This window comes from Trichomycterus rosablanca, chromosome 4 (assembly GCF_030014385.1).
Source record: "Trichomycterus rosablanca isolate fTriRos1 chromosome 4, fTriRos1.hap1, whole genome shotgun sequence".
NCBI lineage: Eukaryota > Metazoa > Chordata > Actinopteri > Siluriformes > Trichomycteridae > Trichomycterus > Trichomycterus rosablanca.
In genome coordinates, this window is record NC_085991.1 from 26,499,099 (window position 1) to 26,563,394 (window position 64,296).

The 64,296-nt window shown below is 38.9% G+C and overlaps 2 protein-coding genes across 2 annotated transcripts; both read right to left on the reverse strand.

Annotated features, from left to right (window-relative positions):
- Positions 1-1,225: 1,225 nt before the first annotated feature.
- Positions 1,226-26,270, reverse strand: coro1b (coronin, actin binding protein, 1B). Its single transcript, XM_062993137.1, has 11 exons — positions 26,202-26,270; positions 21,178-21,380; positions 20,810-20,932; positions 18,268-18,397; positions 14,704-14,885; positions 10,871-10,990; positions 8,947-9,051; positions 8,608-8,753; positions 6,778-6,835; positions 5,267-5,566; positions 1,226-2,246 (listed from the first exon to the last, which is right to left on the reverse strand). Exons 2-11 carry the CDS (start codon positions 21,376-21,378, stop codon positions 2,124-2,126), a joined length of 1,488 nt encoding a protein of 495 aa, XP_062849207.1. The 5' UTR covers positions 21,379-21,380; positions 26,202-26,270; the 3' UTR covers positions 1,226-2,123.
- A 6,635-nt stretch (positions 26,271-32,905) lies between these two features.
- Positions 32,906-56,232, reverse strand: nectin4a (nectin cell adhesion molecule 4a). Its single transcript, XM_062993549.1, has 11 exons — positions 56,223-56,232; positions 50,477-50,686; positions 49,145-49,312; positions 46,683-46,961; positions 45,313-45,430; positions 41,255-41,410; positions 38,876-39,022; positions 37,230-37,299; positions 35,244-35,300; positions 34,924-35,118; positions 32,906-33,431 (listed from the first exon to the last, which is right to left on the reverse strand). Exons 1-11 carry the CDS (start codon positions 56,230-56,232, stop codon positions 32,994-32,996), a joined length of 1,848 nt encoding a protein of 615 aa, XP_062849619.1. The 3' UTR covers positions 32,906-32,993.
- Between the last annotated feature and the right edge of the window lie 8,064 nt (positions 56,233-64,296).

Below are 64,296 nucleotides of genomic sequence, written 5' to 3' on the forward strand. Positions count from 1 at the left end.
GACCTTCTCTCCTTACATAGCCCACATGACAAGATCGTGCCGGTTCCTCCTGTACAATATCAGGAAGATTCGACCATTTCTCTCCAGGGAAGCTACCCAGATTCTGGTCCAATCACTTGTAATCTCACGGTTGGACTACTGCAACTCCCTCCTGGCAGGAGCTCCCATGTCCACTATTAAACCCTTGCAGCTCATTCAAAATGCAGCTGCCCGTCTGGTTTTTAACCAGCCCAAACACTGCCACATCACCCCACTGCTGCGTTCTCTTCACTGGCTTCCTGTAGCTGCATGCATTCAGTTTAAAACACTGATGCTCGCCTACAAAGCCAAAAATGGACCAGCCCCAAGCTACCTTCGTGGTCTAATCAAACCCTGCTCTGTACCACGCAACCTCTGAGCCACTAGTCTCGCTCGACTTGAGCCTCCACCCAGGACTAAAGGAAGACAAGCATCAAGGCTCTTCTCTGTTCTAGCACCCAAGTGGTGGAATGAACTTCCTCTGTCTGGCCGAACATCTGAGTCTCTTGCTGTCTTTAAAAAACGATTAAAAACCCACCTTTTTACTAAACACTTAAGCTGACCTATACCTATTTACTAACTTTTTCCATTTCATTAAAAAAACCCAAAAAAAAAACACTTTGGTTCTAACAGGTTTCAGCAGACTGTTGTTTACTAAAACTTGAGAAATGAAATGTTTACTATGGAAGCACTTCTGTAAGTCGCTCTGGATAAGAGCGTCTGCTAAATGCAGAAAATGTAAAATGTAATTCTTGGCTTCACACCAGCAGTTTGTTATATATAGTATATATATACCAGCACAACACACACTAACACACCATCACCATGTTAGTGTCACTGCAGTGCTGAGAATGATCCACCACCTAAATAATACCTGCTCTGTGGTGGTCCTGACCATTGAAGAACAGGGTGAAAGCAGGCTAAAAAAAGTATGTAGCGAAACAGATGGACTACAGTCAGTAATTGTAGAACTACAAAGTGCTTCTATACGGTAAGTGGAGCTGATAAAATTGACAGTGAGTGTAAAAACAAGGAGGTGGTTTTAATGTTATGGCTGATCGGTATATATATATATATATATATATATATATATATAGAAAAGAGGATGTATTCTTGGAAACACCACATAATGTTTCAACATTTAATGTTTAGGCAGCAAGACCAGATAATTAGACAATAAAACAAGAGTTAAGACATGAATCAGTGATCAACACACATGGATTTTATTTCAAATGACAGATCTAGTCATTACTGACAGAACTATCAAAACAGCTTTAACATTAGAGTTCATACAGCAAATAAAGTGTAAACAAAATAATTAAGAAACGAGGATGTAATCGAACATCCCTGATTGTAGTGCACATAAATTTAAATAAAAGTAAAAAGAGGAATTCTATCAGAGACCTGCTGATATCCACTGAGAATCTAACTAGACTGAAACATCGCATTCATCACTGCAAACAGAAAGTTTAAATCAGAACGTGTTTAACAGTACTTATTTTACACAACCTTCAGTTCTAACATGCTTTGAGCACTCCTAATGCTCACATAGCCTAACTACACAAAACACGGTCTCTATAGCTATCAAATAAAACATACCCACTAACCCACACCACAAATGTTAAAATGGTAAGACTTGATAAGAGCATTAAAATGCTAGTAGAAAAAAAAAAAACAGTTCTAGCCAACATATGCAGATATGCACCATTATTTGCAATGCTTGTTAATGGCTTAGGCTACTAAAGAGTACAGCATGTAGGATTACTGTGTTGATTACTATATATTCTCTCATTGTTGCAACATTTTATGAAATCTAATGTAACAACCATAAAGCATAATGTTTTTTAATCAGCAGCTGTAGTCAGTACCTAATGTAAAAGCATAATTAAATGCACAGTATAAGTCATGAGCTTTAATTCAGATTTTCCTACAACCTTTAAGCACACTAATTAGAAAAGATTTCCTGTCTAAATAAACTAAATTAAAAAAATGTAAAGCTTAATAAATTACTGTTACACTTCATTTACAGGACTGCATTTCCCAGGATCCTTCACTGTAATGCAAAGCTTTTGTACGTCAAGATAAAACAATGGTTATTACGCAGGTCACACTTCTCCATCCTCGATCCGAGCTAGCTGCCTCTCCAGCACATCGATTCTGTGACCCTGAGCTATTACCAGAGCACGTAGAGCACGAACTTCTGTCAGGATGTCCGCTATCTGGTCATCCTGAAAAGAAACACACAAGAGAGAGAAAATGGGTTACTTAGCACAAAAATCAGCACATGCTTTTCACCTAGACATTCAAGACAAGAACAAGCATCCACTTACTGGCCTGATTTTAAGAGGCGGGAATAGGTGACCCACCAAAACGTGGGTTACATGCTAAACCCCACACAAACCTGGGTTGCTGGAGGTGTGTAGTAGCAACACTATGCCACTGTGCTTGAAACAACCTAAGCTCTGGTCCAACCTAAGCTGTAGCTTTCATATCTTAGCATATAAGCAATACACCATAAAGCAATTATAATGAAAAAGAATGTGTGTCGTGTTTACATATACAAAGAAATTAATAACAATTATTCATTTATTGACCAAATGTCACTTGGTTAATAAAAATCTGAGGAAAAGTCCAAGAGAAGTTGTTGGAACACTCAAAAAGGACACTGGATTTTTTACTGACAAAAAGCTTCTGTGCCATTGGCTTAATAAGTGTTTTTTTTTTAATCAGAGGGAGGCAATGATGTGGAATGGGCAAGTAAAAATGTTCCCAATTCTAGTTTGACACAAGTTTACATCTGGTCAGTGGTCTCCAATGTCTGATTCTCCTCTTCATGATGCACCTTACATTTTCAATAAAAGACAGATCTGGACTGCAGGCAGGTCAGTGAAGCACACTCTGTGTTTATGAAGATACACTTTTGTAGCATGTTCAGAATGAGTCCTGGGATAAACATTGACTTCCCGGGGAAAGACGTTGCCTTCATGACAGTCCATGTCTCTCCATAATATGAGGGCACTGATGCACCCACATACCATGACATGTTAGCTTTTGCAACTTTGGTGATAAAGAGTCTGGATGGCCCTTTTTTTGTTTGGCATCTAAACCTCAATGTCTGTTTTTCATGGAAACATGGACTCATCTGACCACAGCACACATCTCTTCTGTATTTTGGCCAATGAAAGATGAACTAGAACCCAAAGAACTCTGCAGACTCTGCTGAATAAAACTGATGTATGGTTTCTTCTTTGCGTAATACAGTTTCAGGCTACATTTCAATTATTTTCCAAAGTACTCCCGAGCCCATGTTTATATTTCTAATAATAGTTGCTGTCTAATTTCCCAATCAAAGTATTTAAAGCTCATGACATCATATGGCCCGATCACTTCCAGAGCTAAGAAATGAGGAACTTCAGATTCTACTAATAATGTTTAGTATAGTAAAGGGTCATCCTTTATCATCACTCCCAATGCTTAACATATTAAATATTTTTATAATTTATTACCCAAATTTCATTACTTTTCTTTTTATCAATATTCCTCTGCTGCTCTAAGCCAAACTCGCACATTGATCCTGTAGTGAACATCTATCTTAAACTGATGCATAGAGATTGGGGAACTAATACATAGTATGAGGAAGTAATACATCTTACTCAAGCCAAGTGACTTATTTCTGGCAAGACGTGAGTTCAGAGAGGATAAAAAATATCCAAGTGTTTCTTTAAATAAGCATTTTACTTTAACTTTGGGTGGCATGGTGGCTCAGTGGGTAGCACAGGATTGGCATGGGGGATGGGGGGGGGGGTTGACCCACAGCCCACTGCCTCCTTTTGCTCAACATATAGACAGCGCCTAAGGTGGTACTGATTTTAAAAATTTGGTGGTAAATGTCCAAAAACAAACTGTGGAAATAATGAAAATAAAACAACAATTTCTATAGGCTTTATATTATTTATTAAGGGCAAGCATTAATAATTAATAAACCAACAAAAAGTTAACTTAATTAATCCTTGCAGTAAATGATAAATCCACATACAGTGGACCCTTGACTTACGAATTTAATTGGTTCCTTTAATAGTTTTTTAATAGTTAAACCTATTTTTCCCATAAGAAATCATGTAAATAGAATTAATCCGTGCCAGGCCTTCCAAACCACCCCCTTATCTAACCTTGCTAATGTCTTAAATGGTCTTTTTTGTTATAAATACAAGTATATTTTCCCTTAATCTTAAATGATAGAATAGACATTCCTGTAATAAACAATAATAAACAACAATACACAGTAGTACTGTACATAAAAACACATCACATTTCAGTACAGTACGTGTGCTGTACTATACACCATATTAAATTTCCTTCTTTTTATATAAAATGTATCTACCAGAAACAACAATAACTCTCATATTTCTCTATTATGTCCTTCTTTATTTCAATAGTGTTGTATTTTGTAGGTGTATTTTGTAGCCGATTTCCTTCTTCTCTCTCACTCACTGTCCCCTCTGTCTGATACACAGTGGCAGGAGTAATTGTACAACAACAAATAGTGATTTTTTCATTTTCTCACCACTGTGTTTCCTCTGCATCTTCTTTGGGGACATTTTAATATTGGATTTTACAAAATATAAAGAAAACACCAGAAAAACACCATCCGCTGTCTGAATGATCGCTCACTATATATATATATACTGTATATATAGAGAGAGATGGTTGGAGTCAACTTGTTCGTAACGTCACGTGTTTCGTGAATTTCTGTTCGTAATCCGAAATGTGTTCGTATGTGAAATGTTCGTATGGTAAACCGTTCGTAGCACAAGGGTCTACTGTATTTCCTGCTTAAGTCTGCTATGCTGTTTCATTTAGATGCAGTCAACTAAATACGTGTTTTCATTTTTCTTTTTCTTCTTTATTTTGGTCAGGGTCATTTTGGGGCCCCCAGACAAAACCCATTACAGAGTCTCAGCCATGCCCCCAGACATGGCCCATCATTGTCTGTCTGTACATAGACGCCAGACCGGCTGGTACACCGCTGAATATTTGAACTATGGATCCCTTCAGTAGTGAGCAAGCATAATTTACCATTCCATGTTCACATGAATGTAACCTAATCATTAAGGTTTAAACTTTACCCTATAATGCACATACACTGCCTGGGTAAGTTTAATTCCCTTTTTTTAATGCATGGTCCAAATTCATATTTACTATTCATGCCTTTACATCAAGAAAACCGTGACACAGATTGTGTTCTTACCTCTTTCCTGGATCTGTCAGATCCTCCTTCAATCTGCCTTCCAACCTGTACCTGTACTGTCCTCTCACTTCCTGCGTTTCTGGTGGTAGAGCTATTGGTGGGAGACGTAGCTGAGCTGTCCTGAGGTAAAAATTTGGGTCTTCCCCGAAGTGTGTTGTATTTGGTGGGGGGAGCGCTGTAGCCTCCACTCAGAGAGACTAATGTCGGAGGAGCATCCTGTCCTGCGATCCATTCTTCAGCCAGAAGAGAAGGTTCTAGCCCTGCTGTGTCTGGGTACAGATCCACCTGGAAAAGGTCTGACTGGGGGGGCATTCAAACAACAGAGATTTGGTTTTAGATATGTATTATCAAACAGTTTATTAGGTGAATGTGAATTTAGACTAAGCCAAAACCCCCAATCATCTTCTTTGTTTTGATTGCATTCTGACATACATAAGATACACATAATGCTATTACCAACACTAATTTAGAAGTGTGACCAAATATAGCTGTGGTTTTAAAATAAGAAACTAATCTGTTTGATCTAATCTAACCTATCCATCTGATGCAATGCTAGTTCCTTTTTTAAAGTGCAGCTCTGATGCATGCATTTTAATTTTTATAAGGCTGAAGGTAGGCATACACCTGTAAGGGACATGTATGGTATGCCATTGCATTCTAGGGTTTTTGTATTTATTTCCGTTACTATTCTTTTATATACAAACAAAGGCACTGAGGCTGGAATACAAAAACAAACCCCCCTGCTTAATGGCTGTCTTATTAACGCTTGACAAACTATTTATTCTGATCACACGAACAAAGAGATAAGCTTTATGAAAGTGAATTTTGAATCTAGATAAAACAGAGATTGAGTTATTTGGACACGATGACTAGTGTGTTTGAAGAAGAAAGGTGAGGCAATCAAACCCCTCAGTGGTGTTACAATTATGCTCAGGGTTTTATGGCTGCCAGTGGATTGGACATACTGGCCCATTGCAAAGAAGTCATTATAAACATGGACAGGTGCAGCGTCCAGGTGGCGCAGCGGGATATTTCACTAGCACACCAGCGCTGAGCTTCTGGTAGTGCCTGCAGCAGACAAAATTGGCCACCGAGTCTGATGGGTGGGACAAGACCGGGCTAAGTGGGTGGGGTCTTAAAATGCTGTGCAAGGACCCTGGTTAGCAGACCGAGCCGCCTGTGCAGAAGTGGATGAGCCTCATGTGTGAATCCACTGAGGCACGGGCAAAAAACAAAGAGGTTGAGGGACCCTCCTTGAACGCAATTGGGATCCCCAGCAGCGTAAGACTAATTGGCTATGCTAAATCGGAAGAAAAAAATGCATAGATAATAAAAAAAAGATAGACAGTTGCAGACATGATTAAGATTCCAAGACTGTTATAGTGATGTAATAGTATGTGTCCCTTACCTAATATCTACTACTAATTTGTAGACAACACAAATAAATACATTTAAAATACATTTCTGTTTCTGCTATGTCTAAAACAGCTATTAGTCTAAAAACAACTTACCTTTCTTGGCACAGTCATGGAAATAGGCTCTACCTTTCTCTCATGAAGTTTATAGAACCTGAAAAACATAGTAAACAAAATGAAAAAAAAAAAAAAATGAAAAAAAATTATATATGTATAGTGTGTGTACTATCAGAATCAGAATCAGAATACTTTATTGATCCCAGAGGGAAATTGCAGATGAAGTTTATACAAAGCTTGTGTACAAAATTATTCTGTGCATTCCATCACAACACACCTTAATAGAGCCAAATATGCAAAAAACAAGAGAGAAAGATTTACTGAGAGGTTTTTATATTACATCTATATTACATCCTGGTGCCATGTGTTACAAGGGTTAACAATACACATCGGCCCGGCTGCCACATGATATAGGAAAAACAGATTCACCAAACCAGGTGAACTTTTCCTTTGCTCCAATGTTCAGTAGGACATGTGTTAGCATGGGCAGTTTTACTGGCCTGTGCAGACTAAGCAGCTCCATATACCCAAGACTATAAATCACTATGTGCTGTCACCTCTCCCAATCACCAGTATTAATATTTATTTTTTAATCAGAGCCACAGTGGTCTTTCTGTTAGTACATACTTATAGCTAAGGCTCTACCTAATTCACAGCTGTGATAATCGCATCACAGACAGTGAGATGAGCCTTTTTCTGTGTAATGTGCAATTTGCTGTGAAATTCAAAATTTAAGATTTGTGTTTAGTGATTTAACATTTTTAATTCGTGTAGCATTCAAGTGCCTTATCTTTACTGGTTAATTTGCACTATGTGGCGGGCCTAGTGTAACCGAGCGTCTTTAGAGTTTGCTGAGTTTATAAAGAAAGAAATAAACTGTACACAGACAAACTATCGGAAGCATAATACTGTACAGGCTTGTCCTTTTGAGGTGCAGCACAGACAATAGAGAGATGATCACGTGTGTAGAGAAGCACACTTTACCACTGATTACGGAAACCCCAAAGGGACAAAATGCACTCAATATGTAAACACATACATCAGACATTGTCAGCACACTACACCACAGAAAAGCCTATTACACTAGCAATCCTACGGCAATTCAGTTAGCAATCGGTTAGTCAAAATGTCCAAGATGTCAAAGTCTAAAGCAGCTAAAAACATGACTCAGGTAAGCATCCTTCGCTGTTTTGGAGATGATGTCATCTGACCAAAATGATTTGGGACTTGGTCTTTACACCTGCCCATATCTACGGACTCAGTTATGTGACAATGGTTTTCTGAAGCACTGCTGAGCCCATGTGTCTATACTTAGCACAGTAGCATGACGGAGTCTCATACGAAGCAGACTCTGAGAGTTCAAAGGTCACACACTTACAGCAGCGGTTTCTGGCTTTGCCCTAAACTGACTGAGCTCTCTCCAGATTCCCTGAATCCTTTCACAATATTATAACCAGTAGTAAATTATTTGGAATTTTGCTTTGACAAATGTTCTTTTTGAACTGTTTTACAAAGTGTTGAGCCATGACTCATCATTGCTTGTAAAAAAATTATCCTTGTACACAATCATGATTCCCTCACCTGTTACCAATTCACCTGCTTATTGTGGAACACTGTTACTTAAGGATTCTTTGTTTCTACGTTTATACTAAAGATTCTACGTTTGACTCTTATTTTGCCCCTGTACAAACTTTTTGGAGTGTGTTTCAGGAATCAAATTCTAAATGTGTTTCTATTTTACAAAATACAATAAAGTTATACAGTGAAAACATTGGGAATCTTAACATTCTACTTTTGTCAGTTACATAAAGATTCAAGAAACTGAACAAATCACAGATTCTTTATAAATAAGTACATAAGGTGTTTTACCTGGCTATTTCACATTTGTTAACATCCATGCCTCTCTTGCTGAGAAAGCCTGCTCCTCTCTGAGGCTCCTTGCTACTGTACAGACTGAGAAAGTGCACGTATGGTGACTCGTTGGTGATCTCAAAGTAGCGAATAGTGCAGTCTCCCTGTGCACAAGCAAATAGAAGTAATGTAGGTTGGGGGTTAGTGTAAATATGCGTGACTTTCTAAATTATCTATATAAAAATATGCTGAAAAACATAACATCACAAGCTCTTGTGTATACATATGTTTGTAATTAATCATGGCAGCGTAATACGAGTGTAGGTTAAATGTGATAGTAACATCTAGATACGCTACCTTTCCACACAGATAGACCATGTTTGTGTCTGGGTCATAGAAAGGAAGAAGAACTCCATTGCTGGTGTCCATTTCCTGAACAGCCATCGGCTCGGAGAGATCTTTCTAATAATTAAAACCACACACACACCAAACATACAGAAAAGACTGAGTAACATAAAAATACTTAGTACTATAATCCAGAGTCTATTATAGATGTAAGTTCAAATGTAACAGAACATTTCAAATTTATAACATAATTTATACTGCTCAAAAAAATGTAAGGGAACACTTAAATCACACATCGGATATTTATGAATGAAAAATTCAATTTGGAAATATTTACCAGTATAAATTGTGCTATACCAACAGTCAGTAGAAACCATTAATCGATTCACATCAAAAATCTAAGTAAAAAATAGAAATTTTAGGATGATTCAAAATGCACAAATTTCAACATGGCAACTAATAATGTGACTCAGCAAAGTGTATTGGCCCACATGCACTCCTGATGTCTAGGCATGCTCCCGATGAGAGGGTGGATGCTGGGGGATCTAGATCAAGGCACCAGTGAGCTCCTGGACAGTCTGTGGTGCTACTTGGCAGTGTTGGATGCACTGATACATAGCGTCCCAGAGGTTCTCATCTGGATTCAGGTCTGGAAAACATGACGGCCAGTTAATGGTATCAATGCCTACAAACTCTGGCCACATGAGGCCGGGCATCATCCTGCACCATGAGGAACCCAGGGCCCACAATATCAGCGTAAGGTCTGACAATGGTCCTAAGAGCAGTCAGTCATTCGGTAGGGCTCTAGCAGTGCTCCTCCTGTTCCTTCTTGCACAAAGGAGCAGATACTGGTCCTGCTGCCTGGTTGATGCCCTTCTACAGCCCTGTCCATATACATATAATGACCTCCACACTCTTGAGACTGTACTGGGAGAGACAGCAAATCTTCTTGGAGAGCTCATATGGATGTGCCACCCTGAAAAAGCTTGACTACCTGTGCAACCTGAATAGTCATGCTGCCAGTAGAGACAAGGACATTAGCAAAATGCAAAACTAGACAAGAATCAGTCATGAAGGACAGGGAAAGAGTAATTGTCTGTGGCCACCACCTGCAAAAGCAGTCCGTTTCGGGGGTTGTCTTGCTGTTCCTAGGCCAGTGCACCTGTTGTCACTTTAAGCAAGTGAAATGAATTCACAATCACTTATACTTCTTAACCGGACAGATTGATATCACTAAAGTTTAACTGACTTGGCATTATACTGTGATGATTAAGTATTCTCTTATTTTTTTATTACTTGAGGATGACACTATTCAACAATATGTGTGCCTAAAAACATTGATTCAATGAAAACCAACCCATTAAAAAAAGAAACGTGAATAGGGTGAATAAGATGAAAAGAGGGGCTTCCCCACAATATAAATAAAAATTTCTGCAGTAGAGCTATATTGGGTGATTAATTTGTAATACATTCATTAATTTATTTTAACATTCTTCATCCTAATTAAGGTCACAGTGGGTTCGGTTCCACCAGTTACTCATGGCACAAAGCACACACCCACGCATTAATTTCCTCAGACCTAGAGGCAGAATAAAGTAGCCCTCATTATATTTTGTTAATTAGGATTATATATCATTCATTATATTGTTTATTTCTTGCTGTTTGATTAAAAGCACTTAAGGTTTTTAGTTTATTTATAGTGGAAATCAGCGTGCGATATTATATCATGTCTGAGACAGAGCCATTAATTACGGAGTAGTTCATTATGTAGTGTATAAGCAAGATTTATAACACCAGTAACTTTTTAAATACACTTGTTAGGATTAATGATGCAAGATTGAAGTGTTTCCTCACACATGCACAACTGCAAAAAAAAAGCTCAGAATAATCACAAGCCTCATCAAAAATTGTGTCTTTGTTTTGTTGCTTCTCTTACCGTATCCCAGAGAGCAAGCTGTCTCTCACTCATGCGGCTAAAACCAGTTGTGAGAATTTTTCCATCAGCTAGAAAAACAGCCCTCATTGGCCTTGAACCCTCATGTACCTTGTCCCGCACCTAAGAACAGAAAGCAGTGACAATACATTCAATTACAAAAACAATTTATATCATACACATTACTTTAGAATTGCACTACTGTTACACAATCTAACTAATCATGATGCTGACCTTTCAAAGCACAGCCACTAAGATTTAGTTATATTAAATGTAATAAATACAAGCCAGTACCTTAGCTGCAGAGCCACCCTGTGTAATATTAGGATAAATTATTTGGTAGTATGTCGGTTTTCAATATTAGAATTAAGTGTTACATTGTTACGGCATTGTTTTTAATATAATAAGAATTAGACACTCAAACTAGCCTTGCATCTATTGGTTACTTGTGAGAAGAAGTAAAATTTCAGTATTAAATTACAACTTTTGTATTTAATAGTAATGAGGAGAGTAAACAATATACCATAATAACCAGAGTATTATTTGTGCTACGTTAACACATGAATAGATCAATATCACCAACTCTCATAATCTGAATATCAGATGCAATTGGTTCAAAATTGTGAAGCTTAACTAATGTCGCCTTTGAAAAACATGCGTTCACTCTTAATCACGTTTTACCAAAAGTACTCTTATAGTCTATATTTTACATAAAATAACATGGTTTGTAATGGACAGTTTGACCCCAAAAACCTATAAAGCAATTATTAATCCAGTTGTGGTGTTATTTACAATTTTACCAGTACATATATCAAATATTTTTAACACCAAAATGAGCATAAACAAGGTACGACATTATGACACAAAATAAATAACTTGTCTACATTGATTACATATTGATTGGAATTTCAAACTCCTCCATAAACTATTAATTGGATTATTATACTAAGCTTTTTCTAAACATGTCTTGAGTTATTCTGGCTTTGTGTTTGGAGTTATTGTCTTTTTATTGTCTTGCTTAAATTTAAAAATCTATTTTCCTGGCTGATTAAATTCACTCTTAATATGTCCTGGTAATGCCACCTCTGTAATGTCCCAGTATAGTTTTCAGAGAAGCAGCCCATTATAATGAGTCCACATTCACACTTCACTGGGAGTGTGTTATTCTTAGGTTTATTAAGCAACCCTGCTTTTCTTAAACAAAACAAGCTGAAAAAGAGTCTTACTTTTGTTTAACCTGACCATTGTTCTGATTTGTCTGAATTATATGCACATTTTAGACACCTCCCTGTGCTTTCATTTACATAGATGATTTTTGGGGTGGGGAACAAAAATAAATGTGGGTTATATGTGTAAATTTTAAGTGAAATATACAAAATAACAAAAAAAAGTAGTTGACCATGTAGAATGTAGAATTGTGTTTTTAACAGTTTAACGATAGCAGCTTCATTACATGTATATATATACACACACACATACACCGATCAACCATAACATTAAAACCACCTCCTTGTTTCTACACACACTGTCCATTTTATCAGCTACACTTACCATATAGGAGCACTTTGTAGTTCTACAATAACTGACTGTAGTCCATCTGTTTCTCTACATACTTTTTTTGCCTGCATTCACCCTGTTCTTCAATGGTTAGGACCCCCACAGGGCCACCACAGCGCTAGTGGATCAGACACCAGAAGTGCTTGTGAAGGTGCCCAGGTGGCGCAGCAGGATAATCCGCTTGCACACCAGCACCGAGTTTCGGAACTCCCCGGTTTGAAACTCGGTGTTGCCACCGGTCGGCTGGGCGCCATCTAGCGGGCATAATTGGCAGTGTCTGCAGCAGATACTAATTGGCCACCGTATCTGCAGGGTGGGGGCCGGACTATGTGTGGGTGAGTGGGTCTTCATGCAATGTGTGACCCTGATTGGCGGAAGAGCCGCCTGTGCAGAATGCATGGGCGAGATGAGGCGTGTACAGTGACGTGCTCTCCTCGGATGCAATCTGGCATCTATCAGCAGCGGAGGACGTTGAGTGCGCTAAATCGGGAGAAAAATGGGGAGAAAATGCATAAAAAAAAAGAAGAAGTGCTTGTGGAGTTTTAACATGCCGTGTCCACTCACTGTCCACTCTATTAGACACTCCTACCTAGTTGGTCCACCTTGTAGATGTAAAGTCAGAGACGATCGCTCATCTATTGCTGCTGTTTGAGTTGGTCATCTTCTAGAGCAGGGGTGTAAAAACTCACGGCCCGCGGGCCAGATCCGGCCCGCCGCGTCATTTGATCCGGCCCGCGAGAGCTTAAACGACTGTATGATTGTTGTGATGGTTCGAGTCGTTACAGAGATGTGCTTATAATTTAATGCGCTCCTGCGCCTTTAAGCGACAACGTGACATCGTAGTCATGGCAACTAACTTTAACCTTCGCTAAGAAGCCATGTGACTTTTACGGCAAAAGAACGCGGGGTAGCGTAGTCAGTAATGTAAACAATAATAAATAAATACAAATAATTATATTGCAGTATAATACCCAAGCATCGTCTGTAAGTAGTGGCGTTTATATTCTCAGTTGTTAGTAAATGTTTAGTAAGTATATCACAGCATTTTAGTTACCAATTTACCGTAATTAAATACTGTTGTTACGTTACTATAGCAATTAGTATCTTTACACACAATTTTAACTCGTTATTTTACGTTTGGTTAAATCTCATATTGTACCAGATGTAACACTTGACTACAGCTGTGTGCTTTTACTGTATGAAGTTCTTTATTGTTTTTATTGTTTGTATTTTTACTTCATTTTGATGCACACAGCTGGGGAGCAAATAAACCGACTGTATTCTGAAGGGGTCTGTCTGTCTGTCTGTCTGTCTGTCTAGCTGAGAAAGGGGGATAAACTATTAGTGAGGGCAGAATGATTGTCTTAAAATACACTGTAAAATCCTAAATAAACTGCATCTTTCAAAATGCAGGCTGATTTTGTGACCTGCAAAGTGTGACACAGCCTGCCAGTAGATGATGTTACACATATTTACACATGATCCTAAAATGTACAAAAAGATAATTAAGAAAATTAAGCATGAGGAGGAAATTTAATGAAAGTGAAAACAAGTTTGTGCTTCAGGAAGAGAAACCGGTGCGTCTCTTGTGTTATGAGGCCATGTCTGTGGTAAAGTAGAACAATATAAATGCAGAATTCAGCCTCCAAGAAAAACAGCAATGTGACTGCAATCACAGCAGGATACGTTACAATCGGCCCTTTGAGGGCCACCATAATGCTGATGTGGCCCTCGGTGAAAATGAGTTTGACACCCCTGTTCTAGAGCTTCATCAGTGGTCACAAGACGCTGCCCAGGGGGCGCTGTTGGCTGGATATATTTTTGGTTGGTGGACTATTCTCAGTCCAGCAGTGACAGTGAGGTGTTTAAAAACTCCATCCGCATTGCTGTCTTATCCACTCGTACCAGCACAACCCACAAACACACCACCACCATGTCAGTGTCACTGCAGTGCTGAGAATGATCCACCACCCAAATAATGCCTGCTCTGTAGTGGTCCTGTGAGGGTGCTGACCATTTAAGAACAGAATGAAAGGGGCCGGGGCTAACAAAGCATGCAGAGAAACAGATGGACTACAGTCAGTAATTGTAGAACTACAAAGTGCTTCTATATGGTAAGTGGAGCTGATAAAATGGACAGTGAGTGTAGAAACAAGGAGGTGGTTTTAATGTTATGGCTGATCGGTGTATATATAAATATGTATAAAAATGTGTGTGTGTGTGAACTTTATATTGAGAAAGGGCTTAAAAAGAGTTTGCCAAGGATTGCCAAGGCTGACCTTAAGGACGAGTCCACGTCTAGGATCAATGACACGCAGAGCTTTGTCCTTGCAGGTGGTGCAGATTAGACTGCCATCTCTGTTCCAGCACACACTGTAGATCTGATCTGGATGCTCCTCACTCAACTGGTACACCAGCTCACCAGTGCCAATGTCCCATACACATATTACATTGTCACAACCTAAAACAAATAACCCAAATAACCAAATCTTTAGACAAAGTGAAAAAAAGCTGAAAGAATATGTCTGGTCAGCAGTCTTAATGCTTGACTACAAATTTACAATAGCATCATTTGCATGCTAATTCAAATAAGGGGTAGTGGCTTCAGTGTTCTGAGGATTCTAATTTTACTGCAGCTCACTACAAGGCTACATATCCTACACAGATAGAATCACACTAACAGATTTTAAGGAAAATGCAGTTTTAAAAGCACAAAAACTTACATATGGTCAGAGTAAGCTCATGTCACTCATAGCTAACCTCATCTTTCATCTACAACAGAGGTCCTAAACATTACCTTCCAAACTTCCAAAAGTTCAAAAGGTGGGCCAAAGGATAAAGTCTGGACTTGTATAGGCCAAGCAAAAGTTATTTTGTCAATTATTTTGTCAAAAAGCTTTTTAAAATGTTCTAAAATTTAATTTAAATGTACTGCAATTACCTTTAAAAAGTATTTTTCTGATATTTTTATTACATTCTGACCATTACTTTTATCCACCACATCATAAAAAAAGAAAGAAATCTTCAATTTTCAATAAGAACTATTTTTCCTGGACAAGCAGACTAGAAGAGTATAGCATAAAATAATATATGTATTTTCCCTGCATCTTCTTCATTTATTAATTCATCTCACATCACTAAATTATTCTGGTCTGCTTGTCCAGGCAAAATAGAACACAAGATGGTAAATGTACACCCAACATGGTGCTGGACTGTCACAGGCCATCACTCATTTACACTCACAGCAATTTATAGTTCATTCAGCATTTTGCAGATGATTTTATTCAAAAAGATTTACAATTGTATAAAAACAATCTAAACAAGTCAAGTACCTTAATCACTGAGCTACCACTGCCCTACCTTCTTGGGCAAAGAATTTGGATTCCAGATCAGATTCCATGTTTAGTTTTTTTTTTTAAGTGAAAATACAAACCCCATTTTCAGAAGAGTTAGGAGATTTTGCGAATGCAATAAAAACAAGAATACAGTGTATCACAAAAGTGAGTACACCCCTCACATTTCTGCAGATATTTAAGTATATCTTTTCATGGGACAACACTGACAAAATGACACTTTGACACAATGAAAAGTAGTCTGTGTGCAGCTTATATAACAGTGTAAATTTATTCTTCCCTCAAAATAACTCAATATACAGCCATTAATGTCTAAACCACCGGCAACAAAAGTGAGTACACCCCTAAGAGACTACACCCCTAAATTTCCAAATTGAGCACTGCTTGTCATTTTCCCTCCAAAATGTCATGTGACTCGTTAGTGTTACTAGGTCTCAGGTGTGCATAGGGAGCAGGTGTGTTCAATTTAGTAGTACAGCTCTCACACTCTCTCATGCTGGTCACTGAAAGTTCCAACATGGCACCTCATGGCAAAGAACTCTCTGAGGATCTTAAAAGACGAATTGTTGCGCTACATGAAGATGGCCAAGGCTACAAGAAGATTGCCAACACCCTGAAACTGAGCTGCAGCACAGTGGCCAAGATCATCCAGCGTTTTAAAAGAGCAGGGTCCACTCAGAACAGACCTCGTGTTGGTCGTCCAAAGAAGCTGAGTGCACGTGCTCAGCGTCACATCCAACTGTTGTCTTTGAAAGATAGGCGCAGGAGTGCTGTCAGCATTGCTGCAGAGATTGAAAAGGTGGGGGGTCAGCCTGTCAGTGCTCAGACCATACGCCGCACACTACATCAAATTGGTCTGCATGGCTGTCACCCCAGAACGAAGCCTCTTCTGAAGTCTCTACACAAGAAAGCCCGCAAACAGTTTGCTGAAGACATGTCAACAAAGGACATGGATTACTGGAACCATGTCCTATGGTCTGATGAGACCAAGATTAATTTGTTTGGTTCAGATGGTCTCAAGCATGTGTGGCGGCAATCAGGTGAGGAGTACAAAGATAAGTGTGTCATGCCTACAGTCAAGCATGGTGCTGGGAATGCCATGGTCTGGGGCTGCATGAGTGCAGCAGGTGTTGGGGAGTTACATTTCATTGAGGGACACATGAACTCCAATATGTACTGTGAAATACTGAAGCAGAGCATGATCCCCTCCCTCCGGAAACTGGGTCGCAGGGCAGTGTTCCAGCATGATAATGACCCCAAACACACCTCTAAGACGACCACTGCTTTATTGAAGAGGCTGAGGGTAAAGGTGATGGACTGGCCAAGCATGTCTCCAGACCTAAACCCAATAGAACATCTTTGGGCCATCCTCAAGCGGAAGGTGGAGGAGCGCAAAGTCTCGAATATCCGCCAGCTCCGTGAGTGGAGGAGTGGAAAAGCATTCCAGTGGCAACCTGTGAAGCTCTGGTAAACTCCATGCCCAGGAGAGTTAAGGCAGTTCTGGGAAATAATGGTGGCCACACAAAATATTGACACTTCAGGAACTTTCACTAAGGGGTGTACTCACTTTTGTTGCCGGTGGTTTAGACATTAATGGCTGTATATTGAGTTATTTTGAGGGAAGAATAAATTTACACTGTTATATAAGCTGCACACAGACTACTTTTCATTGTGTCAAAGTGTCATTTTGTCAGTGTTGTCCCATGAAAAGATATACTTAAATATCTGCAGAAATGTGAGGGGTGTACTCACTTTTGTGATACACTGTATGTCAATCTGTGATTTATTTAGGCAAATTAGACGTGAAATAGCTGTCATTTTGCTGGGGAAAAGACAAAACAATTTATTAACTGAAGTTAGTAGGGACTATGCCAACAACATTAGCTACCAATGGTTTGCCAATGAGTTGACCAGCAATTGCAAACCAATGCTTATCCCTAGGGCACTGACTACCAAAAAAATCTACAGAAATTTTTTGTCAAAGTAGAGAGCAAAGACTTATTACTGATCAGAGATTACAATTCAATCGTATTCAACACAGGTGTAAAGAATTAGTGCTGATGAGCACAGTAGCACCTGGGGAGTGTAACTTATTTAGGCCTGATACACCTAGGGACAATTCTGAGTACACTGTCTACTGTCTTATCAGAGTAACTCCTCATACTATTCCTCTACCAGGACAAACTACCTGATAAATTATAGTTACCAATTATTTAATTAGGTACACATTTCTGTAGTAGTATTGTTGTCTAAATTATTGTCTTATCACCATGTAGTGTATTTATCTTAATACTACAAGTGATTGTGATAGTTTGCTTAGATAGATAGATAGATAGATAGATAGATAGATAGATAGATAGATAGATAGATAGATAGATAGATAGATAGATAGATAGATAGATAGATAGATAGATAGATGTGGTGCAAATAAAAATGTAGAAAATTGTAACATATGAAGTAGTTGTACAGACAGCTTCATATAATAATTACCTGCAGTTAGAAGGATGTTGAGGGCAGTAGGGTGCCAGGCCAGAATACCCACTCTTTTACTGTGTCCCTCGAGAGTTACTGAAGCCTCAGTCATGGGCAATGTCAGACCAATATCAGGAATCTGCCAGACCTAACATCAGCACAAGACACCTTTCAATTAATTTTGTATTATAAATATAGGCACATAAACAAACGTGACAACGTTCCCATACAAATACAATACAAAATGTTAGATACATTTGCATTAACAGCTAAACTAAAAACAAACATCATTAATTTACCAAATAATTATTAACACGCATTACTAATAATTTTGTCTACGAGTTGTAAATGTCTTAGGAATTTATTCATGTAAATAAGTTATACTGACATAAGTAGAACATACCAATATAGCATAACTTGCTTAGAGTAAGTTTGTGGTTTGTTTAACATAATATACCATCATATCAGAATGTTATTAGCGCAATTTTGTGACACGTAATGTGCCAATAAACCCATGTAATAATACATTAATAACAACAAATCAGAAAGCAGACTGAACATACACTCTTGTTACAAAATCTAGTGGCAATACTATCTATAAGGGTAAAGGCTGTTACAGCAATAAACAATAAAAGAAATTTCATATTAATATACAGTGGGGCCAAAAAGTATTTAGTCAGCCACTGATTGTGCAAGTTCTCCTACTTAGAAAGATGAGAGAGGTCTGTAATTTTCATCATAGGTACACTTCAACTATGAGAGACAAAATGAGAAAAAAAAAATCCTGGAAATCACATTGTAGGATTTTTAAAGAATTTATTTGTAAATTATGGTGGAAAATAAGTATTTGGTCAATAACAAAAGTTCAACTCAATACTTTGTAACATAACCTTTGTTGGCAATGACAGAGGTCAAACGTTTCCTGTAAGTCTTCACCAGGTTTGCACACACTGTAGCTGGTATTTTGGCCCATTCCTCCATGCAGATCTCCTCTAGAGCAGTGATGTTTTGGGGCTGTCGCTGTGCAACACGGACTTTCAACTCCCTCCACAAATTTTCTATGGGGTTGAGGTCTGGAGACTGGCTAGGCCACTCCAGGACCTTGAAATGCTTTTTACGGAGCCACTCCTTCGTTGCCCGAGCGGTGTGTTTGGGATCATTGTCATGCTGGAAGACCCAGCCACGTTCCATCTTCAATGCTCTCACTGATGGAAGGAGGTTTTGGCTTAAAATCTCACGATACATGGCCCCGTTCATTCTTCCCTTAACACGGATCAGTCGTCCTGTCCCCTTTGCAGAAAAACAGCCCCAAAGCATGATGTTTCCACCCCCATGCTTCACAGTAGGTATGGTGTTCTTGGGATGCAACTCAGCATTCTTCTTCCTCCAAACACGACGAGTTGAGTTTTTACCAAAAAGTTCCATTTTGGTTTCATCTGACCACATGATATTCTCCCAATCCTCTTCTGGATCATCCATATGCTCTCTGGCAAACTTCAGACGGGCCTGGACATGTACTGACTTAAGCAGGGGGACACGCCTGGCACTGCAGGATTTGAGTCCCTCTCGGCGTAGTGTGTTACTGATGGTAGCCTTTGTTACTTTGGTCCCAGCTCTCTGCAGGTCATTCATCAGGTCCCTCCGTGTAGTTCTGGGATTTTTGCTCACCGTTCTCATGATCATTTTGACCCCACGGGATGAGATCTTGTGTGGGGCCCCAGATCGAGGGAGATTATCAATGGTCTTGTATGTCTTCCATTTTCTTACAATTGCTCCCACAGTTGATTTATTCACACCAACCTGCTTGCCTATTGTAGATTCACTCTTCCCAGCCTGGTGCAGGTACAATTTTCTTCCTGGTGTCCTTCGACAGCTCTTTGGTCTTGGCCATGGTTGAGTTTGGAGTCTGACTGTTTGAGGCTGTGGACAGGTGTCTTTTATACAGATAACGAGGTCAAACAGGTGCCATTAATACAGGTTAGAAGAAGAAGAAATTACAGGTCTGTGAGAGCCAGAAATCTTGCTTGTTTGTGGGTGACCAAATACTTATTTTCCACCATAATTTACAAATAAATTCTTTAAAAATCCTACAATGTGATTTCCTGGATTTTTTTTCTCATTTTGTCTCTCACCGTCTCTCACTTGTACCTATGATGAAAATTACAGACCTCTCTCATCTTTCTAAGTAGGAGAACTTGCACAATCAGTGGATGACTAAATACTTTTTGGCCCCACTGTACATGCTTTTGGATGTTATGTTCATGTGTTTTGGCCAAAAACAGTTTTGTATACAGAAACAGTAAAATGCTGACTCTGTATTTACAGTGTACTCATCAATTTTTACAATGGGTGTGTTCACACATAAACCCTATGCAGTTCATTACCAGTGCATTAGAAAGAAGAGTGAGAAAATGAGTGTGAAAGTTAACCCTGTGTAAAATAACATGATTATAGTGTTCTCTCAATATTCTAATAGTTTAATAGTTAAGTTGTAAGATTAGTAAAATGTTTACAAAACTGGGTTTGTTCACAGTTGCTTTTTGTGGAATGGCTTAATTACCTTGACTGTACAGTCCTCTGAAGCACTGGCAATCAAGTTGTCATCATGTGGTGACCACTGAATCTCGAGGACAGGAGCAGCATGGCCACAAACTGTGGGAGTGGTCTGGTCTACTCTACCGGTCTAAAAGTAAGAGACGACATAATAACATAAAACTGGCAATCCTGACTTAAAGGAACAAATAAATACACATCTGTTATTTACAGCCACAGAGTCCTAATGTTTTTTGTTAATAAAGTATAGGAAGAATTGTTAACACTAATCAATTACTGTCAACGACTATCAAAAGGTTATTATAATATTTTTTATAGGATAATTTATTATACATAAGAAATTGTTCGAGTTAAATGTCAAATGTGTTTTGTGACCTTGTTAAGTGGTACTACAACAAATGCTCCACCACCTCCAGCCTCAGTAATAACAGCCATGAATTTTGGATTGGCTGCACAGAGTGCCCCATCCCATGTCACACGAGAAACTCTGACATCATCCAGGCATTGCTCTGCCTTCCACGCCTGGGCGAATACATGGCGGAACTTACTTTGCCTAACTACCCTCCTGAAGGACATGACTGTGGGAAGAAGAACAGAGGGATTTAGAGCTTGTGCCATCAGAAGTAAAAAAAATACTAATAAACATTATAATGCTACCAGAAAATAATGCTGTTAAAAATAATGCAAATGCTATTATGGATTATATAAATGATGTGTACCAATTTGATTGCTTAAGCTTTAAGTCACTAGTAGGGTGGAATGGCCTTTTATTTTGTTGTTAAGCTATGGTGCTTATGCTTTTTTGGCATAGCCTCATCCTACAGCTGTTATATTTCCAAACAACAAGCACAATATGTTACCCTGTACAACTCGGGTAATCATGACATCAACAAAATGTTTGTTTTATTAACACTCTAAGAATGTCTTGATAATTTTATAACATTAACCAATAACATTGTGGCAAAGTAAGAAATTGTGGTATACAAGCTATCAGGCAGGATTCTTATAAACATTATATGATGATAACACTCCAGCCTGACTGTAGGTTCACTACATACACCGATCAGGCATAACATTATGACCTCCTTCCTAATATTGTGTTGGTCCACCTTTTGCTGCCCCATACGCAACAAACTGTGATGCACTGTGTATTCTGACACCTTTCTATCAGAACCAGCATTAACTTCTTCAACAATTTGAGCTACAGTAGCTCGTCTGTTGGATCGGACCAAACAGGCCAGCCTTTGCTCCCCATGTGCATCAGTGAGCCATGGCCAGCCATGACCCTGTCGCTGGTTCTCCACTGTTCCTTCCATGGACCACTTTTGAAGGGATAATCAGTGTTATTCACTTCCCCTGTCAGTGGTCATAATGTTATGCCTGGTTGGTGTACATATGCAGTCGTGCTTCAAGGGTTGTTTGTTAGTTTGTTTATGTATTGGTTTAACACGATCTCAACTCATTGGTGACATTCATGGGAGGAACAATGAATATTTTCTTCTTTTTTTAATAAATAAAGGTCATAGTCATAGTCTTTTTTTGTTTAGCATGCTTCAAGGCAGAGGTGGAAAGTAACGAATTACATTTACTCGCGTTACTGTAATTGAGTAGTTTTTTTGTGTACTTGTACTTTTTAAAGATTTTACAGCCTGTAATTTTACTTTTACTTAAGTAGGTTTTGTATTAAGAATTGTAATTCGCTCCATTTTAAATAAGTAGGGCTTGCAAACTGAACCACTGAGTTAACGAGTCAGAAACGACTCTTTTCAAATGAATTATTCATTGGAATCGATTCAGGGAGCAGTGCTCTTATCTATGGTTTCATTATCGTCTCTGTTTCATTATAATGTTGTGCATAAACAACTCCATGAATCGGTTCATTTGGTGAAGAGATTCAGATGTATAAACCAATCAGAGCTTCAGAATTCAGATTCTGGGCGGAATTTCAATCTCTTTCTTCATTGGTTGTTGTATAAATGACAGTTTAGTGAACGAATCACCAATTTAAGCTTTTTACTGGGAAAGCTGAGAGAATAAATGATCTACAATGGTTTTCATTAGTTAGGTGGATGATTGTTGGGTATGGATTTATATATTCTAGAAACATACAAGATGGTCTTATATTAAGTGGATTATATCCCTAATGGAACAACACACGGATATAGATCAGGTAAGCAGATAAGTGGTTATGATTTTCTGTTGCTGTGTGATTGATCTAGGTCGTGGTTCTGCTGTTTACGGTTGGCTTTCATTTCATTCCGCTCAGGTAAACACCCGACATCCCCCCCCCCCCCCCCCCCCCCCCCCCCATGCCTGCCACCAGCCCAAGGTGTTCCTTATTTCCAGTTCTGAAAGTTGGGCTCCCTAGTTGACACTATTGACCTGAACCAAGTTAGTTAGTGTCAAGTCCAACAAGCTATAAAATAATGCTAACGTTAAACAGTAATTTATTGAGGATAAACAGAAATAATGTTATTTTGAATTGATAACAGCAGTTGTAGTCTGTTAGGTGTGTAGCGAGGTTAAATCCACACATGAACTGCTAATATGTTGCATGGCTGGTGAGCTGTGTAGTCTGCTGTGTCATAGATCTATGAACTTCTGTTGGAAAATGATGTTCCTCCTTCTGTTAAAAAAGTAACGTTTACTCTGAGTACATTTTAAATGAGTTAGTTTTTACTTGAGTAGATTTTTAGACTAGTAACTTTACTTGTACTTAAGTAAAAAATCATCAAAGTAATAGTACTTTTACTTGTGTACAATATTTTAGTACTCTTTCCACCTCTGCTTCAGGGTAAGGAAGAAGCTAACTGTCTACTATTGATTGCACTCTTGTAGTAAAAGTAGGAACCCCTTCCTCTTTTAAAGTGTAACTCTAGCCATCTAAAGCTCTCATGTGACTATTCAAGTAGGACTGGACATGATGACTGTAACAAGCAGAACTTTAATCTGCTTATTAACATAACCGGTTGGACCCTCTAATGGGTTATGTGTAAAGCAAATATTTGTGGAATAAATACTAGCCTAAAGCTATCCCATGCTGCTCAAGTGCTTTTCTGTTCCATAGGGTACAAACATGTACATGTAAATCTACTTCCAAATCATACCAAGGTCTCTTTTTGTACTGTAAATTGTGTAAAATTATACTTTGGAAAAACCCTACATCTTTTTAAATCTAGTTCCTCTTAAACTCAAAACCCAGATAATAAGTAGGCAATGTTTGCCAGCTTTGTGTGCATTGCTTTCATAACAACCACAAGATTACTTGATTATTAATATAAACATCATTGCTATGGGTTCCATCTCACTTAATACCTTTCTTTAAAGATTTTTATTTAACCTTCGGTCACAGTTTTCAGTTTTAAAATTATAAAAGGAAAGTAAAAGTATTCCATACCAAAGAGCTCCCATAACAACACAAAACTACAATGCAGAGTTATGTTGCATTTTAATAATATGTTGCATGAATAATAAGTAAATAATAATCTGCGGGCACAGTGGTGCTTGCTATTGCCTCACGGCAAGACGGGCCTGAATTTGATTCCCCAGCTGGAAAGCCTGGGTCTTTTCTGTTTGTATTTAGCATGTTCTCCTTGTTTCCTTTCACCGGAGCATCTGAGGGAAATTCATACATAGGGGGGCAATAATGATTATGAATTCCTCACAGAAAGGACCCAGACCTCTGGAAATCAGACCCAGGATCTTCATGCTGTGAGGCGACGGTGCAGTGAGCCACTGTGCCACCAAGCACTGACCTATTTTTTGTACACAAGCCTTTATACTTCTTTCACTTTAGTTTTTTACTTTTATTTTACACTTCTTTTTACTTGGCAGGTGAAACCATAGTATTGCATGTGGAGAGTCACATAAGCATCCGTGATCAGCGACCCCCCGTGCTGGCACCTCGACCGGTCATCAGAGGTCGTAATTGCCCCAGCGGTTAGAAACCCTGTTCCAGCCATCATCCCTCCCCTTACAGACACACCGTCAATCTGTCTCTGTGTAGGTGCCCAGTTGGCTGATAGCAAGATGGTCCAGATGGTCAAACTGTAACCCTAGAACAACCCTCCAAAATAGGTCTGCCACAGATAAAAACTAAGCTGCTTGAACACAGGTGACACTGTCCATAGTCAAGCAAGCTTTGCTACAGACATTGCTACAGGCTAAGAGGCTGCTATTAAAGAAAGAGCTTCTGCTCCTGCCCATATGATTAGCTACAAAACATAAATACAGCATTAAGGTTATGATTAAGAGGCAGGGGGAACTTTCATCTGTGATATCCTTTAAGACTATGGCAATACAAACAGTGGTGTAACTAGGAGCTCATGGGCCCCAGTGCAAAAAAAAAAATTTGGGGCCCCCTCAACAAATTTCGTACTGTACTGTACTGTACTGTACACCTGTATATGACAAATAAAGCATATATATATATATATATATATATATATATATATATATATATATATATATACTGCATGCTGATAGCTGATCAAAATGAATTAAAGGTAGGTGAAATTAAATTAAAGTGAAGTGAGTTCATGTCGTTAGTAGTTACGTCCCTGAATACAAAGCTCGATGACATATATTACTTATGAGTGTATGTAAAAGTCTGACCTTAACCTTTGCTCTGTACATACACACTAGCATATGAGGGTCAGTATTACACAAAAAACTAATGGACCATAGTAAATATAGGCTAATAAGCATGTGGGTTTATTATATAAATGATGTGGTTAATCAAAACAATCTAATGCATGGATAATGAAAGGAATGAGTGGTCTTTGATTGTCAGTGTGTCAATGGTACATGGAAAGAATCATTATGGAAAAGATATCCATCCAAATCAGACCACTGACATTTAACAAAAGATAAAACCCAATTATGAATTGTGAGTGCGCCATTCTGCTACTAATCGATTAATATGATTGTTGTCTATCACTTTAGGTCTTGGTTTTTTATGAAATAGGCCTAAAACAGCAAGCTAGACAAATAAATAGTACAAATATACAATAATCCCCTTTCAGTCGGTTGGTGTAGTTTTGCATATGAGGGTAAAATATTCAGCTCACTGGCAGCGCTCCTAATAAATGCATTTCAAAAAAATAGCACACATAGTTTATTTTCTGTATATATATTTTCTTCACAATAAAAAACATAAATTGACACGGGCGACAGGTAAGAAAGAATTAATAAAGGTTGTATACACTCATCCCTAGAATTAAGTGTCCCGGAATGAAGCGTCAACCCGAAAGAACCATTGTTTAGGCACTAAAAGTCAGAATTCTGTAGACTAAAGCAATATCCAACACTTCACATACAAAACAAATAAATTGAAATAAATTGAAATAAATTATAAAACACTACAGTCTGTATATATAATTATTTACTGCGTTACGTACCTCAATAGTCTAAACGTAGCCGGGGCGGGGATGGAATTGACTGCGTCCCTATGCGCATACTACCGTACTACGCAGTCTAGTATGGAAGCATAATAACTACCCTACAGTACTACTACTACCTAGTAGGCTAGTATGCATTTTGACAAGCAGCCTTTGTCAAACAGCCTATTTCCTGCTTCATTTGTCTGAACTCACATTGCGTGTCAGGTTTCCATTAAATTACAAAAAAATGCAAACATTTATTATTTGTCGAGGGCTTCGACTAGAAGAGCGTGTTATTTAGTCATTTATCATATGACTGAAGTACAGACGTTCAGAATAAGACACCTGAGGGCTCCTATTTAATGGCAAAATTCAGAATAAAAGTCCCAGCCAGTAACGTCTGGATATTGTTTAATACAAAAAACGGTATTATTGAAAGCACCGTGTCTGAAATATGCAGAAACAGAACAGTCTGTAACTCAGTTTCTAATAATCAATGTAGTGGCATTAAATATGAGGTGTGTGTATATCGGTTAAAAGGCAGTCAAGGGAATAAAGCTGGCATCCTATACCTGACTTGATACAAATACTGTGATGTCATTAGTACAGCTTTAATACTTATTTGATTAGGCCTTATCAGGCCTAATTTGATTCTATATAGGCAAGCTGTAGCCTAGTGGTTAAGGTACTGGACTAGTAACCATAAGGTCGCTGGTTTAAGCCCCACCACTGCCAGGTTGCTGCTGTTGGGCCCTTGAGCAAGGCCCTTAACCCTCAATTATGTGCTCAGACTGTATACTGTAACTATAATGTAAGTCGCTTTGGATAAAGGTGTCTGCTAAATGCTGAAAATGTAAAATGTAAATGTATAAAATGAGATAATGATAAATTATGGGTGAGCTGGGTTGGTTGGTAAATATTTTTACCCAAATATCACAAACAATTTGATATAGCCAAAATATAAAGAGACCTGACCATGTGTTTGTTTTACATCCCCTTCCAAAACCATGGACATAAATATGCAAACACAACCCATCCCATTATGAGGCTATTTAATTTTTAGCACAAAAAAAAAACACTTAAATCGTCAGCATGATTGATTAAAGAATTCATTTTCAGTATTTGCTTAATTCTAGTCCTTGGGTCAAGCACCTACTAAGAACTCTGGGCACAGGTCAGTAATAAACCCTGGGCAAACACCAATCCACTGCAGGGCAACACATCCACACTTACTAAATCATGGTCAGATTTTGAGAGGTTGGAAGAAATAGAACTATTCAGAAAAAACCCACACACACTCTACCAGCTTTGCCACTGTGCAACCCTTATTGTAAGCAGTCTTTTTAGATTCAGGAATTATTTATGACTAAGATCATGTTGTGCACTTGTGCCAGTTAGTCCCAGCATAGGATTGGTTCAGCATGTTTGAAGGAGATCAATATAAATCATAAATATAAATATAAGGAATTTTTCCAGGCTTTCTAAGAACAAACAATAATTAAACACTTTTTTTTTTATCAAGGACACATGGTGTCACTGAAGTAAAGCACAGTCTGTGGTACCTTAACCAGAGTGTAGGCAAGGAGGGGACTCACTTTCCAGGCTTCCCTTCTTCAGAATGGACAAATGTGTCTGCATTGATTGTTGCCAATGCTTAGATTCCATTATAAATTGCTGCAGTAATGGGCATTTACGACCGGTGCCCCACACTAGCCAACCACCCCATGTGTGTGTGTGTGTGTGTGTGTGTGCGTGTGTGTGTGTGTGTGTGCCCCATAACATTTTGTTACATCAACATCAATGTGCAACTCAACCCCACATATATAAAAACAAAAGTCTACAAAATGTTATCATTAATATTATAACAAAACAGAAGAAACTAATGATTCTATGATACTTAAACATGGTTTTTCATATAAAATCATATTATTTCATTAAATCTGGTTATTTGTAAATCTGGTGCACCTTTAAACTGCCCTTTTCTGACTTGTTAGTATATTAGTGCTTTAATTGTCCTGACAAGTATAAAACAAATCAACAAAAAAGAAAAATAATTAATAACCAAAATGACAAGATAAGATTTCACTGCGTTTTTTTTTTACAATGTAGGTACACATCCCAAGAGCCTTTTTAATAAATCCCAGCACTACCAAACAGTGTAGCAGCAATTATCAATTATTTGAAATTCACTCAGTATGAACAAAACTGTATTGTATACAAAAAACAATTACACCAATGTGTAAACCTCCAAATATGGCCTGTCCTCACATATTAAAATTATGCATTGGTACATGATCTAAATAGACTTTTTAAATTAGCCTAAATGCTTGCTCATTTAAAATTGCTACATTAGTACCACCCATCTAATATGCTTTCCACAAGATATTTAGGTCCTATGGTAATTGGTACCAGAACATTACCAGTAGCCATAGCCATTTTTAAACCTGGTGACCTTCCTTTATTGCTCCAATGCCTGCGTGCCCATTTTGGGTGCCTTTAACAGGAGATGGGGGCTAGCATGGGCACTTTCACTGGCCTGCAACTATGCTGCAACAAACAGAAGGGTTCAGTGCACTGTGTGTTGTGACACATTCACCTCTTCATCAACAGTTTTTGCAATCTGAGCTACAGTAGTCTTTTTGTTAAACCGTACCAGACGGCTTTACCTTCATCTCCTAGGGCAGCTGTAGCCTAGTGGTTAAGGTACTGGTCCAGTAATCAGAAGGTTGCCGGTTCAAGCCTCACCACTGCCAGGTTGCCACTGTTGGGCCCTTGAGCAAGGCCCCTAACCCTCAATTGCTTAGATTGTATACTGTCACAACTGTAAGTCGCTTTGGATAAAAAGCGTCTGCTAAATGCAGAAAATGTAAAATGTAAATCTCCTCTGGTGAGTCTTGGATGCTTTACAGTCTGGCTGTTCCGTCATCAGACTATTGTTGGTAGATGTTGACCATGACTACTTGTGGGCACCACTTGCCTGTCCCCAGTATGTATATTTTCATTCATTCATTCATTCATTGTCTGTTTTACCACTCATACTTAGGGTCATGGTGGGTACAATTTACTGAGCAAAAGGAAGGAAACACCCCGGACAGGTCGCCAGTCCATCACAGGGCAAACACACAAACTCAACACACACACTACCCACTGATCCACTGTGTGTGCTGCCCTGTATACATATATATATATATATATAGGGGTTGGACAATGAAACTGAAACACCTGTCATTTTAGTGTGGGAGGTTTCATGGCTAAATTGGACCAGTCTGGTGGCCAATCTTCATTAACTGCACATTGCACCAGTAAGAGCAGAGTGTGAAGGTTCAATTAGCAGGGTAAGAGCACAGTTTTGCTCAAAATATTGCAATGCACACAACATTATGGGTGACATACCAGAGTTCAAAAGAGGACAAATTGTTGGTGCACGTCTTGCTGGCGCATCTGTGACCAAGACAGCAAGTCTTTGTGATGTATCAAGAGCCACGGTATCCAGGGTAATGTCAGCATACCACCAAGAAGGACAAACCACATCCAACAGGATTAACTGTGGACGCAAGAGGAAGCTGTCTGAAAGGGATGTTCGGGTGCTAACCCGGATTGTATCCAAAAAACATAAAACCACGGCTGCCCAAATCACGGCAGAATTAAATGTGCACCTCAACTCTCCTGTTTCCACCAGAACTGTCCATCGGGAGCTCCACAGGGTCAATATACACGGCCGGGCTGCTATAGCCAAACCTTTGGTCACTCGTGCCAATGCCAAACGTCGGTTTCAATGGTGCAAGGAGCGCAAATCTTGGGCTGTGGACAATGTGAAACATGTATTGTTCTCTGATGAGTCCACCTTTACTGTTTTCCCCACATCCGGGAGAGTTACGGTGTGGAGAAGCCCCAAAGAAGCGTACCACCCAGACTGTTGCATGCCCAGAGTGAAGCATGGGGGTGGATCAGTGATGGTTTGGGCTGCCATATCATGGCATTCCCTTGGTCACTGCCAAGGACTACCGAACCATTCTGGAGGACCATGTGCATCCAATGGTTCAAACATTGTATCCTGAAGGCGGTGCCGTGTATCAGGATGACAATGCACCAATACACACAGCAAGACTGGTGAAAGATTGGTTTGATGAACATGAAAGTGAAGTTGAACATCTCCCATGGCCTGCACAGTCACCAGATCTAAATATTATTGAGCCACTTTGGGGTGTTTTGGAGAAGCGAGTCAGGAAACGTTTTCCTCCACCAGCATCACGTAGTGACCTGGCCACTATCCTGCAAGAAGAATGGCTTAAAATCCCTCTGACCACTGTGCAGGACTTGTATATGTCATTTCCAAGACGAATTGACGCTGTATTGGCCGCAAAAGGAGGCCCTACACCATACTAATAAATGATTGTGGTCTAAAACCAGGTGTTTCAGTTTCATTGTCCAACCCCTATATATATATACAGTATATACTGTATACAGTGTATCACGAAAGTGAGTACACCCCTCACATTTCTGCAAATATTTCATTATATCTTTTCATGGAACAACACTATAGACATGAAACTTGGATTTAACTTAGAGTAGTCAGTGTACATCTTGTATAGCAGTGTAGATTTACTGTTTTCTGAAAATAACTCAACACACAGCCAATAATGTCTAAATAGCTGGCAACATAAGTGAGTACACCCCACAGTGAACATGTCCAAATTGTGCCCAAATGTGTCGTTGTCCCTCCCTGGTGTCATGTGTCAAGGTCCCAGGTGTAAATGGGGAGCGGGGCTGTTAAATTTGGTGTTTTGGGTACAATTCTCTCATACTGGCCACTGGATATTCAACATGGCACCTCATGGCAAAGAACTCTCTGAGGATGTGAGAAATAGAATTGTTGCTCTCCACAAAGATGGCCTGGGCTATAAGAAGATTGCTAACACCCTGAAACTGAGCTACAGCATGGTGGCCAAGGTCATACAGCGGTTTTCCAGGACAGGTTCCACTCGGAACAGGCTTCGCCAGGGTCGACCAAAGAAGTTGAGTCCACGTGTTCGGCGTCATATCCAGAGGTTGGCTTTAAAAAATAGACACATGAGTGCTGCCAGCATTGCTGCAGAGGTTGAAGACGTGGGAGGTCAGCCTGTCAGTGCTCAGACCATACGCCGCACACTGCATCAACTCGGTCTGCATGGTCGTCATCCCAGAAGGAAGCTGACGCACAAGAAAGCCCGCAAACAGTTTGCTGAAGACAAGCAGTCCAACAACATGGATTACTGGAATGCCCTGTGGTCTGACGAGACCAAGATAAACTTGTTTGGCTCAGATGGTGTCCAGCATGTGTGGCGGCGCCCTGGTGAGAAGTACCAAGACAACTGTATCTTGCCTACAGTTAAGCATGGTGGTGGTAGCATCATGGTCTTGGGCTGCATGAGTGTTGCTGGCACTGGGGAGCTGCAGTTCATTGAGGGAAACATGAATTCCAACATGTACTGTGACATTCTGAAACAGAGCATGATCCCCTCCCTTCGAAAACTGGGCCTCATGGCAGTTTTCCAACAGGATAACGACCCCAAACACAACCTCCAAGATGACAACTGCCTTGCTGAGGAAGCTGAAGGTAAAGGTGATGGACTAAACCCAATTGAGCACCTGTGGCGCATCCTCAAGTGGAAGGTGGAGGAGTTTAAGGTGTCTAACATCCACCAGCTCCGTGATGTCATCACGGAGGAGTGGAAGAGGATTCCAGTAGCAACCTGTGCAGCTCTGGTGAATTCCATGCCCAGGAGAGTTAAGGCAGTGATAATAATGGTGGTCACACAAAATATTGACACTTTAGGCACAATTTGGACATGTTCACTGTGGGGTGTACTCACTTATGTTGCCAGCTATTTAGACATTAATGGCTGTGTGTTGAGTTATTTTCAGAAGACAGTAAATCTACACTGCTATACAAGTTGTACACTGACTACTCTTAGTTATATCCAAGTTTCATGTCTATAGTGTTGTCCCATGAAAAGATATAATGAAATATTTGCAGAAATGTGAGGGGTGTACTCACTTTCGTGATACACTGTATATCATACACATAAACATACAGTGCATATATACAGTATATATATCTACACATATTTACATATACGTATATATACAGTATATACTGTATATAAAGTAGTGCCGCCCTTACATATGATATTATATACAGTAAAAAAATATTTTTTTAAGGAATGGACTGTAAACAATTTCGATGTTTCTCACATAAAATTAAAGAACAACATTCTTTAAAACAACATTCAGAATACAGTGCCTTAATACAGTTAATAATACTTCATGTCAGCCGATTGTAGGGCTGTTTTAAGCTAAAGTAAACATAGCTCATAAAGATTTCATGTAAATTCATTTGTATTAAAAAGACACATTGACGGTACAGTTGTGAGAAAGTAAACATCTAGAGTATCACTTAAAAAATAAAAATATAAAACCAGTAACTGTGCTGCAACAAGAACAAGAGGACAAAGTTCTCTGCATGGTCAGGACATCATTTCACAGTCACAGTTTTGTTTTTTGCCTTGTTAAGGACTGAAGTGTTTCCACACATAATACTTATTTACAAAAAAGGTCAGTCTTAATACTGGTCAATCCAAGTATTTAACATAAAAAAATTGATGTTTATAGAAGATGCATTGTTAGCACAAACTGCTAATTGTTTTTAAAAGTTCTGTACTTATTTCCAAAGCACGTTTTATCATTGAAATTTTCCATTAGACGTCTATCCACAATCTGTTAACTTTATGTGGATCAGTAATGGTGTCCAGTGCTGTAGACTGAGAGACCTTACACTATCTGAGGCTGATGGATGTTTGTTTGTGGAGGTGAAAAACGGATGGTTTCTGGCTGTATCATAATGCTGTTAGGCGTTTGCTTAGGCCACAATGTTCCATTAGTTTGCTCAAAGTGAGTGGACATTGCCTCAGATATTTGGAAACTTGCTGTCTCACTGCCCCCTTTCTCAATGCCATCTGGTTCGGTAGCTCCCCTGGGGAGCCGTAAATCTTCATCAGCTGGTTTCATGTCGTCCTCTTCCTTATCTGTAAGAACCGGGTACTTAAAATTCAAGGGTGTTTGGTGACCTCTGCTGCCAGCTTGGCTGCCAGCGAAGCTGCCCCTTCCACTGTATGATCTGGTACGTGCTGGTAAAATAGCGCTTCCATTTCCAACACCGTGTTCCACTGGATAGGAAGAAGGATGAAGAGGAGGCTGGAAGTGACTCTCCTGAAAATGTGAAAAATAATAATAAAAAAGTTAAAACGGGACACTCAAAAGAATGCTTTTTTGAGAAATAAACATTTCCTAGATAACTAATTTTAATTTTGAGTTAATAAAAAAGTCACCCTACAAACAACTTCACAAAAACTAAATGCATTATGTACCCCTTTCTACTAATCGCATTATATGAAATAAAGCTGACAGACCGATGATGCTTTTCTATTAAGTTTACCTCAAATGTTTACAATACTAATGTTCAAAGTCTATTAATCTAATTTAAACATTATCGTAAAACACATGTGAGAATTTTTTTTTCTAAATTTACACTAGAAGTATTAATACATAATCAATTACTATTTAGAAAATGTAGATATGCATAGGGCATTATTGCCAGTAGTCATATTCCAAGAATACTGCTACAGTAGAATGTTACTAGAAGTGTATATGGCGTACGTGATAAGAAGTGCGTGAATTGCATTGTATGATGTCCAAAACCCAGTTCTAGCTAATTTAGACCAGTAGTTGTGTTAACTGCCCTACAGGGTCACCAACAACAGTATAAAGAGATGTCTATTTTATCAGTTGTTATCGCATCTACAGAACCTCTGTGTGAGACTCAGTCGGTGTGATCCTTCTCTGCAGACAAGACTAAAACTTTTCTACTCACAGTCCAGTCTATGAGGTATTTTATTAAGCGTTTTTCCACCACATACATTTGAGTGACACAGTGTTAGCCCGCCACTCATTAACTCTTGAGTTTAAATCTTAGTGCTATTGGCCGGCTGGGCACCCACACAGACATGGCTGGCTGTGTCTTAAGGTTGAGTGGTTGATCAAGTGACTTATTACTGCTGCAAGTGAACTGCAGCCTCTGCTGGCTGGTCGAGTCTCTGTTTGTAATACTGCTCTGTGAGGCAGGGAAAAGAATCAGTCTGCATGTCAGAGCAGGAGAGTAATAGTCTGAGTATCTCTTCAGTTAGAGTGGGGGTCGGCAGCAGGAGAAAAAGTTACGACTGGGAATTGCATATGACTAAATTGAGAGGAAATTGAGAAAAAGCAAAAATAAAATAACAAAAAAAAAACCACTATGGTGAAACTAGTTTGGTTTACAGTGTGTTTGGCACCACTCAACAATAAATAACAATAACAATAAATGCAAGTCAGGAATACATGCTGGACAGGGTGCCAATTAATCACAGGGCAACACACACACAATCATCTAAAGAAAATTTGGTGCAGCCAATGTATCTGTTTGTATGCATGTTTTGGTGTGAGATGGAGGAAACTGGAGCACCTGAACGAAACCCAAGCTGACACAAGGAGAATGTGCAGTAAATCCAAGACCTGTTAGGAAATGTGTTGCTATTTGACATCCATTTCAACAGCAGGTATATGTTGTGTATGTAAATAAATAAAATAATGTAGCATGCATTCAAGGACTACTCCACTTGTAGATCAAATGTCATAAACACCTAAATATACACAGCAGTGTACTTACCGAAGCTACCAGTGACATATTGCTAATCCTGGTAAAACTGCCATCCAATCTGACTCGACTAGGCACTTTCTCTCCATTTCTCTCTCTGGTCATTGTTCGCTCCCTGCTTCGTCTGGATGTGTTAAGAATGACAGGTCGACCCAGGGAGTCCAATCCTCCTAAAGTAGAATGACTGTCTCTAGACTGAGGATGTTCCTGTTTGTGTGCATGTGTGAGTTATAGTGCAAGGAATAGCGCAAGAAAGCAATGAAAAATGTATTTTATTTGAAGTACAATTGGAATTTTGAAAGCAATTTGGGGACAACAGAGCAAAAACCTACCAAAGAACTGAGACTGGTTTGAGCTCCTTCAACTCTTAGTGGTGTGTTTTCATCTGTCTGTTGAAGAAAAAAAGAAGGAAAATAAAACATTTAAAATGTCCTACTTTTTAAACCTGTGTGTAAAAGTCAATATATAGTTTTAATCAGAAGTATTCAACTTTCATTGCAAATTAGGTTTATTGACAACATTTTTACAAACTTTCAGTTGTTTGCAATAAACAAGTCAAACAAGAAAAATTTAAATAGCTCAACACAACTGATATAACAAGTGATTTCTCCAAATTCAACACAAACTGCCACTATTAATGACTACTGCAGTCTTAGAATTATTCAACCCCATAAACAGAATCCCTCATAAGAGCACACATTTGCAAATCAGTGCTGACTTAAGCACACTTGATGCAACCTATCAATAGTATCATTAGTTGCATCAGGTGGGTTTGAGATAAAACACACAGAATACCTGGACAGGCTCGGGGTCTGCTGACTGTGAAGTTTGATTGCATGTTAGAAATATGGCAAATAACTCAAGAGAGTTAGGAGATTGCCTTGCACAAACAAGGCAAAAGATACAAAAATATAGTAAAGTCAGTTATTATAATAAGTTATAAGTTATATAAGTTATAATAGTTATAAGTTAATAATATAATATAGTAAAGAGTTATAAGTTATAAGGATCATTTGTAAGTTCAAAGTTAAAGAAACTCTGGTTACATTAGCCTGGTGTGTCTGCTGCTACCAAATTCCCATTCAGAGTCAGGCAGTCAAAAACCTTGGTTTCAGAAGAAGTCCTGCAAGATTCTGAAGAGGCCATCACAGTGGCCTGACTTAAAACCCCAAAGAAAAACTTTGGTAGGAGGCGGTTGCAGCGCACAAACCCATGAATATTAGTAATCTGGAGAGGCCATTGCCTACTAAGTACTAAAGACGCTTCTCACGAAGGGGTTGAATAATTCTCAGACTGCATTAGCCATTAATTAATAGTCAAGGGGCATTTTGTTTGGAATTTGGAGAAACCTCTTGTTATATTAGTTGTGTTGATCTAGGTAAATTGTTCTTGTTTGGTTTCTTGCAAACAACTGAAAGTTTGTAAATCAAATTTTTGGTAATAAAACTAATTTGCAATATAATTTTAATTGCAACTGCACTTTTGGTGTTTGCCTAGTTGAACATTTTACAAAACAGTAAAGAAAGGACATGTAATACACTGTTCTTATTAGCAGGTGGCGCCAGACCAACATAGTGCAACCTCATGGTGTGGTGGAATTATCTACTATATGTGAATTACATTTACATTTTCGGCATTTAGCAGACGATTTTACCCAAATCGACTTACAGTACTGCGATAGTATACTGTCTAAGCAATTGAGTGACAATCTCTCAGTATTGGGGCTTAAACCAGTGACCTTTCGATTACAGGTCTAGTACCTTAACCACTAGGCTACAACTGCCCATCAATTCTAATTCTAAGTCTAGCTTACTTTATGCACTACATTTTCAGCATTTAGCAGACGCTTTTATCCAAAGCGACTTACATTACAGTATACAGTGTGAGCAATTGAGAGTTAAGGGCCTTGCTCAAGGGCCCAACAGCAGCAACCTGACAGTGGTGGGGCTTGAACCAGCGACCTTCTGGTTACTAGTCCAGTACCTTACTGCTTGCACTAAGACTTTTGTACTAGGGTCAGTGATAGCTCAGTGGTTAAGGTACTGGACTAGTAAACAGAAGGTTGCCGGTTCAAGCCCCGCCACCACCAAGTTACCACTGTTGGGTCCCTGAGCAAGGCCCTTAACCCTCAATTGCTCATCGTGTTCCACTCATTGTGTAAGTCGCTTTGGATAAAAGCGTCTGCTAAATGCTGAAAATGTAAATGTACTGGCATTCTGAACTCACCTTAACTCTCCAACCCCACCCCCACACCAAAAAAGCTGATTTAAACCAATCCAGTTTGGAAGTTGTTGTGTTAGTAAAATGTATGTTCATACCTGGTATTTAGTATCTATTGATGAACCCATTCTAATAGAAGCATGCCTGGATAGAGTGTCGATTTCTTCCCTTAAAGATAAAAACAAAGAGATTCGTATTTTAATGATATTAAAGCATTACTAAGATTTATTAAAATGTTTCTTTTTGCAGAGCATTGGTTGATTTGTATTTACTAAGATAGTTTGGAATAAAGGTTAAATTGTGTTTTCTAATAAAATGTGTAATTCACTGTTAAAGTCAGTTGAAAATTAAGAAGCTATAATTACACAAGATAAGGCCCTTCAGATATATAAAGATGCTCCTGCTTATATCAGTTGTACTTTTACAGCTGATTTATCACTCATATACCCTTATGATAATATAACAACTAAGCTGACTAGCAATGTCTTCATGTATAAAGTGTTCAAAGTAAAAATTTAAAAATACATTGCATGTCTTTACAGTTCGTCTTAATGTATTGGCTCAGTATCTACAGTCATCTTCAGTCTGACCGAAAAGCACAGTAATTGACATCCAAAATTCCAAAGAAGAAGGAAGGGGGTTTGAAGGAATGAACACACTAAATAATTCATATGTGTACTGTATATGTTTCTGTGCTAAGTAGTATTGTGGCTCTTTCTGTCACACCAATTCTACATCAGAAAAACTAAAATATTGTGCAAAACGAGATGCGACAGTACTTAATATATTAAAATAAATCATTCTTCATTAATTTCTGTGTTCATGTACATGCAAAAAAATTTTAACAGGTTTTTAAAATATTCATGTTACATCATTTTGGAACATTCTGTAAGCAGGTGAAGTGGTAACAGGTTTAGATGTAAAAATATGATTGGTCTTTTACCATCTACCATACAAAATATTGTAAGAAGATTCAGGAAATTAAGACAAATCTTAGTCCGTGTATGGAAGGCCAGAACTGACCACTGAATGTGCATGACCTTTGAGCCCTCAGATGACACTGCTTGAGAAACGCATGCTACTGGGATAAATATGGACACACAGGCTTGAAAGTATTTGGGAAAACAATTGTCCTCTTAACACACTCCTCCTCTGTGGCATGAAATGCAACATGAAACTCTAAGAGAAAGACGTCAGTTTTATGCTAATGTGCCCAAACTAATCTGAACTTGACCAAAAGCCAGTAGAAACGTGTGCTGTTGTTTGTGCTTTTTGAAATTAGGTTTCATTTATATAGCACCATAAATATTAAAATCATATTATAGCACCAACTATAATACTGTATATAGTAGTACTGGGGTAGCACGGTGGCTAAGTGGGTAGCACTGTCGCCTCAGCAAGAAGGTCCTGGGTTTGATCCCCAGGTGGGGCAGTCCGAGTCCTTTCTGTGTGGAGTTTGCATGTTCTCCCTATGTCTGCGTGGGTTTCCTCCGGATGCTCCGGTTTCCTCCCACAGTCCAAAGACATGCAAGTGAGATGAATTGGAGATACAAAATTGTCCATGACTGTGTTTGATATAACCTTATGAACTGATGAACCTTGTGTAATGAGTAACTACCTGTCCTGTCATGAATGTAACCAAAGTGTGTAAAACATGACGTTACAATCCTAATAAACAAACAAACAAATACTGTATAGTAATACTGTATATACTATATAACTATATCCAGTTATAGACACTTACTTTTTCTCATGCAGCTCTATGGCCAGTAGTTTGTTTCTCTTTTTGTGATGGTGGTTTACTGTTATAATAACAATCACCAGAGTAAGCACCACCATTGCAGAAATTCCTCCAATAATGGTCAGGAGGAGCTTGTCAAATGTTTGTAGACTCTCAGCTACCTCAGGTAAATTCACAGGCACATATGGGTACACAAATAAAACAGACATGCAACACACAAAATGCAAATAAGTTCATGCATGTTCCAACAACTCACCTAACCACATCATTTTATAGTGTAATGCTATGTACATTATATGTTCCGTTTATATCCTGAGTAAAAAGACAGTAGACATTGCATTGTAGTCCAATCAGCAATGTTAGCAATAGTTGAAATAGCCGGGCGAGACTTTTTCTTTGACAAGATCAAAGTTTAAAATATCTGAAAAATTGGCTTGAAGGTGAGTGTAAACAAAGACTGTTAAATAAAAGGCGTAAGGTGACACATGGTGTTGGCAACATCATGCTATGGGCTGCATCTCAGCAGCAGGGACAGAGCAACTGGTAAGAACAGACAGGGACAAAAACAGGAAGAACTTCTATAAAGAAAACTTCATTTAGTGCGCATGCAAGCTCAGACCTGGACACCACAAAGTACAAAGTTTTACCACCGCTTTACCCTAGTCAGGGTTGTAGTGAGGAAACACCCTGGACAGGTCACCAGTCCATCACAGGGCAAATACACTCATACACATTTACACCTAGAGCAATTTTTTTTGTCTCCAATTAATTTGACTGAATGTCTTTGGACTGTGGGAGAAAACTGAATTGTTTTATGTTAAAAAAAAACTTTATATTATATATAAATAATGAGGGTAAGATTTGAGGCCTATTAATTTTGATAATATATACATGAATATTAATTGTTTTAATGCACATAAAGCAAATATGAATGTTTCAAATATTTTGTGTACTGTGTAACTGTCATTTAAAATGCTGTAACCTAAACATAAGGTGACATTGAACAGTTGAGAATCTCTTCCCAACTCTTACCAAATGTAACAAAAAATGCCCACTTTGGTAAAAGATCTATTGAATGGTCTTACATGACAAGGCTGTTGAGAGCAGAGATTATAAGTTGATGGCATCATTTTGCTTTCACTAAACTTCAACAGGTGGCACTGTGTTGGTGTAGTGTGAAGGGCCTGGGTTTGATGCCCCGGCTGGACTGCCAGGGTCCTTTCTGTGTGGAGTTTGCATGTTCTCCTTGTGTCTGTAAGAGCTTCTCACAAGACATGCAGTTAGGTGAGTTGGATCTATTAAAATTGCCCTGTATTCTGCCATCCGGCTGGGCTGGGCGGCTACATGAACAACGATTGGCTGTTGTTCACAGGGTGGAATAAACTGGACCAGGGTTTCTCATAACTGGTGCAATTACGACCTCTGCTGGCTGACTGATGGCGTCTGCGTAAAGTTGGGGAATAATGCTGATCAGGGTGTGGCTCTCCGTGCACAAGGCTGATCTGCATATGAACTCACCTTGTGCAGGTGGAAAGATGCAGTCGGTACTGCACACGTGTCGAAGGGGGTGTGAGTCAGTTGCAAAGCTCCTCATTCAGCGGTGGAGGGTTGTATTGGTAGAGGTGAAGCGTAACACAATCACTGTAATTGTATACAACTAGATTAGGGAAAAAATTGGGGGAAAAAATTGGAGAAAAAAAAAATGGCCCTGTATGTGTGTGAATGTATTTATCTGTGTATCTGCCCTGTGATAGACTGGGGACCTGTCTATGCTGTTTCCAGGTTCAGGTTCGTGTTTGTGCTCCTTAAACAAATTAATGCATATATCTGGACATCAGCCTTCGATACACAGGGTATCAGAATGGCAGCCCTGCCATAGTTTTTAACAGTGTGAAGTCACGTTTTGTCTAATTTTTGTTGAGGAATTGTGGAGCTCATTCAAGTTTGTGTTTTTTATCTCAGTAGGCTTTGACATGACATTTGCCTATGTTTGATAAATGCTGTTATGACGTTTCAGATTTTTACTCATTAAATATTGTAAGTTTTTGAGATTTATGAACCTTCGGTTAAGGTACCCACAATTCGGCCTTTTTAAAACTAATTAATTACTTTGAAATCTTACATATGAAAGTGCAGCTTTGGTTTTACTTGTGATTTTGACACTTATTAGAAGTTAAACTTTTTTTATGTGGTATGTTTGTAAAGCACTTTTAACGTTCTCACTAACCCAGGGCAAGGAGAAGAAAAGAGAAAGTGATAGCGTAATAGCATGATAGCTTGTTTTTGAAACATTAAATAATGTCTCGTGGAAGTTCAAGACACACACTTGTTCAACACCACATTTAAATCTGGTCAATAATAGAAAAAAAACTACAGAATAACATACCTGTTACAGTTACATTTAAATGAGCTTTCCCAGAGCCAATCTGATTGGTGGCTACACATTCGTATACTCCTTTATCTGTCAAACTGAGAGGCCTGTTAAATCGCAAAATCTCTTTTTCTATCGTTACACCATCTGGCAAGCTTCCACCTGTCCTGTGTAGTAAACAAACATGACAGATATTAATACAGGTTCATGGCTCCTATTTACATCAGTCAATTGTACACACACACACACACGTGTTTCTGCATTTTATAAATGAGCTGTTTTACATAAGACTGAGACACATTTAAAAATAGTGAATGAACAGTCAAATCTCTTCGTGGTGTTTTGTGGCTGTTGCTATTCATGCATTTACGAACAAAACACATTTTATGATGAATACAAAAACGTCATCTGATCCAAACCTACGTCCATGTCATTTACCAGTCATCGAGTGCGTTTTTCAGCTTTCTAATCTACCCTCCCTCCTTTGTGTGAAAAAGTGTTTCTGACGGTTTTGCACAAGCTGGAACACGATACCAGGACGCACTTACTTCACCTGCTTTGCATCTGCACCGAGTCAACACAAAACGGGTTCTTCAACTTACGATGCCCGCCGAAATGTTAAATGTGTGTATGTTTTTTTCATGTGTGACTAACTTTTTAGTAAATTTGATTCCTATGCATAGTTGTAAAATAAGACATTTATGTGTGGCTAAAATGATTAAACAACAGCTTTACCACATATTTAACACGTACATGACCAGTGCTGCATATATAAAAGTCTTTTGAAAGCGCACAAGTAAATCAATCAGGGTGTGTTAATTAACTTGGCACATTGAATCACCAACTAACCACACCTTAGCCATGGAATACTTTGGTATGCAAGACAAAGAGGAAAACAAAAACAGAAAAAAAAACATTGCTAGGGCTGAGGGCTGAGCAAAGACAATACACAGACTGGACTGAATAATAAAGAATTCCAAATGCTTGATTATACTTTTTGCTAATTATAACTTTTAGTTTTAATTCATTTTCCTATTCATTTAAATGATCCTCCAGTCCACCCAAGGAGGTTGGGTCCTCGCTGAGTCTGGTTCCTCTCAAGGAGTTTTTTTTTTTTTGCCAATGTCGCCCTTGGTTTTATCAGCAGGAGGTTTTGGTCTGTTGGTTCTGGATTCTGTAAAGTTATTTTAAGACAATGTGTATTGCAAGTGCTATACAAAACAATTTGACTTGACATAAATTTTGCGTACAATCAATTGTGATTCCTCTCCACCAATGCCGATCCCTGCTCTGATTGAGGAGAACAAAGCTAACCCGTGCCCACTCCGACACGTGGTCAGCATGCCGTATGCATCTTATCACCTACATTTTGACGAGTGCAGTGCAGCTCAGCACTTTGTATGGAGAGACACACCCTGAGAGCACTCTTTTCTCATCTCTGTGCAGGCACCATCAATCAGCCATCAGAGGTTGTAATTGCACTAGTTCTGAGAGAGAGACCCTATCCGACTTAATCCCGCCCATATCTGAACAACAGGCCAATCATTGTTCATGTGGCTGCTCAGTCTAGCCGGCAGGCAGACCTGAGATTTAATACGATGTATTCGAGATCCCAGCTCTGTTTTTTCCGCTGCGCCACCTGAGCGGCCACTTTGCCATGCTTAATACAATATTAAATAATAAGTATTTGGACACCTTACAATGTGTTTTTTGGACATACTATTTTAAAAAATTTATCTTTGTGTCAGTTAAAGGATCTCAGGTGGCGCAGCGGTAAAAACACACACTAGCACACCAGAGCTGGGATCTCGAATACATCGTATCGAATTTCAGCTCTGCCATCCATCAAACAATGATTGGCCTGTTGTTCATATAGGGGTGGGGTAATAAGCCGGGTAGGGACTCCTCGTGACTGATGCAACTACGACCTCTGCTGGCTGATTGATGGCGCCTGCACAGAGGCAGGGAAAAAGTGTGTTGATCAGGGTGTGTCTCTCCGTACACAAAGCTGATTCACATATATGCACTCGCCTAGTGTGGGTGAAAAAATGCAGATGACTGCTGCCCACGTGTCGGAGGGGGCGTGGGTTGGGTTAATTTTTCTCAAATCAAAGCGGCTGTCGGCATTAGTCGAGAGGAAGCGTGATGCAATCGGGCAGTTGGACATGCTAAAAAAGTCTGGAGACGATGCATAAACGAAACAAAAAAAAAGGATCTACTGAAAAGGCTGTGTGTCTATAGAAATTTATCTTTGTGGACCTTGCTTTGTGAGCATGGACACAGACATGCTGAGTCAGAAAAGGGCTTTCCCCAAACTGTTGCAACACAGCTGGAAGGATACATTTTATTTTCTATAACTGATTCTATACATCTGTTAATAATGGGTGTGGCTGTACAGAACTGAACAAACGATTGACAAATGCATGACAAAATGATTCACCTAGCAACCCTTTAGGGAGCACTCTTTAATTTGCTGTATGTGAAAAGTTTAGCATGTTCTCTTTGTTTTCTTCTACTATGCCCTGTAATTGATTTGTGTCTGGTTCAGGGTATATTTCTGCTCTACTTCAAGTGTTTTACCGCAACCCTGACCAGGATAAAGCAATATCTTCATTTCATTTTTAGGTTTTACCATTGCTTTGTTCTGATCAGGGTCAAAGCAGGTTCAGCTTCCCTTAAATTACTGGGTGCAGTGCAGTAACACTCCCCAACAAGATGCCTTCGCCACCACCTCACTCCCCTAGACACACCAAATCATGTCTGAATATAGATGCCTGATGACAGCAGTAGTGAGCTAGCACAATTTACTGCTGCGTCACCTGAGCGCCTTGAAAATGAAAGAATGAATAAATGAAAGAATAATAAATTAATGTACGGTATATGTCAAAAGGTATGTGGACACCCATCCTTATAATTGAGTTTATGTGTATCAGTCACAGGCAGCACGGTGGCTCCATGGGCAGCACTGTCGCCTCACAGCAAGATGGTCCGGGTTTATTCATTGTAAGGTGTCTGCGTGGGTTTCCTCCGGGAGCTCCGGTTTCCTCCCACAGTCCAAACACATGCAGTCAGGTTAATTGAAGACACTGAAATGCCCTATAGGTGAATGGGAATGTGTGTGTGTGTCTATCCTGCGATGGACTGGCGCCCAGTCCAGGGTGTTACTGTGTGCCTTGCGCCCATTGAAAAGCTGGGATAGGCTCCAGCACCCCCCTGCGACCCTAATTGGATAAGCGGTTAAGACAGTGAGTAAGTGAGTGTATAGTGAATCACACCCATTCATAACAGGAATAAAAAAACAAATATATACACACTATACGGCCAAACATATTTGGACACCTAAACATGTGCTTGTTGGATAATTTAAAAATGAGTGACCTCTATCTGACCTCTATGTGATCTTTCCAGCTATAACAACAGCCACTCTTCTGAGGAGCTTCTCACAAGACATTAAAGTATGTCTGTGGGAATTTGTGCCCATTTAGTCAAAACAGCATTTGTATGCCTGGGCACTAATGTTAAGAAAGACTCAGTTGACATTCCAGATTATTCAAAAGCTGTTCAGTGGGGTGTAGGTCAGGGCTCTGTGCAGGCCACTGAAGTTTCTTAAAACCATGCTTTTCTTTGTGTTTATAAAAATTGCTTTGTGCAAATGCCACAGTTATGCTGGAAAAGAATAGGCCAAAGAATTGGCTTCCCCAAACTGTTTCTGCCAAGTTGGAAGCATATAATTTATTTTATATTATAACTGGAAGGGGTGTTTCAATGTTTGTTTTTTTAGGTATATAATACATTATACACTTGTTGCAACATTTAGGTACAGATTCTTTCCTCTTCCTTCATGACAGCAAGGTCGGTCCAAAAAAGAATGGTTTGACAAGTTTGGTGTGGAGGAATTCTAATGGCCTGCCAAACTTCATTTCTTTTATATTTTAGAAACCATGAATGACCTTCATTTTAACCTTCATTTCCATATTATCCTTAGCAAAGTACCAAGAACTCTAAAGATGAAACACTGATCTGATCTTCACATCTAGGTGAAGAACCACACACAAGTGTGGTCATTTACCTGGTCCAAATGAAATTGTCTGGTTTTGGGTTTCCATCAACATCACACTGTAGTGTTGCTCCCTCTAATCCCACATACCAGTTACCATCATAACCCGTGATTGCTGCATCTGGGGAATCTAGTAAACACACACATACACAGGACTATTTGAATAAACCCACATTATTAGGCGTACTTCACTCTCATCGTAAGCTTATAAGCTTGGGTTGCTCCAGCTGGGTGATTTACAACATTACATCACATGCTCCAAGTAATAAACCAAACAGTAATAAGAAGCATAATTATTTCTTAATACTTATACGCTACTGAAGATTTCACTGTATGAACTGTTGAACTGGTGTAGTCTGTTTATTGGTCACACCCAAAACGTGCATGGATCATTTCTTGTAAGCTAGAATGTTAAGACAGTGAATCAGACAGAAACTGAACAGTCATAGTTCTAAGACAGACACAAAGCAGATGCTACTAATCTGCCAATACATGTAAAAGAGAGGGTACAGAGAGGTTAACTACTAATTAGACCTAGACAAGTTGCACACTTGTAAACAAAAGTAAACCTTTGGGAATAAATGTGAAGAACCAGCTGCATTTTAAATCTGAGAACTTGATTTACAAAATTGTGAGTTAAGTTGAGGGTACAGTTTTTCAGCTATGTTGAGGGTACAGTTTTTTAGCTATGTTGAGGGTACAGTTTACAAATTCATGAGTACAGTTTTGCTAAATTGTGGGTACACTTTACAAATCCGTGAGTACAGTTTATGAACTAAGAGTACAGATTACTTAACTGTGGGTACAGATTTTGCTCTTCACATATTTTTTCTCATTAGTGACCCCTAAGGGGCTCTGTAGGAGTTCAGCTACTGCCTAATAGAAGAATAATATAAAAATAAAAAACATAAGTTAAGAAACTACCAAATGGTTTTGTTCTCAGTCTATTTTTTTCAGATACAAAACAATAAATATATTTTTATCCACTTTATGAAAACTAAAAAATAATGTTAAATTGTTTTGGAATTTATTTTGTTTTGGAACTGTCAAGTCAAAGTCCAGGCCCTAATCTTATGCTGTGGTGTGACCGGAAAAGGACTGAAGATCGACATTCTAAAGGCGGGTCAACTAGTTATTCAGTTCATGGGTTCACATACTTTCTCCTGTGTAAGTGATAAAACAATGTGCTCAGTAAAGCCATGATGAAGTTAATCATTGTTTGTTATTACTTTTGACAGCATGCCATTCTCTATTATTGTGACCAGATATAAAATTCTGTTATTTCATGAATGTATACATGTAATTAATTATAAGCTAACCACAGGAAAAAACCCCAGCCATACACTACACTACATACTCCACAAATCCCTTATCAGACTCACAGTGCACAACAAGCTGATTGCTGATCCTCCGTGGGTTTTTCAGGGATGGGTGCCAGACCAGGCAGTCAAGCTTACGACCGTTCATACTTCTCAGAGGGTGAAGGGAAAACTGGATGGTAGAAACACCAATCTCTTGAGTGCGGTTCAAGCTTTGGCCTGGCAGGTCTGTTTCCCATGAGAGTCCTGCAAGTGGTTTAGCCGCTGCACGACACGTTGCAGCCACCCGGTATGACTGTCCCTCCGCTAGAATAACGGGGTCCACAGAGGCTATAATTTTGGCTGTAACAAGAGAAAACAAAAGACATAAGATGCTGTGGAAAAAGTTTAGACATTAGGATATTTATGTTATACTCTGTTACACAGCTGTGGCCATTATTGGCACCCCTGTATAACAAGTAGACTGTGTAATATAAAGTGTTAAGTGAAGCTGCTTGGCTATATTTAAGTTATATTTTGAAACCTTCTACTACATCTGTGTGATGTTTAAGCCCTTAGATGCTGCTTTTTATAGAGACCTTCATGCTACTATGTAAAGTCTGTTGAAAAATCAAGTCCTTTGTTGCATTAGGAAATACAACCTGAAATTTAATTACACCAAAGATAAGCCATAAATCAGTTTAATACAAATGCTGCTATTTTCTCTGGGCCCAAACTCATCTCAGATGGACTGAAAGACAGTGGAAGTTTGTGCTGTGGTCTGATGAGTCCATGTCTCAGCTTGTTTTTCTTGTGCCAAAGAAGCAAAAGAAGCAAGGGAGTGCATCAGTGCCCATGGCAAGGGTAACTTACATCGAACCATTAATGCGGAAAAGTATTTTAGAGGGATTTAGGGATTTTTGAGAGGCATGTGCTGCCTTCAAGGCAACATCTTTTCACGGGAGATCCATGATTATTTTAGCAAGACATTGTCATGACTCATTCTGCACAAGCTACATGAGCATGGCTCTGTTGACACAGAGTGCTTGTGCTTGGCTGGCCTGCCTGCAGTCCAGATATGTTTCCTATTCAAAATTTATGGCACATCATTAAGAGAAAAAACAGACAATGACGACCCCAAACTGTTGTATTAAGCAAGAATGTAGCAAAAATTCCACTAGCAAAACAGCAACAATTAGTGTCTTCAAGTCCTGAACAATTAAAAAAGACAATTTTAAGGAGCTGTGACGTAACACAGTAGTAAACCTGCCTCTGTCCCATCTCTTAGAATTGCAATTTTTAATTTGTGTATATTTACCAAACACAGTTGGTCAGTAAAAACACTGGAATCTTTACTTTGCATGGTAACGTCGGTGGGTACTGGTACCACACCCACCAGACTTTGATTGGTGCACTAAGGGACATCGTGTAATGACTTGTGGGTTGTCTACCCTTTTCAGGGTGGCTCATCATTTTAGGGGGCTTGACTGTGTTTGATGTTGTTTTTTTGTTCATGCAAACGGTTCTGTCCTGTGGTTCCGATACAGCCTGTGCAGTTCACCATCTGCCTAAAAGAACCTCCTAAAGAAAGCAAAGCAGCAAGTCTGGTTTCTGCAGAGAAATAGCCTACGCTACAGCACATTTGTCAGTTAAATTATAATAGTACATTTTTGATCAGCACCGTTCAAGACACCCAAGGGCACTGTACAATAAAGGGAAAAAAACATGTACAAACATGCAAACACAAAACACATATCTCAATTCTGGCTCACGCTAAAGCCAGCTGGAAAGGGTGGGTTTTAAAACTAGCTTTGAACATAGCTGTAGACAAAAATGCAAAAAAAGATTCAAGAAAATTAGCAAATCACTGTCATTGTAGTGTTAAAATAGTGTCATTGTAGTTTCTGTTATTGTAGGGTTAAAATAAACATGCCAAGTTATAATTACATTTAAAAATATATTTCTAATGAAAAGAAACTGATCTCTTTTTTAAAAATAAAGAAAACAGGTTTCTTGCCCTTTCAGCCCCGCCACACTTAAGTAATTGCTAAACTATAAATGTATCCTGTTTTAACCCATCAAGTGGTATTAACTGACAGAAATAGCAAAATGAAATAGTACGCTAGCACACCAGAGTTGGGGTTTCGAATACATCGTATTGAATCTCAGCTCTGCCTTCTGACTGGGCTGGGCGGTTGCATGAACAACGTTTGGCTGTTGTTCATAGGGTTGGGGTAAAAAGTCGGATCATAGGTCCTCATAACTGGTGCGACTGCGGCCCCTGCTGGCTAACTGATGGTGCCTGCACAGGGCTGAGGAATAATGCTGATGGGGGTGTGGCCCTCCATACACAGTGCCCGTCGGTGAATAAACTCGACTCGTGCAGGTAAAAAATGCAGTCTGTACTGACTGTACGTACCAGAGGGGGCGTATGTCAGTTGAGAGGCGTCCTCAGTCAGCGGTGAAGGGTCGAATCAGTATAGAGTACGCAATCAGGGTAATTAGACACGACTAGATTAGGGGAGAAAATATAATAATATACTTACACCACACAGTGAGAGACATTTTAGTTTTAAAGCTCCCCAGGGGAAATGTAGTGATTGTGCAAGTATATGTGCCCTCATCGGAAGGCTCTGTATTCAGAAGAATCAGAGCAGAGTTCTCCAGAGGGTTGCTGTACTCGAACCGTACACGGCCTTTATAATCTGGTGTTTCTGTGAGGGAGAGAAAGAAAGAAAAAATTCACATTTGTCAATGAGAAGAATTTAAAGAACTTAGAGAGGCAGTGGGGGAGAGAAGGATGATGGCCAAGCTTTCATCCTTAATGGAGAACACCTCCCACCCACTGTATGAGACAGTGGCAGCACTGGGCAGCTCCTTCAGCAACAGGCTTCTTCACCTGCGTTGCTTGAAGGAGAGATATTGCAGCTCCTTTCTTCCTTGTGCTGTCAGACTCTATAACCAGCACCACCCCAAACACAATCACAACAATTCATATGTTTTTTTAATATTTGCACTAATTTTAAGGAAACCTGAATGATGTACAATACATTTTTGAATTCTGTGCAATAACTGTCGTACTCTGTGCAATTCACTTTATAAAACAGTGCAATATTTATTCTGCTTTTCAAAGACTTTTGTAATTGTTTGTAATTTGTAATCTTGTAATTTTATATACTGTATTGTTTTATTAGGGCTGTCACATGATTACAATTTTTTATCAAGATTAAAGAACCAACTTAATTGCGATTAATCAACTGCACAAATAACTAAGCAAAATTTGAACATTTTTGCACATTTTTATTGCAAGAAAATGTTTACCAATAAAAAAATGTAATAAAATTATGATAAAATCATAAAATCTAAATTATCGTTAGAAAGTTAGCCAATGCCTATACAGAGTGGTTAACAGCTACCCATCTTTCAGCCAGTTATTTAAAATGACAAGTCTGTTCACATTATCTGGCAAAAGTGAGGACATTTTCCTGTTCATAAGCCTGCCACTGGAAACAGGTGCTCAGGGTACTAATATGAACCATTTCTAGATGCAACACGTATAACGTCATGTAGACCCACATCGTTAACTATGTTAAAGCATCTACGGTCCATTGCGATCCATTTAACAACAGAGTTTGTAATGTTACCACAATGTGTATAGTCCATGGGCTTTCCATCCAAATGAGAAACAATCGAGTTTTAAAACATTAAAAGTCATTTCTTTGTATTTTTGTTAAATAAAGATTCAAGAAAATTAACAAATCACAGAGATCACTGTTTACAGTAATAATTAGTCTACAGTAAATATGGTACCAGTACATAATACCAGTATTATCAGAAAAAATCTGAAAACCACAAATAAATACAATGGATTTGTTTACCTATTTTTCCTTCCAAATGATGAGCTGTTATGATCTGCTGTTCTGTGCCATCTTTGTTATTCCGTGTCCAGCTAACTTGAACAACGTTAAATTTATCTTTCAGTTCAAGTTCCAACGCATTTAACTGACAGGGCAGACGGGTCTCTCCTTCTGCTGTTCCAAACACAGAGGATGAAGGTTCCAGAAACGCTCCACCATTCACACATGCCACTACAGGATGGAGAGAAAAAATGAATGAGAGAGAAGACCAATAAAATGCTTGGATGCAAATTCATCTAAATATGCCATTGTTTGATGGGTAACTGAGAAATTAAAAAAAGATTTATTATAATATTATGTAGAACAATACAATGTAGAACAATAACATGAACATAACGACCATGACATGAATGAGTTCAGCATTAAGAATGCACTTTTTAAACATTGAAACTAGCAGTCCATTACAAGACTAACTTAATAATCAGACAACGTGGCTGGTATCTCAAAACTAGTCACAACATCATTATTTAATATTTAAAAAAAATAAAAAATTAAATGCAAAATAGGATTCCCACTGACCACTGACTGACAAGATGTTGTCTAGGTGAGCTAGATGTCTAGGTAGTCTCATCAGTGTAATGACACTAACATGAGAATGTTTAATGTAGATAGATATAATAGAATGTCTTTAGAATGTCTTTATTTGTCATATATACATATGCAGACGCATATTTCAGCTTGTCTGAAAGCTGGGTTCAGAGCGCAGGGTCAGCCAAAGTACGGCGCAATTGGAGCCGAGAGGGTTAAGGGCCTTGCTCAAGGACCCTACAGTGGCCGCATGGCAGAGCTGGGAATCAAACTCTCAGTCTTTCAAATGATAGCCCAAAGCTCTACCCTCTCGGCTACCACTGTCACCGCAATGTACTTGTATATGTATAGGTGTATATGTGTAATAGGTGCAGCAGGCACAGGAAATGGGGGAAAAGCAGAGAGCGTGAGAAAAAAAGTGAAACAAATTAAATAGATGAGAAAATATCCAATGTAAGCATGAAACTGTATTTGGTTTCACATGGAGCAGAAAACAGCTGGTGTGTCCCAAATACTATCTTAATATTAATACATTTTTTATGTTGAGTTATTGTATGGTTGCAAGCTTTACGGACTTCAGACGATGCCTAGCATTACTCATAGTAAAGGCTTATCTAATTTACGACTGTAAAATGTATCACGTTTCCCGTGAAATATGCAATTTGCTAAATTAAAATTTAGGTTTGTGTTTAAAGACTTAACATTTTCCATTCACGTAGCGTACAAAATATAAGGCGCAATATGCAATATGAGGTGGTCCTAACAATCATACTTAAATTAAGTTAGTGTAGTGTACTGATAATGTTTGATGTATGTGTTTACGTTTGTCCCTTTGAGGATTCCATAGTCAGTGTAGAAGTGTGCTTTTTTACACACATGATCATCTTTGTGCTGCACCTCAAAAGAACAAGCCATAACAAGTATTATACTCCTGGTAATTTGTCTATGTATGGTTTATTTCTTTTTTTTAATAAACTTAGTAAACACTGAAGACACTCGGTTACATTAGCAATTGGTTAGACAAAATGATGTTGAATTTTAAAGCAGCTAATGCCTAGTTCACACTACACGATTTTTGCCATGATTTTCGCTCGGCGACTGGTCGGCGCTAGATTTGCCGGCTCGGGAGCAACTCAGCGTTTGCTCGGGGATCAAAACTCGGCTCTCAATCACTATGTGTGAACTACTCAACAACTCGATCTGAGCAGCTCTGCAGAAATATATCTAGTTTGTCAAATATCTGGATCTGAGTTGCCTGACTGGCAATGAGTGCTATGTCGAACAGCCAATGAGAACGCAAGATACAGGGTGAGGGGAAACGCAGGGGAGAAGTTGTAAAATGGTGGGACAGGGGCATAATATAGTTTATATCAGAATACATCGACACACACAAGTTTCACAGTATTTCTGACGTTATTGTTCTCTACAAAACATAACACCAACACTGCATTGCAAAAAATATTTATTAACCTCCAACTCACTATAGAACAGTCCATGCTGTTCGCGTTGCCAAATCCACTTCATTTATTTTTTCTCTTTGATTTTACGCTGCACATCAGTGCACAAACTTTGATCGCTCGCTACTTGTTGGTATCATTAAACCTTTCATCACTTCTCGTGTTTGTTTTCGTGACAAAACGTAGTTTGGGAGACCAGAGCCGATCAGTCGTGTAGTGTGAAAGCCACACCGACTTGAAAGACTCCCGATTAAAAGAGATCCAGCTGTGTAGTGTGAACTGTACAGCGACCTGACGACTTGGAAAGTCGTGTAGTGTGAACTTGGCATAAAACACTACTCAAGTAACTGAAATTGGAAAACTCAGTTGAGAAACAGTTAGAAAATTTCTAGCTAGTGATGCAACAAAGATTTTTACTCACTACATGGTTTAGTTTGCATCATTTATGCTTTGTGCATCATTGCGTGGCCATGTTGCTGTTTTGTGCTTCTGTTACACAATAAAATCACTTTGACTGAGGTACATCTAGCAGGGCAGAAGTTTTACAAACTGAAGTTGGCATCCTATGCCACATTTAAAGTCACTAATCTTTTCAGTTTAACCCATTCTATGGCGAGTTTTTGTCTATAAAAATTGCATGGCAGTATGTTCGATGTTGGCAAACACCCAAATTAAATAATTGAAAGTGTGTCTATTTACTTTTTGGGCATAAAGTGTAGCTTGTCTGTTAAATTTACCATTACATCTGTGTCTGTTGTAATGATGTGTTTTACTCCACCACAAAACAAACTAAAACTATACCAAGACTAGTGGGTACTGGTCACTCATTGGGAAACTACAGCATTTGGTCCTTATCATATGAAATCTCATAAGAGAAGTGCTGTGAAGCATCATTACAGTAGAGCTGAATAATAACTGCTGATAGCCAGCTAACAAAGCCTAAGTCAAGCCTAGAACTAGCCAAGCCTAAAACTATAGCGCCATAATAGGCCAACTTTTGTCAACATTAATTCTTAGCTTTTAGACTGAGTCTTTAAAATCAAATGTTATTAGTGACTGTGTATGCTGGGTTTTTATAATAATAAGAGTGTCTAAAAATACTTTTTGTGCACCATTTACTAAGCAATTACTTACAAATACTAATCCAAACAAAAACATTTAACTGGTCAATTGAAGATCCATTATAAAGCAGAGCGTGTGCTGGCATAATAAAGACAAAACAAAACAGATGGGCGTGTGCTAGTTTAAGAAAGGGTGGAGTAAAAAACAGGAGAGTAGAAGAGATTTAGGGATGACAGATAAACATGCTGCTCGACTTGTTCAAACCCTCAACATCATTAGTCATCAGTGGGTGACAAAAGTTCAACTCACAGACATATAGAGTTCACTGATAGTGATAGAGTTACCACTGACCTATAATGTGGCTGCAGATAAACTACGTAACCACTGATTGGTAGACAACACTTCGTTCTAGTGGATTCCTTTGTCTTAGCCAAATCAAATGCCAAGAGTTGCATAAAATCAAATGTAGAACCATGCCAACACTTCCAGTAAAAAGGGCAAACTTAAAAACTCAGTGACCGTTAATGTTACCATTTACAGCAGACGCTTTTATCCAAAGCGACTTACACAATGAGCTGAACACGATGAGCAATTGAGGGTTAAGGGCCTTGCTCAGGGACCCAACAGTGGCAACTTGGTGGTGGCGGGGCTTGAACCTGCAACCTTCTGTTTACTAGTCCAGTACCTTAACCACTGAGCTATCACTGGCCCTGTTATCTGGTTATCCAGAGCAACTTACAATTGTAACTAAATACAATGCAAACAATTATGAGTTAAGAGCCTTGTTAAGAGGCTCAACAGTAGCAACTTGGTAGTGGCAACCTTAACCACTAAGCCACCACTTCCCTACGTGGGTTTCACATGTGTTCCCCGATGTTGTGGAATCAGACAAGAACAACACTTAAGCTTTAAAGCAAACTCCCAAAATGGGACCATTAAATGCGACAGCTTGTAAACTTGAGTTAGCTTGGTTGCAACGTTTGAGAGTGTTAAACTGCTGTTTGTTTATTTATTAGGATTTTAACGTCATGTTTTACACTTTGGTTACATTCAGAAATAGTAGTTACTCATTACACAAGGGTAATCAGTTCACACAAGGTTATATCAAACACAGTCATGGACAATTTAGTATCTCCAATCCACCTCACTTGCACATCTTTGGACTGTGGGAGGAAACCGGAGCACCCGGAGAAAACCCACTCGGACACGGGGAAAACATGCAAACTCCACACAGAAAGGACCCGGACCGCCCCACCTGGGGATCGAACACAGGACCTTCTTGCTGTGAGGTGACAATCCTCCCCAAAAAAACACTGTGCCACCCGGGTTTCACATGTGTTCCCTGATGTTGTAGAATCATACAAGAACAACAACAGTTAAGCTTCAAAGCAAACTCCTAAAATTGGTCCAATAAATGTTAAAGCATGTAGCTTGTAAACTTAAGTTAGCTTGGTCGTAATGTTTGAGAGTGTTAAACTGCTGCTGGAAGTAAATAATGCAAAAAAAGGAAGACAAGGGCTGCGTCCGAAATCGCATACTTCCATACAGAACAGTATGCAAAAGCAGTACGCGAGAGCGGTAGTGTGTCCAAAGACGTAGTATTCATTAAACAGTACGCGAAAAGTACCTACTGCATGGGTGGCCATTTTTGAGTATGCAAACACAGCACACTGCGGTCCAATAGTCTATCCCATAATTCAAGTGGAGCTGAAAGATGGCGGAAAGCGGAGTGTCGGCTGTTTACAAGTGTGAGTAGGACAAAAATGTTATGATTAAGTACAACCCTGAGTAATGTCAGTAGCTTTGTGGAGAACGACATGATTAATTTTGTCTGATTTTAAAATAGTTATAACTGTGGCGATGAGACATCTGACAGGCCAATCTGGGTTTTGCAAGGACCATGAGAACACTATAAATGTGCATCCTAAAACTATCTGTAAAGTTTGGTGAAGGATGAGTTACTGTCCAGTTTTTCCTGGACCGAGCTGTTACTGCCAGGGAAGAAAAATCTTAATTATATTACAGAATACAACCACATTCCTGAGAATGTTGTCCTCTTTAATTTGTGTGGTATACATCTTTTGCTGTTTGTGACTAAACAAAAGGAAATCTGAAATCCTATTCCAAAATATAGAGGAACATTTCTCCAGGAACCTGAGGCTTTTATAGCAGCTAAAAGAGGAACATGTGGATCTTTCTCTAAATCATTGTTATTCTGTACTAGCTGTACAATGTGCTGCACAAACACTTAACACAATCAGTAGATAGCTATCAGAATGCATTTTACAGTTAGAGATGCACCAGCTTGATTAAACTGATTTGACACTTTCCTACCGATCAACAGACATGTTCGTGTTAATGGTTGTTGATCTCTTTTTTATGTACATCTTCAGAATTTACACAAAAGAGTATAAAAAAATAAATTAAAAAAAAACATCCAGTGAGTGGCAGTTCTGCAAGTTGGAAACACCCTGTCAATTAGAGAAGTCAGAAGAGATTGCCAGAATTACTTAAAGCAGCAGAAAAGCTGCAGCAACTCTACCACTTTTTACAACTGTGACGATTAAAACAGCATGCTAACACACCACATGCTCATTTCAATGGAGATGGGCTAAACCAGCAGAAGACCACTCCAGGTTGTATTTCTGCCTAAAACAAACCTGAGACCATGGTGCGCTTTGGCCAGACAAAACTAAAACGTACAGTAACTATTAAGCAATAATTTAGTTGAATATTGTTTGGAGGAAGTTAAGGGACAGTGGTAGCCTAGTGGGTAGGGCTTTGGGCTGTCAACCGGAGGATTGGCGGTTCAAATCCAGGCTCTGCTGTGCAGCAACTGTTGGGTCCTTGAGCAAGTCCCTTAAACCTCTCTGCTCCAGGGATGCCGTACGATGGCTGACCCTGCGGTCTGACCCCAGCTTTCAAAAAGCTGGGATATGCAAAGAAAGAATTTCATTGTGCTGTATAACTGTATATGTATATATGACAAATAAAGTATATATATATATATATATATATATATAAATTTGCCTGTTCATCACAGTGAAGTACAGTACAGTGCAGTGAAAAAGCATTTTCCCCTCACTTAATTTAATCTAATATGCTTATTTGTTTTAAATCATCTAATTCATTTTAATATAAGATGAAGACAACATAAGCTTTTAAATGATGATTTCATTTATTAAGAAAAAAAATATTTATTAAAGACTTATAGCACCCATGTGACATTCTGGATATGCATTCTTGGTGACATTTTTACAGACCAACCACTCAAAATTTTCTCCATTTGTGAATGATGGCTCTCACTGTGGTTTGCTGCAGTCACTTAGCCTTCGCAAGTGCTTAGTTACTTTCTATTTGCAAAAACAGTAGAAACTGTGAAGGAACAAATACTTTTTCACAACACTTTATGTAGGTGGGTGCGTAATGATATGGGGCTGATTCTCTGCACTAGTTCTACTGTATTAGGGCATTACAGATCACAGAAGGGAATCTTTATAAAGCAATGTACTTTATACATAAAACCATTAGATCATAATTTAATCTCATTATGCAGGAAACTAAATGTGGTAGAAAGGTAGATATTTTAATAAGACAACAAACCCCATATTGAAGTCAGAATAATTTTAACTGGTTTTGCCATGTCAGTGGTTGTTTTTTCTTTTTTTTAATCGTAAAATGAGCCCAATAAATGTAATTTAAGAAATGTGATACTAAAAAAAAAAGCTCTCCCAGGGGGTTCTTCAGATGTACAAGCTAAAGAAGTACAGATGTACAAGCTTTTTTTATAGAGGAGGTTTCTTTATTTATCTTATTCAAAAACGATCTGTAAAACTGCTTTCTGCTTGGGTCTTCAGGCTTCCTAATGGCTGGTCTATGCTTGCAAAATACTGTTTATTTGTATCAGGTGTAGCATCATGTCCAGCGCTGCAAATGTATCTGATTTCATACTGACTTGTATCTGATTTCATACTGACTCACTGGCTGCTCAAGTTTAGACAATGTGCATGTCCTGTCATGTGATTACACAGGTATCCCTCAATATTTAGTAAGCTTTATGAATGTGACATCACATAGGATGTGTGGGAAAAACACATTTTCAACAGTCGGAGTGAATTTGAAAGATCTTTAAATAAATGTGTATAGCAGTTTGAATAATGAAATGAAAAGTCATATAATTGTTGTTTCAAAACTTAAAAACAACACTGAATGACCTGAAAAGTGTTGGACCACCACAAGCCACATAAATGGCTCTAATGCACCTGGATATAGATTCTAAAAAGTCTCTGGAACTGTACTGGGTGACTGGAACACTATTCTTTCAAAAGAAATCTCTTGGTTAGGGGCAGCATGGTGGCTCGGTGGGTAGCACTGTCACCTCACAGCAAGAAGGTCCTGGGTTCAAAGATCGACAGTCCAAAAACATGCAGTCAGGTTAATTGAAGACACTAAATTGCCCTGTAGCTGAATGGGTGTGCGTATGTGTGTCTGCCCTGTGATGGACTGGCACCCCGTCCAGGGTGTTACTGTCTGCCTTGCACCCATTGAAAAGCTGGGACAGGCTCCAGCACCACCCACAACCCTAATTGGATAAGCCTTTAAGAAAGTGAGTGAGTGGGTTATTGTTTTACAGGTGTTCACTAAGGTTGAGGTTTGTGATTGAAAAGGCCATAACATACAATATATGGTCAAAAGTATTTGGACAACACTCAATCTCATTGTTAAATATCTTATTTCAAAAGTTTCCCCTTTCAGTTTCCCCTGTATATATATATATACAGTGTATCACAAAAGTGAGTACACCCCTCACATTTCTGCAGATATTTAAGTATATCTTTTCATGGGACAACACTAACAAAATGACACTTTGACACAATGAAAAGTAGTCTGTGTGCAGCTTATATAACAGTGTAAATTTACTCTTCCCTCAAAATAACTCGATATACAGCCATTAATGTCTAAACCACCGGCAACAAAAGTGAGTACACCCCTAAGAGACTACACCCCTAAATGTCCAAATTGAGCACTGCTTGTCATTTTCCCTCCAAAATGTCATGTGATTTGTTAGTGTTACTAGGTCTCAGGTGTGCATAGGGAGCAGGTGTGTTCAATTTAGTAGTACAGCTCTCACACTCTCTCATACTGGTCACTGAAAGTTCCAACATGGCACCTCATGGCAAAGAACTCTCTGAGGATCTTAAAAGACGAATTATTGCGCTACATGAAGATGGCCAAGGCTACAAGAAGATTGCCAACACCCTGAAACTGAGCTGCAGCACAGTGGCCAAGATTATCCAGCGTTTTAAAAGAGCAGGGTCCACTCAGAACAGACCTCGCGTTGGTCGTCCAAAGAAGCTGAGTGCACGTGCTCAGCGTCACATCCAACTGCTGTCTTTGAAAGATAGGTGCAGGAGTGCTGTCAGCATTGCTGCAGAGATTGAAAAGGTGGGGGGTCAGCCTGTCAGTGCTCAGACCATACGCCGCACACTACATCAAATTGGTCTGCATGGCTGTCACCCCAGAAGGAAGCCTCTTCTGAAGTCTCTACACAAGAAAGCCCGCAAACAGTTTGCTGAAGACATGTCAACAAAGGACATGGATTACTGGAACCATGTCCTATGGTCTGATGAGACCAAGATTAATTTGTTTGGTTCAGATGGTCTCAAGCATGTGTGGCGGCAATCAGGTGAGGAGTACAAAGATAAGTGCGTCATGCCTACAGTCAAGCATGGTGGTGGGAATGCCATGGTCTGGGGCTGCATGAGTGCAGCAGGTGTTGGGGAGTTACATTTCATTGAGGGACACATGAACTCCAATATGTACTGTGAAATACTGAAGCAGAGCATGATCCCCTCCCTCCGGAAACTGGGTCGCAGGGCAGTGTTCCAGCATGATAATGACCCCAAACACACCTCTAAGACGACCACTGCTTTACTGAAGAGGCTGAGGGTAAAGGTGATGGACTGGCCAAGCATGTCTCCAGACCTAAACCCAATAGAACATCTTTGGGGCATCCTCAAGCGGAAGGTGGAGGAGCGCAAAGTCTCGAATATCCGCCAGCTCCGTGATGTCGTCATGGAGGAGTGGAAAAGCATTCCAGTGGCAACCTGTGAAGCTCTGGTAAACTCCATGCCCAGGAGAGTTAAGGCAGTTCTGGGAAATAATGGTGGCCACACAAAATATTGACACTTCAGGAACTTTCACTAAGGGGTGTACTCACTTTTGTTGCCGGTGGTTTAGACATTAATGGCTGTATATTGAGTTATTTTGAGGGAAGAATAAATTTACACTGTTATATAAGCTGCACACAGACTACTTTTCATTGTGTCAAAGTGTCATTTTGTCAGTGTTGTCCCATGAAAAGATATACTTAAATATCTGCAGAAATGTGAGGGGTGTACTCACTTTTGTGATACACTGTATATATACTATATATACACATACATACAGTAATATGTAATATACTACATCTATTGATAACCATCTACTTAATGTATTAAGCATTTCTTAACCAGTGGTGAACAATAAGGGTGAACACAAAAAAGTTTTAAAAAATCTGCATGTTACTGCTAAGTAAGCATATTATATGGACACTGAATACCTAATAATAATTATTATTATAAATGTTGTTGTTATTGTTATTATTACTATTTACATATTTTTTCTGAATTCTTTAGAAAGAAAGTACTTAAAACATGACATAATGCAAAGGCACTAACATTGCTACAGGGTGCAAGGCAAACTATACCATGGACAACGCACCTGCAGTCTCTTACTATAAAGCCAGGCTTTTGTAACTCATGCAGAATGTGACTTGCCATTGTCTAGCTATAACATGCCGGGACTTTGAAAACGATAGATGGAAATGGCAGCATATTTTTTCTTATTTTGCGTGTCTACGGAAAAATGCAGTGTCTATGTGGCAGTTATAGCCTTGCGGTTTAGGTACTGGAATAGTAAGCAAACGGTTGCTGGTTTAAACCCAACCACTGCCAGGATGCCACTGTTGGGCACTTGAGCAAGGCCCTTTACCCTGAATTGCTTAGACTGAAAACTGTAAGTCGCTTTGAATAAAAAGTGTCTGCTAAATGCAGAGAATGTAAATGTCTATGTGCATTTGGTCCAGGTACAATTTCTTCTCACCTCCCAAAACACACAGAAGATGAACTGACTACTCTAAATTGCCCCTAGACGTAAGTGAATGAATGTGTGAGTGTGCTGGATTGGCACCTTGTCCAGGGGGTATTCCTGCCATGCACCTAGTGTTTTCAGGTGATTTTAGACCCATATCAGCCTTGAACCTTGTTATGTTTATAGCTTTAATTTTCCATGGAAATGTTGACTTTTGCATTCATGTGCCAAATTTTTACATGAATGTTGCCCAATAAGGTGAGAAAGAAAAGAGAAAAAGAGAGAAAGAAAGAGAGAAAGAAAGAGAGAGAGAGGTTTATCCAAGATAACTCAGACATGCGTGTAGGAAGAAACTGTCAAAGCCGAGCTGATTATCAAAACCAGTTTTTCCTGAAAATGTAGACAGCTTTGGACGTGTTTTGAAGTGCCCAGCGCTTGAGCAACAAGTTCAAAAACCTTCATCAAAACTCATTACATTTAAATACTCACTGAAATTACAAAGAATTAAAATCCTCCAGCAAAATAATACAGCAGCCATAGTCCTCATAATCCGTAGAAGTTTCTCCTCTGAACACCTATGCCAGATGTGTAAGGTGTATTTACACCATGAAGAAAAATCTTGTTGAAAAAAAAATCAAAGATCAAGGTCTAACTGCTGCAACATGGTTAATACATTTTTAGTCCTCTGTAAAAATGGTCCAATAAACGTTGAGGCTAAACACATGTAGAATCCATTAATCTTGGTAGGAAAAATGCTCTTTTAATTTCCATTGTTAGCCTCTGACTTCATGCTTGTCTCTGAAGCACCTGTTAGCCAGACTCGCCTCTCCTCTTCACACTCACCCTCACTAACACTAATCATACCTGTTCTCAGCAACTCATTTACAGGTGTGTTTCTCACTTACAAACACACACACACACACACACACAGCCACCACCCTCTGTAGACTACATTTGCATTTACATAGCTCTTAGTTGTCCTAAAGTTTGTTAAAAGAATGAATGAACTGTTGATAGCAAGCTAAGCATAATAAGCCTGTTTAAAAAAAGCCTCTGCTACTTTACATAGCCTTTTTACTATGACATACTTTTATGAAAATATCAAACCTACCACCGTAAAAAAAGAATTAATATAAAGGATGAAATGTACTTATTATGTTAAATATGTACTTAATTAACAAACTGTAAAATTGTCAGGTCTATATTTAAGTTTCAGTAAACTGTAACTGTGACAAACTTGCCTGGACAAGGATTCAGGTTTGTTTTGCCCACACACAAAAGCAAGGTGCAAAGGATGGTGGTTTTTTCCCTAACAATTACTGTTCAAAAACTGCAAAAAAAGATTTGCAGCTTTTGTCTTCTTACCACATACACTGATTAGCCATAACATTAAAACCACCTCCTGGTTTCTATACTCACTGTCCATTTTATCAGCTCCACTTACCATATAGAAGTACTTTGTAGTTCTACAATTACTGACTGTAGTTCATCTATTTCTCTACATACTTTTTTAGACTGCTTTCACCCTGTTCTTCAATGGTCAGGAGCCCCACAGGGCCACCATAGTGCAGGTATTATTTAGGTGGTGGATCATTCTCAGCACTGCAGTGACACTGACATGGTGGTGGTGTGTTACTGTGTGTTGTGCTGGTATGAGTGAATAAGACACAGCAGCACTGATGGAGTTTTTAAATACCGTGTCCACTCACTGTCCACTATATTAGACACTCCTACCTAGTTGGTCCACCTTGTAGATGTAAAGTCAGAGACGATCACTCATCTGTTGCTGCTGTTTGAGTTGGTCATCTTCTAGACCTTCATCAGTGGTCACAGGGCGCTGCCTACGGGGCGCTGTTGGCTGAATACTTTTGGTTGGTGGACTATTCTCAGTCCAGCAGTGACAGTGAGGTGTTTAAATACTCCATCAGCATTGCTGTGTCTTATCCACTCATACCAGCACAACACACACTAACACACCACCACCATGTCAGTGTCACTGCAGTGCTGAGAATGATCCACCACCCAAATAATCCCTTTTCTGTAGTGGTCCTGTGGGGCTCCTGGTCATTGAAGAACAGGGTGAAAGCAGGCTAAAAGAGTATGTAGAGAAACAGATGGACTACAGCCTGTAATTGTAGAACTACAAAATGCTTCTATATGGTAAGTGGAGCTGATAAAATGGACAGTGAGTGTAGAAATGTTATGGCTGATCGGTGCACTCTAAAAAATAATATACTGGATCTACTTAAAAAAATTATGGTAACAATTTGCATGCATTTTTCTATGTAATCTCAACTAGAATGTTTTAAGTAAATGCAACAAGCCTCTCGCTGTTAAACTAACTTAACTAAATTAGGTAATATCAACATTAAAATCTTTAAAACCATCACGCAAAATTAATCTGAACCTACTTAATTTTAATTTCATTGTTTTGTTCCACAAACCCAAATAAATTAGGTTCTGCTGATATGAATATGCTGAATATTATTGTAATGTCGACACGATAGGAATCAGCTCTTTTACTGAATCATTGGACAGACACTTATTCATACACATATACATTCACACCACAAATGCACATGCTGATCCATTTCTCAGCATATCAACAAAGTTGAATCAGTTTATTTAGACACAAATTTGTTGTAGAGAACAACTAACTCTACAACAAACTTGGGTCCAGATGAACTGACTCAACTTTGTGAATTTGCATACCCAGATTATGGAGCATACATCAAAACATTTTTCAGCGTAGCCACACTGTTCCCAATGCTGGGCTGCACGGTCACGGTAGGTCTGGATACCACTGCCGCAAGTCCTTCTGGGTAAAGCTCCGCCCCTTCCCAGTATTTAAACATAATACATTCAGGCAACTCAGATATTTTAGTTGGCTCAACTCAAAATTGGTATGATGATGTACTAAAGCAAAATAATGCGTTGAAAAAGGTACAAATTTTGAGTAATGTCTTTTTAAATTGCCCGAACTTAAAATTTTTAACAAATGTAACAAACTTATTTTTTTATGTTGAACTGACTTGTTATATTACGTTTAATTTACTAATGTGCTGAATCATTTTTTAGAGTGTGTATGTAATTACCTGTAGTTTGCTAAATGTTACTGAAGCCTCATTCTATTTTAAATACTAAAACATTTTTAATCATTACATTACATTACATTACATTTACATTTAGCCGACGCTTTTGTCCAAAGCGACTTACAATAAATGGAGTACATCTCTAAAAACAGCATAAATAATATAAAAATAAGAAAAGAAAAACTAAATAAACGAAATGATTTGCTAGATTACCAGGCCAGAAAGGTGGCATAGACAAAGAGGAAGAAGAACTAGAGGAGGAAGAGTGGAGGAGAGGGAATGAGAATGAGGTTAGAGGTGTTAGTGATGAGGTTAGAGGTGTTAGTGCAAAATCTGTCTGCTACTTAAAAAACTAAAAATGGGTCGACGTTTGGTTTAAATCAACAACAAAAATGGCATACTGAACACAAAATTCTGCCATGGCCCTATAGAAAACCTGTGGAGTGAGCTGTAGATAGTGTAAAACAATCTGAAAATAGACATGGTCTTGAATTCCTGATCTGTATTAAAC

Bases quoted from the DNA above. Each gene is read 5' to 3' on its own strand.
- nectin4a (XM_062993549.1), bottom strand. The intron at 46,962-49,144 runs GTAAGTATATTA...CTCTTGTTACAG, and splicing joins AATGTCTCTCACTGTGTGGT to CCAAAATTATAGCCTCTGTG. The intron at 37,300-38,875 runs GTAAGTGTCTAT...TTTATCTTTAAG, and splicing joins ATAGAGCTGCATGAGAAAAA to GGAAGAAATCGACACTCTAT.
- coro1b (XM_062993137.1), bottom strand. From the start codon at position 21,378: ATGTCCTTCAGGAGGGTAGTTAGGCAAAGTAAGTTCCGCCATGTATTC. The intron at 5,567-6,777 runs GTAAGTTGTTTT...ATGCCCCCCCAG, and splicing joins CCATGACTGTGCCAAGAAAG to TCAGACCTTTTCCAGGTGGA. The intron at 2,247-5,266 runs GTAAGAACACAA...GTTTCTTTTCAG, and splicing joins CTGACAGATCCAGGAAAGAG to GATGACCAGATAGCGGACAT.